The sequence below is a fragment of the Ipomoea nil genome, unplaced genomic scaffold, assembly GCF_001879475.1.
Source record: "Ipomoea nil cultivar Tokyo-kokei standard unplaced genomic scaffold, Asagao_1.1 scaffold1298, whole genome shotgun sequence".
NCBI lineage: Eukaryota > Viridiplantae > Streptophyta > Magnoliopsida > Solanales > Convolvulaceae > Ipomoea > Ipomoea nil.
This window is the reverse complement of record NW_017617726.1, coordinates 318063-390151: the sequence shown is the minus strand read 5'-3', so window position 1 is coordinate 390151 and position 72089 is coordinate 318063. Positions and strand designations below refer to the sequence as shown.

General features: G+C 37.4%; 2 protein-coding genes and 2 long non-coding RNA genes across 4 annotated transcripts; all 4 read right to left on the bottom strand.

The window, feature by feature from the left end:
* Nucleotides 1-2455: 2455 nt before the first annotated feature.
* On the bottom strand, nucleotides 2456-5773 carry LOC109184954. The gene is made up of 5 exons (XM_019334949.1): nucleotides 5569-5773; nucleotides 5035-5525; nucleotides 4747-4989; nucleotides 4109-4465; nucleotides 2456-3175 (listed from the first exon to the last, which is right to left on the bottom strand). The coding sequence occupies exons 1-5, from the start codon at nucleotides 5771-5773 to the stop codon at nucleotides 2456-2458; spliced, it is 2016 nt and encodes a 671-aa protein (XP_019190494.1).
* Nucleotides 5774-12122: 6349 nt separating this feature from the next.
* On the bottom strand, nucleotides 12123-27066 carry LOC109184950. Its single transcript, XR_002054904.1, has 3 exons — nucleotides 26889-27066; nucleotides 25036-25038; nucleotides 12123-12137 (listed from the first exon to the last, which is right to left on the bottom strand). It is a non-coding gene; the product is annotated as an uncharacterized LOC109184950 (long non-coding RNA).
* A 1854-nt stretch (nucleotides 27067-28920) lies between these two features.
* LOC109184949 lies at nucleotides 28921-47504 on the bottom strand. Its single transcript, XR_002054903.1, has 3 exons — nucleotides 47493-47504; nucleotides 47119-47121; nucleotides 28921-29010 (listed from the first exon to the last, which is right to left on the bottom strand). It is a non-coding gene; the product is annotated as an uncharacterized LOC109184949 (long non-coding RNA).
* Nucleotides 47505-63737: 16233 nt separating this feature from the next.
* LOC109184962 (glutaredoxin-C9-like) lies at nucleotides 63738-64513 on the bottom strand. The gene has a single exon (XM_019334957.1). The coding sequence runs from the start codon at nucleotides 64422-64424 to the stop codon at nucleotides 64032-64034; it is 393 nt and encodes a 130-aa protein (XP_019190502.1). The 5' UTR covers nucleotides 64425-64513; the 3' UTR covers nucleotides 63738-64031.
* Between the last annotated feature and the right edge of the window lie 7576 nt (nucleotides 64514-72089).

Sequence of the window (72089 nt, the reverse complement as noted above, 5' to 3'; positions counted from 1 at the left end):
ATCAAGCCTGCATCACGCTCACAGAATACATCCTGTACACATTCCACATCCCACCCCGTTCCTTGTATGTTGAGGAGCGAGGATAAGGGGGCTTCGAATACAGACTCATGCAAGTCGGTTTGCACGTACGGGTAGTCATGCACTGGTAACCATGGATCCAGTCCAATCCTCATATTGGCCCCATTACCAATGTACCGCCTGCACCCTTGCTAAAGCATCTCCTTTACTGCTAACATCCCCTTCCAGATAAATGACAGGTTGCACCCGTCCTTGGCATCAAAGTAGGTACCATTAGGGTAGTATCTACCTTTTATGACACGAGCTACCAGAGATGAGGGTCGTGTGATAAGGCGCCACGCCTGTTTGCCAATTAAAGCTTTGTTCATCTCATGTAACTTTCGAAACTCCATGTTCCCACTTGCCTTTGGAACGCTTAAGCCAGTCCATGAACGTCACCATAACCCCTTCCCATGCCCTACTCTTCCTATCCACCAGTACTCGTTCAGAATAGTCTCAATATCCTTGCACAGACCCATGGGCAGCATAAAGACCATCATCGCATACACTAGCATAGACTCGATCACATTTTTTAACAGCACTTCACGCCCCGCTCGCGACAGAAATTTTGCATTCCAACTTCTCTAATCTTTCCCAATATACGATCCTTCACAAACCCCATAATTTCCTTCTTCTTCCTTCCTACAACAGAGGGAAGTCCTAGATATTTGGCATTAGGTTTTCCTTCTGTCACCCCCAGCACATTAGTGATCTCCTCTCTGCGTTGCTGACCCACATTGGCACTGAAGCATACGACGAACTTCTCGTTGTTTACATGTTGACCTAAAGCAGTAGCATATGTATCAAGCACATACCTCATATTCACACTTCCGGGGGTGTTTGCCCGCAGGAACAGAAAGCAATCGTCAGCGAATAACAAATGTGTTATTGGTGGCGACTGCCTTGCAATTGAGATGTCGTGCAATTGTCCCATACTCGTCTCTCTCTCTATTAATGAACTAAGCCCCTCGATGACAAGGAAGAAGAGGTATGGCGACAACGGGTCCCCTTGGCGGATGCCCTAGGTGGGAGTTATTGGTCCCAGTTGCTGATGTTCATGCAAGACACGATATTTCACCGATGTAACTATAATTTTGCATTTCCCCAAATTAAGATGATTATTATATATAAGCAACTGATACATTGAACTGACTGATGCGAAGATGTGAATTGTCAGTCAGATCGATAGATTGGCAATTAGTTTGTCGAGGAAAAAACTAAAGCAGATAATAAGAACACACATACGATGTTTACCAGTTCGATACAGTGTGTATCTACATCTGGGGGACGATCACCGAGGCGTCCAATCCACTAACTCATAATCCAATGTACAAAGGTAGAGAAACAAGAATCTCACCCAAGTGCCCCACACAAGGTACGTACCCAGTCTACAAAGGTTTAGTGGATTGTTGAAGACGGAGAGCCACGCATGCAGAAGTCCAACGAAATCCCTTCGATTGGAGAGCTAACTCTGATGCAGTCCGCCTCAATGACGCAGTCCCACGTTGTTCCCACAACTGAGTGATCTTCGCGTCCTTTCGTTTAAGCAACGATAGTTCTTCTCAAGTTCTTCATCATAATCACCAAGAACATGTATTCTTGAGAAGAGGCATAATCAAAGATGTGATCTTCTGTATAGCAAGGAGTGCCTTTTTAGTCTTACTAAACGTAACCCTAATTCATGACCGAATGAGGGTACTTATACTTCCTTAGAAAAGCCACTCTCCAAAAATATCTTTGAATGTAGATGGTAGGACGATTTGTGAAGAATGCAATCTTAGAGATTCGGTCCATACCTTCCAAAACAGATCCGCTGATTTTCTTTCCAAAAGTCTTCAAACCGCTTTCAGAGTTTTTGGAAACTTCTTCCTTTATCTGATCTTCAGTGTCAGTGCGTCTGTTGATATCTCTGATCAATCAGTCTTCTGTAGCAGCAAACAGACACCAAACTAAACCCTATCTTAGTTTGCCATAATAATATTGCCAATCATATGTTGGGGTTTTATGGAAAAAAACAAAAAACTACCAAACTCCCCCTTTGGCTATTATTTGGCAAAACAACTCGACTAAGATAAACCAAAAACTATGGAGAAAGAAAGGAAGATAAAAATCGCATAAATAGCAAAGTCTGAAATACACCTCTTAAGAAATAGCATCACACATGTCGTGATGATCAACAAAAATAAAAAGTAGCATTCTTCGCGGATCATGAGGCCATCACAAACACAACGCCCAGACAGGGTCAGAAGGTACAGAAACACAAAAAAAAAAAAAAAAAAAAAAAAAAAAAAAAAAAAAAAAAAAAAACACAACTCCCGCTGAGTTTAATCACTCCCCGTTTTTGCCAAAGATACACAAAGAAGCATTCAGGCATTCGAGGGTTCATCACTGTTGGATTTCACGTTCTCGCAGCAGCAGACTCAGTCAGGCTCAGACGAAGCAGAACAGTTGCAAGTTCAGTACGGGCTGCAGTGAGTTGTTTCGCAATGATTCCATTAACAGTTTCCAGCTCAGACACCCGAGCCTTCAAACGAAGAGATAGCTGAATGTCCCTCGCATGTGGCGAGTCATCAGGAGTGTCAGCTTCAGAAGATGGAGGCACAGCCACAGGCGTAACATCTCGGATGTGCTTGCCAGTCAAGAGACGAGGATTAACACTGTAGAGCAGAGTTGGACAGATAATCTCGCTTGGCATCGGGACCAGGCCCTGCGTTGTCAGAACTCCAAAGATGAGATTAGGATATAGCAGTCTTACCTTCTGTTCCCTTGGATGAATCAAGGTGAGGAAATGATAGAAGATCCACTTTCCCAGATCAATGGTCATTTTTGTGCCAATTCGAAATAGAAGAGCAGCCAGTTGCTTGCCAACCGTATGGAAGTGTGCAGAAGGTAGCCAATTGTGTAAGGCAATACGGTGCAGAATAACATATTTGGAGGTGAGTTTCGAGCTAGACAGAGTATCAACATCACCTGTAGGCCATACAGGAGTCTGACCACCGGTAAGGGTCCTTGCAACTAAATCCCAATCCGTAATCTCTTCCTCATCAACAGCCCTTAGACCATAATACTCATTAATCACATCTGGACCGAAAACATACCATTTTCCTCTGATGAAAATCTGCATGCACCTGGTCCCCAAAAGATTGTCAATGTCCTCATTCAGATTACAGAAGAACTCATAGGTCAGTAGGGGTGTCAATACGGGCCGGCCCGCCTCATTAGGCCCGCCCCACCGCGGATTTTTTATTAGGCGGGTTTTGGCGGGCCGGCCCGCGGGCTTGGAACTATACAACCCAAGCCCGCCCCATGCGGGCTTGCGGGTCTCGCGGGCTGGCCCGCGGGCCATCACTTAAATTTTTATTTTTAAAAAAACATTAAATAGTATATAAACATGTTAAAATTGCTTGAAATATGGCACCGAAAACTTCCATAAAATCCATAAACCTCGCCCAAATCTCCCGAATTGATACCGCGCGTTCAGCATAATTGTAGAAGGGTGATCAAAGCTAGGGTTCAACATCACACTCGATTTCTCTCTAGGCTTCAGATTTTCCCTCTACAATTTCCGTCTGTGTATAATACATATATAAATATGTATGTTTGCTAGACCTGGAGGAGATTTAGTAATTCATAAATATGTATGAATTGATGATTTAGTTTTAGTAATTATTTGATAGAGTTGGAGGCGGATGGAGACGGGAGAACTGAAAAACTATGTATTATAGGAATTATTGAATTAAGAATTGGCGAAGGATTATTGAATTATTGGATTTCTCCCCTTCTGCGTACTCTTAGATAGTTAGATCTACACATTGCCTAAGAATTAAGATATTATATATATGGTTTTAAAAAAAAAAAAAAGATATTATATATATAATTTATTTATTTATTTTTTAAATATGGCTTGGCCCGCGGGCCGGCCCGCAACCCGCACGGGTTTGCCCGCGCGGGCTCTGGCCCTCCGCGGACCATGCCCGTTAGGCCCGCATTTTCGCGAGCCTAATTTCTTGCGGCCCTAACCCGCCCCATTGCAGGGCGAGTGCGGGCTAACCCGTGGGCTTCGGCCCACTTTGACAGCCCTATAGGTCAGCAGCTTGGAGTAAGGGCAAATAGAAGTGACAGTCTTCAGGAGGCCAACTTCACTGAGCAAGGGCAGAATGTCACAGACATAATTCAACTGATTCTCATCAACTGATCGCTGAACCATCGTAGACCATTTTCCTTGAGCTGTAGCAGAAACAAACTGAGGTTTGTAAATCGATGTGTCAGGGTTGTCCGAAGCAGCTTGGACATCAGGCGTAACACTCCTTCCTCTCGACCTTGTAGTTGGTTTCATCTTTCTGGTAGAGGTGGTGGAGACCGTAGCAGGTGCCTTGTTCTTGACAGATGATCGCAGAGTTTTGAAAACCTGTTGAACAGGTGGATCACTTTCGCTTTGACGGATTCAACAGATCGCCTTATTTTCTCAGGTTGAACCGTATCAAGATTATCATCACCGGTTTCAACTGCTACTCTCTCAGGAATCCCTTTGCGCTTCGATTTTCTTGTCTCTCTGGATGGAGAATGATCGGTTGGGCTTGGTGAAACCGAGTTACTTGTTTCTAACACAGGAGCAGACGAAGAGCCAAGAAGTTTGGAGACTTCTCAAATTTTAAAGGTAGTCGAGTCTGGATGTGCTGTTGCTTCCACTGTAAGAGGTCCAGACAACTGAGCTTGAGGACCATAAACTTCAGCCAGTATCTTCTCATCATCACTGTCAAGCTGTACAGGAGGATCATTAGGGTGAATGACTTTATAAGGTTCTGGTACAGAAACAGATGATAAACAGGCAAAGTGACGGATGTGGTCAAGGCTCTCAGCTATAGAGGTTGAAGTATAAACAAGAACTCCTTCAATTTGATCAGAGGAACTAGGGCTTGAGAGTCTGGCAACCTCAATTTAAGTCGACACCTTAGGAGGAACATCTACCGGGCAAACTTCAACCGGTGACTTAGCAGCATCAGAGATGGGTAAAACAGGAATAGCAGATCGTGCAATATCAGCAGAGTACACAACTAGACTCAAATTGTCTACCTTATCATCAGAATCACTATTAGGGACAACTTTTGCAGACTCCAAATTTTCAGAAGATATACGAGGAGGATCATCAGACACAGAGGATTTCTCAGACAAAAAAACATTCTCATTATCGGATTGTGCAACAGGCAGAGCAGATTCAATAGCATCAGAAATTAAATCATCAGGCTTATCAGGAGATATCTCAATAGGGGTTTCAGAAGTATTAGACCTGTTACGAAGAATCTCGATACGGTGTGTGGCTTCTTTCTGTGCAGCTTGAAGATAGAGAGGTTGAGCTGCTATCCGTCGACGCGAGATTTCTTCGGATTCCAGAGCCCTTTGGGCGAAATATTGGAGGAAAGCCCCAGCACGGTTACCATCTTCAGGCTTAGGAATGGTCGCCCACACGACTAACATTATCACTCGCTTTGGAGGCCAACATCAAGAGATCACTTGTGTTTTCGTTGGACCAATCCGCATAGAATTCCGGGTAATCTGAGAACACTATGACCACGATTTCGTCGCGAAGATCAAGGTCAAGCTTCAACGTCTTTTTCATAGCGAGTTGGAGAAGAGTTTTGACATGCTTCATGGCTGTCTCTGGTGAATGAACTTTCCTTCCCAGCTTTATGATAATATTTCTCACTGCATCCGCCATTGTTGTGTGATTTGGGAAAACAGAGAGAAACCCTAGGTGTAGAATCAGTAACCAAATAACAGAGAGATAAGTAGTATTTAGAACTTTTCCTCCAAAGAAAAATAGACCCGATCAAATATATAATCCCAAGGGAGATGAACACTATTTAATGCGGTTGTCAGAATGCATGCAGCGAATGTGATTGACACAACGATATAGCTCCTTTTTAGGGATTAAATGGATGATTTGAATTTTGAAAGAGGCGAATTAAATTTGGTAACCAAGGTTAAGATAATATCTTAACATAAACAGAAGAGAGATTAAAAAGGAAGTCAAATATGTAATTTTGACCCGTGAATGTGACCACCATACACTCTCCTTTTGTGTCATCATCCTGCCTTCTTGATCAATCCTGCAGATTCCCAGAGCAGATATGAGAATCTCAAACCGATTTATGTCCAGAGGCTTAGTCAGTAGGTCAGCCAATTGCTTATCTGTTTGAATATATTCCAATTCTATCTCCTTTGACTCTACCAAGTCTCTGATATAGTGATGCCTTATATCAATATGCTTCGTTCTGGAGTGTTGAACTGGGTTCTTTGAAATATTTATTGCACTAACATTGTCACAGTAGAGTGTCATAGTCCTTTGTGTGAGACCATAATCTAGAAGCATTTGCTTCATCCAGACCAACTGAGTGCAACATCCTCCAGCTGCTATATATTCTGCCTCTGCAGTGCTTAGAGAGATTGAATTCTGCTTCTTGCTTAGCCATGAGACTAAATTCTTTCCAACAAAGAAGCATCCACCTGATGTACTTTTTCTGTCATCTATGTTAACTGCCCAATCAGCATCATAATACGCACTTAGACTGAATTCACTATCCTTGGAGTACCATAACCCATACTGAATTGTGCCCTTGATGTATTTCAAGATCCGTTTAGCAGCTATGAAATGTGACTCTTTGGGATCGGATTGATATCTTGCACACATCCCAACACTGAACATAATATCTGGTTGACTCTTGCGGTCAGATATAGCAAACTTCCAATTAGGCTTCGATAGACTATGTTATCAACTGATGCGCTAGTATCATCTTTTGACACCTTTGTTGAAGTGGAGATAGGGGTTCTGGGAGTTTTACATGACTCCAGATCGAATTTTTTGACCAAATTTTTGGCATATTTTTCTTGTGAGATAAAGTAGCCTTCAGTACTCTGTTTGACTTGAAGTCCTAAGAAATAAGTTAGTTGACCTACCATGGACATTTCAAATTCTTCCTTCATAACCTTCACTAAGTCATCAGTATATTTCTGTAGAGTAGATATGAAGACAATATCATCTACATAAATCTGAGCTATAGTCACATGACTTCCAGTGGTTTTAACAAACAAGGTCTTGTCAACACTCCATCGGCTATACCCATGATGTAGCAGATACTGTGTCAGACATTCGTACCATGCCCTTGGAGCTTGTTTAAGCCCATAGAGAGATTTTCTAAGCTTGTAAACATGCGTCGGATGAACTGTGTCTTCAAAACCTTTAGGTTGTGCAACATAAATATCTTCATGCAGATACCCGTTCAGAAATGTTGTCTTAACATCAATCTGAAACAATGTGAAACCCAGAATACATGCAACTGCCAATAGAATTTTGATTGACTCCAATCTTGCAACCGGAGCAAACGTTTCATCATAGTCAATACCCTCAATTTGTGTATATCCTTGAGCAACCAACCGAGCTTTGTTTCTTGCAATATTTCCAAATTCATCAGTTTTATTTTTGAAGATCCACTTTGTTCTGATTATGTTAACACGGTCTGGCCTTGGTACGAGATCCCACACATGATTGTGGTCAAACTAATGTAGTTCCTCCTGCATAGCCTTAATCCATAGATCATCCTGCAAGGCTTCCTTCACATTCTTTGGTTCTATTTTTGAGGTGTAGCAGGCAAGTCAGGATATTTCTATCAGATTGCTTCTCATCCGACTTCTGGTGTTCATTCCATCTGATGGATTACCAATGATGTTGTCTAGTGGATGATTTTTCTGTGTTTTGGTGGGCTTATTCTTACCATCACCATCCGAGAGAAAGTTCTCATGTTCTGGGCTTTCTTTATCTTCTTCTGATGAGTCATGTGTGTCGGGCAGTTTGGTTTTTTCAGCTGTTTCTAATGACTCACTGATAGGAAGGTCTGTCTCTGGATTAATCACCGATGTTTCTTCTGATTCTCCTGGGTTATCATCGATAACAACGTTCACTGATTCCATGACTGATTGAGTTCGTTTGTTGTAAACTCTATAAGCTCGACTGTTTGGAGAGTATCCAAGAAAGACGCCCTCATCACTCTTGGGTTCAAACTTTCCCCTTTGTTCCCTATCAATTAGAACATAGCATCTTGTGCCAAACACATGGAAGTACTTCAGATTCGGCTTCTTCCCTTTCCATATCTCATATGGTGTCTTAGTTGTACCTAGTTTGAGATAAGCTCTATTCACTGTATGACATGCTGTGTGCACTGCTTCAGCCCAGAAACACTGTGGTAGATGCGATGCGTGCAACATCACTCTGGCCATTTCCTGCAAAGTCCTATTCTTTCTTTCCACTACACCATTCTGTTGTGCTGTTCTGGGAGCTGAGAACTCATGAGCTATTCCATTTTTAGAGCAGAAATCTAAGTATAAGGAATTTTCAAACTCTTTCTCATGATCACTTCTCAGCCTTTGAATTTTTATGATGGACTCGTCTTTTTCTTTTTTGTACTCTTGTGCATAGAGTCTTGAAAGCATTGAATGCCTCAGATTTTTCTCTCAGAAAGTATACCCAGCTGAAACGAGAGAAGTCATCTACACACACAAAGATGTATTTCTTTCCGCCAATGCTTTCAGACTGAGTTGGTCCCATGCGGTCTATATGGACCAGTTCTAGACATCTCTCAATAGTGATCACTTTTACTACTTTGTGAGGAGCCCTTATTTGCTTTCCAATGGCACATGCACCACAAACTCCTTCCTGTTTTATTTTGAGCTTAGGTATCCCACGAACAACATCTAATTTGATCATTTTTTCCATATCTCTGAAGTTTATGTGACCCAATCGTCGATGCCACAGTTTTGATTCGTCTGTTTTAGAATGTAGACATGCTGTTTCATTAGTCAGAACATAACAGTTGTCAGAGGATCATGTTCCTTCCATCACCACTTAGTCTGCTTTATCACGGACTCTGCAGCAGTCAAGATTGAAACACACATTCCAATTTTGATCACATAGCTGACTGATGCTAATAAGATTTGCCTTCAGACCACTGACTAGAAGAACTTCGTCCAGATGAGGCAATCCTGGTACATTTAGAGTACCTTTTCCCACTATCTTTCCTTTTTGTCTGTCTCCATATGTTACTGACCCACTACTAGGTTGAACAGCCATGAGACACTTGACATTCCCAGTCATATGTCTGGAACACCCACTGTCAAAGTACCATCTTACCTCAGTCATAGAAGCAGTCAGAACCACTGTGGGATAGCATATTACTTCTGATTTCCTGACCCACACCTATTTTGTGAAGGGGGTAATAGACTTATTCTGATATTTCTCCTTCCTCTTATCTTTGTAAAAAAAAAACAACATTCAGGTCGGGTGTGACCTTTTGTTTGACAGTAGTGACAGATGGGTACGTATTGTCTAACTTTTACAAATTTAGTCTTGAACTTTGAGTAATGAGATTGAAATTTTACTCTGTCAGTCCCAGTCTCAGCAATCCGGGTGTGCATAATTCCTTTCTGCTTTATCTGTACTGACCGTGATGTCTGATCTTGTTCATAATTGTGAAATGGTTTACAAACTGATGTACCTTCTTTGATAAACATTGGCAGTGTCTTTGAGGACTCACCTCATTCGAAACCGAGTCCCTTTTTATCATTGGGGTTTCGGCCAGAATCCAGGATTTTGTCTAAGGTGGAAGTGGTATCCATCATCTTGATGTTCTTCTTTAGATCCTCCAGTTCTTTTATCAATTTTCCCTCTCGTGATCTTATCTGAGTAATAAGATCTTCTTTTGTGACAAGTTCAGTGTTTAGTTTCTTCAGGAGATCATCTCGCTGCTTCAGATCTTCATTCAGACTCTTGTTGACTTTCACTAGTTGTTCCCAACTTCCAACTAGTTTGGCAAATTCCAGTTCCAGTTGTATATGTCTCTCTTCAAAGTCATCTGATGATATGTATGATTCTTCATAAGTATCATTCTCTTCTGATTGGTTTTCTGTTGCCGTGAAAAAGGCCACGAAGTTTCCCACATTATCATCAGACTGGACATTTTCTGCTTCATCTTCATCATCACACAGGGTCGCCACTGACATAGCTTTCTTTCTTTTGAGATAGGTTGCACATTCAAATTGTATATGTCCGAATCCTTCACACTCTCGACATTGCACTGATCGGTTTAGAGGTCGAACTGTGTCAGTTGGATTATTGCTGATTTGTCTTGTTCGACCACTCTGAGACTGATTGTTCTGCGAGAAGGATGGCGTTTTTGTTTTCTGATACGAGGAGTTTCCACTTTTGTACTGTGTCCTGTTAGGTTGTTCTTGACTCCTTCGGTTGATGCCTTTCAATATTTTCTTAAAGTTCTTTGTTAGCAGGGCCAAAGCTTCGTCATCTATTCATCTGTGTCAGATTCTCGATCAGCTTCAGCAACAAAAGCTACTGACTTGCCCTTTTTGCTGGCTACAGGTTCGTCATCAGCTAGAACTTCAAGTTCATAAGTATGTAAACTTCCCATAAATTCTCCCACGCTCTTCTTTTCCCAGCCTGAGTGTTCCTGAATTGCAGTCACCTTCATTCGGAAACGTTTGGGAAGAGATCGAATGATCTTTTTGACCACTCTTTCATCAGTAAAAGGTTAACCAAGAACTGAAGCCCTGTTCATCAAATTCTGAACTTGGCTGTGAAAGGTTGAAATTGTTTCCTCTTCACTCATCCTAAGAGATTCAAACTTTGACAGTACCAACTGAAGCTTTGACTGTTTGACATCACTGGTACCTTTGTATCTGGTTTCAAGGGTGTCCCATACTCGTTTTGCTTCTCTTATTCCGGTGACAAGAGTAAAGACAGATCCATGCAAAGATCCTACAATAGAATTCAGCGCCTTATTGTTTAGATCTGAGGACGTCATTTCTTCTTCAGTCCATGTAGCAATAGGTTTGGCCTTAGCAGTTCCATCAACATTCTGGACTGTTGGAGGACTCCATCCAGTGAGGACAGTATGATATACTCTGGTACCTTGTGCCTGAAGGTAAATTTTCATTCGAGCCTTCTAGAAGGAATGGTTGTGGCCATCCAATTCTGGTGGTTTCATACTTGCATCCATCCTGAACCAAAAGACACCCAGACAAAACACAAACGCTGAAAGCAGACAAACGCCCAACAGACTACACGAAAAAATAGCTTCTTAAAGAGAGAACAATGCAAAATAAACCTTCCCGTAAGGATCAAGTCATTGTATACACTTAAAAGCTTTGATACCACATGTAATTTTCCATTTCCCCAGATTAAGATGATTATTATATATAAGCAACTGATATATTGAACTGACTGATGCGAAGATGTGAATTGTCAGTCAGATCGATAGATTGGCAATTAGTTTGTCGAGGAAAAAACTAAAGCAGATAATAAGAACACACATACGATGTTTACCCAGTTCGATACAGTGTGTATCTACATCTGGGGGACGATCACCGAGGCGCCCAATCCACTAACTCATAATCCAATGTACAAAGGTAGAGAAACAAGAATCTCACCCAAGTGCCCACAAAAGGTACGTACCCAGTCTACAAAGGTTTAGTGGATTGTTGAAAACGGAGAGCCACGCATGCAGAAGTCCAACGAAATCCCTTCGGTTGGAGAGCTAACTCTGACGCAGTCCGCTTCAATGACGCAGTCCCACGTTGTTCCCACAACTGAGTGATCTTTGCGTCATTTCGTTTAAGCAACGTTAGTTCTTCTCAAGTTCTTCATCATAATCACCAAGAACATATATTCTTGAGAAGAGGCATAATCAAAGATGTGATCTTCTATATAGCAGGGAGTGCCTTTTTTGTCTTACTAAACGTAACCCTAATTCATGACCGAATGAGGGTACTTATACTTCCTTAGAAAAGCCACTCTCCAAAAATATCTTTGAATGTAGATGGTAGGACGATTTGTGAAGAATGCAATCGTAGAGATTCGGTCCATACCTTCCAAAACAGATTCGCTGATTTTCTTTCCAAAAGTCTTCAAACCGCGTTCAGACTTTTTGGAAACTTCTTCCTTTATCAGATCTTCAGTGTCAGTGCGTCTGTTGATATCTCTGATCAATCAGTCTCTGTAGCAGCAAACAGACACCAAACTAAACCCTATCTTAGTTTGCCATAATAATATTGCCAATCATATGTTGGGGTTTTATGGAGAAAAAACAAAACACTAAAAATAACAGTGCTCATAATTATATAAACCCAGTGTTTAGCTGTAACACCCCCGATTTTCAACAACTTTTAAAACCAAATTAAAGCTTAAGGAAGAGATAAAGTCTACTCATCAAGAATAAATTAAAGCGGAAGCTAATAAACATGTACGGGAGATGTTATGCCACACCTACACATCTATATGTGCACAGGTTAAAACTAAACAAAACGTCATAGTCATACTTATAAAAATCAATGGGTCACAGGCCAAAAGTCTAACTAAAACAGTCATAAGGAGCTACACTAACTAACGATCTGCTAGCGCGCTTTCCAAGATGCTACTCAAAACCTGTAAAGCAACATAAAGATAGGGGATGACACCCGGTCAGCGAACATTGATCGTAACCCATCAATACGCGTTATATAGCATATATAAATAGTATAAGTCAAAAACCATTTTCGAAACGAAATACAGTATATATCATTTCAAAAGCCATAGAGTGAAGTCAACTTCAAAGACTCATTCACACTCTCAAAGGAAAAGAGGAAATCAACATCCCTAAGACAACAACAAGACAAGAATACCAACTGTAACCAATACAACTCGAGATGTATTCTACTGATCACAAAGTAGAATACATCAAGACATGCTCAATAGCAAAGAATACACATACACACATTGGCAACTACATGCCACAGTGACAACTACATGTCACAAGATTCACAGTTCCAACCTTATGGCTACCCTCGGCCTTATTTCAGTTCCAACCATTACCTCCGAGTGCCACCCTGTACTTCTGACTCCAACCTTTTGCCTCCGAGGGCCGTCGCCCCCCCCCCCCCCCCCCCCTCCCCGCCGGCATCGTCAACATTTCCACCGATCTCTCAGTACACGAGGGTACCATTCAATATCATATCACAAAACCGCCAATCTCAAACATGTCCACACGAGGACTGCATCAGTACCAAGAAGACTAAGGCCCCATAAACCTTAATCAAGCATCATTCAAGGTACAACAATTACATGTGTTCACATCATAGGAACCAATCAATGGATCACAACAAAGATTTGAAACCATACTCAACAACAAAGGATCACAATCCGACACCAAACGATGGTCAACACAAGTTGCCGATCTCAATAGGAAAGAACAAACCGCACACACTAGCATTTCAGCATCAAACTAGCATGCTTATCAAACGGGTAAATCAAAAGTAATTCCATAGAACATACAAGACTCAACATCAATCCAACGAATCACAAAGTTGGACCACAAGCATGATTCAAGACACCAAATCCTACATGGATTCCTAACATACCGTTCTAGACATACGAAACATCAAGAAGACACTTAAATAGCCCAATAAAACAACATCGGGAGGTCAAAACATCAATACCGAGTCAAAAGAATCACGGGGAACAAATCCCCGACCATCATCATCCATGTTCCCCGCGGGTGGGGCCACAGGTGGACAACCGCCCGTGGTTCCGTCCGCGGGTACCAATGCCCACAACACTCATACCCCGTGGGTGGGGCGGCGGGTAGAGCTCCGCCCGCGAGTACACCTGTACTCCAAAATAATCCCTTCGGAGATTTTCATCAACAAGTCCAAAACACCCAAAATCTCACACAATACAACAATATGACTTGAACCCAAGAAATAGCCAAGCAATGGCATACAAGAACCCTAAGAACAAGCTCTAAACATGCATTACCACAAGACAATGCATCAAATCTCACAATTTCAACACAAGAATCACAAGTAGAAGCTAAGAAATCATCATATAAGTAAGAAAATAGGTTTTGTAAAGCATGGGTTACCTTTGTAGCCTAAAACTTCACTTTCTCACCCTTAGAAAGCTTCTCCTAAAGCTCTTCTTAAACACCAACCTCATAAACATACCAAAAGACAACAAAGATTCTATTTTTAGAAAAAGACAACTAAAAGGATGCTAAAAACACCAAGAGATCAAGGTTCTTACCCTCCCCTATACTCAAGATTAGGAAAGTAGGAATCTTGGAAGACAACTTGTAAGATTTGTGATGCCCAAATTTGGCTTAGAGAAGGCTACCAAATTCTTAGAGAGAAGGTAGAGATTTTGTGTTTAGGTTGTTGGTGGATGAAATGAAGAGATGATGCTAGGTTAGCTTGGAGCACAAACTTTAGGTAGAAAGACACCTTTGCCCTTACTAAAGTTGGAAGAATAAGGAAACAAGGGAACAACCCACCAAGCATAAGGTGTATAATCGCAACAACTCAGTCCATACACTACTGATTTCAAGGTCTAGTATAATAATTTGTACAAGTCATAAAAGTTGATTAAACTACAAATCTACAAGTCAATTTCAAATGCAAATACCCAACACTGTTAGATCAAATCTTTACAAAATTAGAAGGATATGCAGTACTAAAATCTGGACAAGTATACGAAAAATTAAGCAATAATGCACAATTTTAACAATTAAATCATATGTACGTGCACTGAGGTTCAAGCACAAGAACAGGTGAGTTACCATGACGAAAATAGCAATAAAGGACAAGAACACGAAGAGTATGGGAGTGAAGTCGGAGATCCGGTGCGGCGGAGGCAGGGCAGCGGAGGATGTGCGCTGGCTGTGCGGGGTGAAGAAGAAAGCGTCGAACGGCAGGGCTGTGCGGGGCGGCGTGGCGGTGGGCAGTGGCTGAGTGAGACGGCAGCGAGCGGACCGATGGCTGTGCGTTGTGAGTCGTTTGATCGTTTGAGCGGCGGTGAGGTCTGAGGTCTGAGCAAAATGAAATGGCGGAAGAAATTTTGTTTTTGTTTGGTCTTCCTTTAAGTGTTAACGAAAATAATTGAGAGGGAATTTATTTTTTGAGAGGGAAGGAGATTATTTTTCACCGAGTGTGCGAGGGATTTTTTTTTTTTTTTTTTTATTTTTTATTTTTTTTTTTTTTTGGAGAGGGAAGGAGATTTTTGCAAAGTGTGATAGTCTTGAAAGTCAACTTTTAAAGAAGAGTGAATTTCATTTTTTATCTTAGATTTATAGGTAACAGTCTATTTATAATCCTTTTTTATCAAAATATTCAATTTTGGTCCTAGTATTATTTCTGCATGATCAATTTTGGTCATCTATCAATAAAATCGTTGAAATTAAATTAAATTGAATGACATTTTGATATTTTTAATACAAAGTGCATTGACCAGTTATACTTTTTATGGTTATTTTTATGAAAAAAATCATAATTGAAGAGCGAAATGTCATGTATTTAACGAAATTTCAACAATTTTTTTTATAAAGGACCAAAATTGGTCATGTCACAATAATATTAGGACCAAAAATGAATGTTTTGATAAAAAAAAAAAAAACTAAAAGTGAATTGTCACCTATATTGGGACCGGGTCCATCATACCTATAGGTACAGAACAGGGGGTAAGAAAATAATAGCTTTATTACTTGGGGAACTAGGCCCAAAATAGTAACGGGTATACAGGTACAAAACGGGGGTTAGAAAATAGTAACTTTGGTTTTCACAGATAACACAGAAGCAACCCAGTTATATACCAGATGTTGCACTTTAGTACATAAGAGTTTGTGTTGCTTAGTTGGTTAAGCTTTAATTGTTATGTTTGAGGTTTATTTGTCTTAAACAAATAAAGAACGCGCAACAACAACGGTAAAGAACGCGCAACGACAACGGTTATATAAAACTGTTGTCGTTGTAGTGTTGTGTATTCAAGTGCTATTAAAGACAACACATAAATGACAACGGTTAAATAAAACTTTTGTCCTTTATAAAATAATAATGCGCAAAGACAACGGTTTTAAAAAACTGTTGTCTTTGTAGTGTTGTGTATTCTAGTGCGCTTAAAGACAACACACCAACGACAACGGTTAAATAAAATCGTTGTCTTTAAAAAAAAAAAAAAAGAGTGCACAAAGACAACGGTTTTAAACAACCGTTGTCTTTCTAGTGTTGTGTATTCTAGTGCGCTTAAAGACAACACACCAACGACAACGGTTAAAAAAACTGTTGTCTTTTAAATAAAAAAACACACATAGACAACGGTTTTAAAAAACCGTTGTCGTTGCGGTGTTGTCTTTTCACAAAATGCACAAAGACAACACACTTATAACAACGGTTAAGTAAAAACCGTTGTCTTTGACAAAAATGTTGCATCAAAGACAACGGTTTTGAACCAAACTGTTGTCTTTTATACAAAAGACAACACTTTTCTTAAAAACTGTTGTCTTTCTAGTGTTGTCTATGTGCATTTTTCTTGTAGTGGATGTACCTTTCGATCGTGGCCGATAATTTTCACATAAAAGAGAGGGAAAGTGTCTAAATCTTGAAAACAAAAGGCCAGCCGGGGGCATGCTTAGTAAAGCATCTAAGTGAGGAATTTATAATTTTCATTTTTAATTTTTTTTATTGGAATATCAAAAGTAAAGCATCTAAGAGGGGAAGGATTTTGTTAACATGTGGTTATTGATGTGTGCTCATGCGATAAATTTTATGTTTTAAAGAACCAAATCATTTTATATTATCACATGAGCTAATTGGTCACCTTCGACAAAATATGATGAGTCATATTTTTACCATTATATATATTCTTAGCTTGTTGGATATCATAAATAAATAAACAAACAAACATATATATATATATATATATATATATATATATATATATATATATATATATATATATATATATATATATATATATATATATATATATATATATATATATATATATATATATATATATATATATATATATATATATATATATATGATTATATTCAAATACAAACAGGCCTTAAAATACAAACGTGTGGATTCATATGCGTCGTTGGATTTTGGGATTGGATGTCCAGGATTTGTTTTATTATTTATGGTGTTTTTTTTTGTTGGGATCGGCTGATGTATTTTAGTGGGGGTATTTTTGGGTTTTTCCTTTTCTTCCCTTCTTATTCAATTCCTTATTAAATTCAACCGCTATTATTGCACGCGACTTTCCCGGTCTCTATCGCGCTCATTTTCGATCCGCGCGGCTGCCAAGGGATCATCTCTCCATCGATTCGTCTTCTTCATCAGCCGCCGCACTATGGTCGCCGGTGGGGTCTACGGTGGAGCGAAGCGATGGGGACCATCATCCCAGGGTTCAAGTAGAGGTATTTTTTTTTGCTCCCTTGCTCGTTTGCGATATTTCTGTTCATTTTTTAGCTCGGTTTTGTTGGAGTGTTTTTTCGTTTGGTGGGGGAATGTGGCTATGCATATGGGATTCCTTCATCAACCGAGTTGTGTGTGGGTTGGGGGGGGGGGGGTGGCTTACGGCGGTTGGCGGGGGATTGGGGCGGCGGACCTTTGGGTTTTGTGTTGTTTGTTATTTCGCGGCGGGGGTGGGGGATGGTGCATTTGTGTTGACATCATCTAGCATGGTGTGTGAGGGTGGTGAGGGTGGAATGCGGTGGTTCACGGGTGGATTGGGGCTGCGCAAATGCAGTTTGGATTTTTGTTTTTCCTTTTCTGTACTGGTGCGGTGGTGGATTGTGCATGTGTGGTTTCATCATCTGGCGGATTCTGTGTGGGTGGTCTGGTTGGCGTGTGGTGGTTCACGGGGGGTTGGGGCGGCGGAAATCCAAGTTGTTTTTATTTTTTATTTTTTTACCACTGACCTAAACAGCAAGAAATCTCAGCCTAGAAACATGGAACTCACTACCACTACCCAGTCTCTTTCCCATGCCAAAATCCCTAAACTCTTCTCCAATGGAGGCACTATTTTTGCCCACAACTCTGTGAATTTCTTGGGCTACAATTGCCTGCCAAGAAACCTACAATGCAATGCCAAACATCTCAGGAGTCTTGGAGCCATTCATGCTTCTGGGGGACATAATACTACCCCCACTGTTGTTTCTATTAAATGGCTTCCTGAACCTGTTGGTTAGTAATCTTTTTATGATCTAAAGTTGTTACCGATTTTTTGGGTTGGTTTGGGCAGTTGATTTGTTGTTATTGGTTCGATTAAAATGGGTTATTGTTGTGGGCATTTTAATGTTTTTTATTCAATCAAATGGCTTCTTGAAGGTGTTTGTCAGTTGCCCTTTCTGCATGTTTGATCATATTGTTGGTTTGGTTGAATTGTTTAGGCACTGTTTGGTAAATGGCAGCTGTTAAGGATCTCATATATTGTTGTGAATAAATGGGTGCAGGGTTTTATGTGTGCACTGTGTTGATAAGTGGCATTGGTAATTTGGAATCATGGATTGGTTAGTTGCAAGGTTATAATATAAATGAATTTGTTATTTGCATGCTTGGGAGTAAATGAATGCATTTGTTGGGTCTTATGTGTGCACTGTGTTTATAAATTGCATTGGTAATTTGGAATCATGGATTAGTTTGTTGCAATGTTATAATATAAAGTAATGAATTCGTTGTGTGCATGCTTGTGAATAAATGAATGCATTTTCTAGGTTTTATGTGCGCACTGTGTTTATAAATGTGTTATAGGGTCTTTTGGGTTGTGATCTATGGTGTGGCTAGTTTGTTTGTTATTTTACTCAACTATGTGCACTTCTGGGTGCGAATGTGTGATAGTCAGTAGTTTGATGTGTATTTGTTTTTGTTTTTATTTTTATTTTTTGGTTTTGCGTTTCCTTTATGTACTTGTGCATGTTGTTTCGTCTCTACAGCTAAAAAATTCCAAGGGTGCCCAGTCAGTTGCGGGCCTTTCGGGGATATCTAAGGATGATAGTGACTTTGTGTCGCCGCCTAGGCAAGTCCACCCCAGGATTCCGCAAAAGCAACATGAAGGAAATTGCAACATCAGAATTCAATTTACTTAAGTGTAGGAATATCTCTCGGGCATATCAATTCGTGTCATCGATCCCGTAGGTCAATAGCGATTTTATTGTTTTTGGTTTAATGGATATTAGTTCGCAATTTTTGCTCTGTTATGGCTTCCGCTCGTGTTAGTAAATGGTTAGTTGTGTGCGCTTCGGCACCATACTCTATGCACTTTGGCACCATACTGTGTGCATGAACAAAAACATATATTTCTCCAAACTGTCTATGTTACTATTCCCGTATACGTTTAGTAAAATGAACACATGTGTGCACGTTAGTGTTAATCTGTGTGTATGTCCAACTAAATAAATTTAAACCATGGATAAAGAGTCAATATAATTGTTCTCTAGTGACTAGTTCACCATTTGCTTGTGGGATTATTACATCAAAACGTGTGCACATACTTGCGTTTGACTGTGTGATTTAGTATCTAAAGAGTTTGCAAACGTGGCCATTAGCTAAAAAAAATTCACAACAATGGCTAGTTCACTGTTCGGTAACTGGCATGGTGAATACTCTGGCTGCGCACGATAGGGTTAAACTGTGTGCATGGGAAACTAAATAAATTGCAAGGGTGGGTAATTACTACATAAATTTCACATATGGTACTAACGGACTTAGAAAATAGCAACAACTCAGCACATTTGTGGTAAATCTGTGCATACACCACTTATAAAATTTCACAGAACTGTCTTGCGTATGCCCGGTAGAAGTCTTCTCCGTATTCGAGAGTTGCAAACTCTCGTCCGACGTATGGTGTGCTTTCGGTTTTGCAAGTTGGTAACCACTGTTTCGTTCCATCTGGTAATACGATCATGTCGCAATTCGTTACTCTTGCTCCGTTGTGCTCTTCGCCTGTATATCAACAATGTTATTGTGTTAATAATAGTTGCATTATTCGGAACTGGCAGCACTGCTAGAATTGCGTACACCAAGACAAACGGAACTATAAAGCGGCACTATTTCATCCATTTTCTCACAATTCACATCTATGGAACCATGTGTGCACATGCAGCTAATAGCGTGTGTATCCTGGCGTTAATAATGCAAAACCAACGTCCCACAAGTCATACTGACTCCATAAGTGGTTAATTTTGCAGATTTTGTATACAAAATAAATAAAAAACTTCATCCATGAGTATGGCCATATTCAAATTTTCCCTATTTTTGCCACCGGAAAAAATTTTCGACACACGCAATGCACACTGTTCATTACCGCACGAATTACATATTTACATACAATGAGAAAGGTCAAATACACGGTGTAATTACCTGGGTTTGGAATGTCCATGTAGTTTGGTATGTCGTCGTAAGTTGGCTAGTTTGCACCATGAATGGGTTCTTGTCTCACGTCTATGGATGCACGTCGGAATCTCGTTACCGTTCGTATGGAGTTTTGCGTTCGCAGGGATATGCGGTCTTCAAATCCTACCCAATTTAAACTTCCTTAATTATTGCATATCTTAGAAATCAATTCTTTTCCTTTTCAAATCTAATCCCCTTTTCAAATCTAATCTTTTCCGTTTTTACATTGTTAAAACATTACCAATATTGCCCTTTTCTCCATTAATTAGTATTTGTGTGTCACTATTAAGCTTTAATCCAATCCATTGATCCAATCACATCCTATGGCTAGATTATGTCCACACATTTGCATTTTAAGGGAGTTTGCATGTGAATGCAATCCCCTCTCTCTCTCTCTCTCTCTCTCTCTCTATATATATATATATATATATATATATATATATATATATATATATATAAACGAACGATGAAATTTAATTTTGAAAAAATTAATTCAAACTAAACCTGGTACGAAATCAAAGGAATTCTAAATTATTTATATAAAATAAATAAAACGAAAGGGCGGTTGAAATTTTCAAAATCTGATATTCAAACACAACGAAAGAAACGAGAAGGAAAAGAAATCTGACTCGTGTGTAACACACACATCCCTTAAAATCGATTCGCTACCTTCTTGGAGAGGATAAAACGTCCATTAAATTAAACTTATTCGCTACCTCCCTGGAGGAGGATAAAATGGATTACAGCAATTTTGAACACTTGGAACAAGAATTGAGAAGAAGAGAGAACACCTCTCCTTGCACGCACGAGAGAACTCTATTGTTATATATAATTCAAACTTTTTTTAAAAGGCTCTTGTATATATACTGGTGCAAATAAACCCACTTCCCAAACCAATGTAGGACAAGTGTTTTTTTAAATCCTTTTCACCCTCATTTCCAATTCAAATGGGTCTACTTTGATAATCAATTTATCATTCATCCATTATATGTTTTGAGCAATGTTACAAACATCGCGATACTCGCGCCTAGGCGCTAGGCGGCGCCCAGTCGCATCGAAGAAGGCCGACTAGGAGGCTGGCTAGGCATTCGCCTAGCCGACCGAACCGTCGCAACCCTTTTTGTTCTTTCATTTTTTTTTTGGGGTTATTCGCGATTCTTCACGACGTCAGAGTCCAGACAATCAGACGAAAGTCGAGAGTCAGCGATGATGATCAGATCTGAGGAGATAAGAGGAGGAGAAGGAAGAGGGCGGTGGAGATGGCGACGGCAATGGCGGACGGCGGAGAACCTCAGCAGTACTCATCCACGCAATATCTCCCCAAGGCTACCACCTCCGAGAACCTCTGATTTGTTCTCCACTTTTCTGATGGTTGCCCTTCACCCCCTCGATCTCTGTTCTGACTTCTGAATCTTCACTCTTCACCCACTAGGCCACTACGGCACTACTATGATATATAATATATATTATATAATTAAAAAAAATAAAAAATAAATCGGGCGCCTAGTCTCTGTTTCAACCTTAATTTTGAACATACAATATATTGATTTCTTCGTCTCACTACTAAGAGTGAGAATCCACTTTGACCCGACCTAAATCGGAAGTGGACCTCACATATATTTGTACCACAAAATAGTCACTTACAATGTTATTTTATGCTAAAAATTCAAACATGATATAATTACATAAAATTACTACTTGATCTTAAATTTTTGAACAAGTAAAACTCAAGATAGACACATCATCATGTGCATTAAAATTTAAATAAAGCATTTTCTTAACATTATCAGTGGAAATATATATTGAATTCAAGTTACAAATACTTGCCAAGTGAAATTATTTATTTATTTTTTTATGAGGCTCTTGAATGCAGTTATCAACATTATCTCAGGTAATAAATATTTATTCCGTAATAATTTAGGGATTAGTGTAGTAATTGCGTTTACCTTCGAAGCCAAACAAGTGAAGCAACAGAAAAATACTTCTCCAGAGGAATGTATTTAAATAGGTTTATTATAGTCTTAGAATATAAAATCAGAGTGGCGCAGCGGAAGTGTGGTGGGCCCATAACCCACAGGTTCCAGGATCGAAACCTGGCTCTCATAGAGTGGCTTTCGATGTTATTTTAGATAGTTCTTTCTGTATATATACGTAATATGACTACAAGGGTGTTGTTTGGTGATGTAGTTCAAATGGTCGTGTGCTTGCTTGCATAGTGGTAGGCTCTGTGTTCGATCCCCTGCGTCCCCACATATGTTAGTACTATTTATTATTATTATTATTATTATTATTTTTATTTTTATCATGAATAGTTATCCATTAAAATTTCATAGAGATTTATAATTACATTTTTTAGAGAACTATATTAATAGTCATTGAATGCTGGACATAATTAATTTCAAATATTAATAAAAATTAAGTTAATAAATATAAAAATAATATTGTAGAATGTAAAGTAAAATTATTATAAATATATAAATTATTCTCATATTGTTAAGTTAAAATATTATTCTTTAATGATAAAATCTCTAAAAGATAATTATTTATCATTATTTTTAAAGTACATTTATTTGATAGTTATAGTATCAAACAAATTCATAGATGACACAATTTTATGGTATATGTTGATGAATTACAATAAATAAATACTTATTTTGAAAAAATTTGAAAATAAATTTATTGTTGACCAATGAAGTTCAATACACAAGCTTTAAAAAATCCTTTCACAAATAATAAATGACTAACACTATACTTTCATCTTAAATTTAATTAACTTATAGTATACATCTCTTTATGTGATAATATTTGATTGGATATATATTATTTGTACAAGTATTTTAACCCGTGCATTGCACGAAATGAATTTGTTATAATTAATTTCAAATATTTATAAAAATTAAGTTAATAAATATAAAAATAATATTGTAGAATGTAAAGTAAAATTATTATAAATATATAAATTATTCTCAAATTGTTAAGCTAAAATATTATTTTTCTTATGATAAAATCTCTAAAAGATAATTATTTATCATTATTTTTAAAGTATAGTTATTTGATAGTTATAGTATCAAACAAATTCATAGATGATGCAATTTTAAGGTATATGTTGATGAATTACAATAAATAAATACTTATTTTGAAAAAAAAAATTGAAAATTTGTTGACTAATGAAGTTTAATACACAAGCTTTAAAAAATCCTTTCACAAATAAAAAATGATTAAAACTATACTTTCATCTTAAATAAAATTACCTTATAGTATTCATCTCTTTATGTGGTAATATTTGATTGGATATTATTTGTACAAGTATTTTCACTCGTGTGTTGCATGAAATGAATTTGTTATAATATTTGGATCGATATACAATTATATAAATTATAACAACGAATATTATATAGTGCAATTGATGAAATGAGTTGAATCGATTATGTTTTTTGATATTATCCTTGCTTGAATTTGAGCAAATAATTGTCCAATTACCTTTGCGATGCACGACTATTTTTTTTTATTATATATTTAGATAAGAAATGCAAAAGAATCATTCAATTAATTGAATAATACATGGCTCGTTTCTCTACAATTATCTTTAAAATGTAATATATATATATATATATATATATATATATATATATATATATATATATATATATATATATATATATATATAGAGGAAGGTTCAAGTGCGGTAGTGCGCTTAGATGCGGCGGTGCGGTTAAATGTAGGCCATTAGATTAGATAAATTCAACGAATCACATTCATCCAGGCTTTTCCGATATTTTCGCGCACGTTCTCACACTACGCGAACTGCAAGATTAAAGTCGTCATTGGGCACCTGAATAGATCAAATGATAGTGTTGTGTGTTTTATGTTCGTTATTGGTGCATTATTAACCTTACTGTGGTGTATTTGAGGATTCGTGTTGGTGCCAAGTTTAGGTGCGCCCGCGCCTTCCCATGCGGTCAGTGCGGGTGCACTAATAGTTATACAAATATACACAATCCATGTTAGAAAATGCACACCAAAAAAACATGTCACAAATTAGATATGCATCACCAGAACGCACCATTAGGTATGAATAAAAGCACCACACAGTGTTCAGAAATACACCATTGGGGTGGTGAGTTATATGGTGTATTTTTTGAGTGTGTTGTGTGTTTTTTGGTGTATTTGTGCATTTCATTGTGGTGCTTTTTCCTAACACTATTGGTGTCTTTTGTTAACACTGTTGGTGTATTCTGACAAGCGACCGATATAAATGACTACTACAATTACCATAACGCCCCCCACTTATCAGGACGCGCTTAAATCTTTAAATCTTCAGAAATTAGCCGCTGCCGTTAGATTAAGCAAAATGGACGATGCTGATATAGCCGCACCTAAAGCCACTATCGCATTTGAGCGCTAATATATATATATATATATATATATATATATATATATATATATATATATATATATATATATATATATATATATATATATATATATATATATATATATATATATATATATATATATATATATATATATATATATATATATATATATATGAGTAAATGCCAGCTAAGGTCATCCGAGTTTGGTGGTTTCGACACCTTTAGTCCTAAACTTTCAAATCGACCACCTGTGATCTTCCGAGTTTCGAATTCGACTTGCCGTAGTTCTTCCGTTAACATATGTCGTCTGCACCGTGAAAAGTAAAGACAAAACAATCTTTTTATTTCAACCCCCGCCAAAACAATTCATTTCCCACAAAAACTAAAATTAGCCCTTCTTCTCCAATAATTCCCAATTACGCAAACACCGTTCTTTGGCGAGACAAACCAGCGATTTCAATCCGAAGATTTCACAATTGTGCATTCGTTTCTGGCAAAGAAAGCTCGACAGTTCTACAGTTGTATAGGAAAATGATTTATTTTAGCTGGGGTTGAAATAAAAAGACTACTTTGCCCTTACTTTTTACAACAGTTAACGGATGGACTACAGCAGGTCGAATTCAACCGAAATGGACGAGTTAACGTAGGCGAATTCGGCCAAGTTAGGAACTAAGCGGTCGGTCGCCAAGGCGGGCGCCTAGGAGATAAATCGCCACAGCCTAGGGGTTCTTAGCGCATAGACAGGCGCCTAGACTGATTTTTGCAATAGTGACATTTATTGTGTGTGTGTGTGTGTGTGTGTGTATATATATATATATATATATATATATATATATATATATATATATATATATATATAAACCAATGTAAGAGCAATTCCAAAGATTACAAAGAACACATGCCCATTATTTTGCTCATAATTATGTAAGACACTAGTACAGAATTGCACATTAGTTACACTTGTACAGGAGTATCCACTACACTTGTACAAGTGTAGCGGATGTGGTGACACGGATAGTATAGAATCCGCTACACATTCGTATTAGAAAGTGTAGCAAATTCATTTATTTAAATAAAAAACAAAGAGAATCCGCTACACTTTCATATTAGAAAGTGTAGCGGATTCATTTATTTAAATAAAATAAAAATAAAAAGAATCCGCTACACTTTCATGTAGATTTTATCAGCTACAAAGATATTTTATGTAGACAAAGAGTCTTTTCGTTCAATACTTAGATCGTAATATGGATGATAGATTTCGAGAACTTTTGTAAAGAAGATTAAACATGGTGTCATTGAAATGCAAATTTGAGTTGTTTTGAAAATTTGTTTAAAAAATAAAATTTAAAGTCAAAATTTCAAATTACACATTAATACATCTATCATCATTATAATAAAGCAATAACTTTGGCCTAAAACATTTTTCCGTCCACACTAACCGGCATCGTTTTAATAAGATAACTCAACAGTCGAATTAATTGTGGCTAATAGTCTATTACCTATATAAATAAAGACTTCTAATAGTCAAAGAGTTCTAATTACACTGAGAAGCTAACCTATAATCTATATTTATTTACATATATAAAGATACAGATATACACATACAGTTATTACACATCTATATACGAGAAAATTCTTCGAAAAAATAATCTATTGAATGTAATCTTGGGTCTTGAAACGTTTCAAGCAGCATTCATAGTTCCAAGACAATATTCAAAATTGAAAAACAAATTTCAGCCTCTATATAAAGCTCCATTGTCATCTCAATATTGATTAAACACAGTTGCTTGAAGATTACGGTGAGAACACCTGCCACCTGACATCTCAGTATTGATAAAACAGAGTTGCTTGAAGATTACGGTGAGAACACCTGCACATCTGTTTTTTTTTTTTTTTTTTTTTTTTTTTTTTTTTTTGACAATTGTATTGAGATTTTTTCTGGATTATGCATGTTGACAGACAAAATTAGTAGCATAGTTTTCTGGAAACATTTCTATTCTCACCTATATTATCTACTAATTATTCAGTTTTTTATTTTTTTGTTCAATTACTACTATATATTCATGTTTGGTTTCTTTTCTATTTCTTTATCTAATTTCCAATATTAGACTATTGGTTTCTGTAGAGGATGATACTGAGGAGATGAAGGAGCAGATGCACAAGGAGATGGGAAAGGTATACACTTACAAAAGTCATGGTGCTTAATGATGAGGATATTTCGTCCCTTACTAATAGGTCTGTTGTGTGATGTGTTCCAGGTAATATCCTTGCTGTGTGATTTAATGATATTAGGGTTGCCTTCAAATCTCCATGATTGTAAAAAAAAAAACTATGAACAAGGCAGCCAACAAATATGTAATTCTCACAATCAGCCTTTCAATCCAAAACCCATCCATGAATTTAAAGTGTAAAAAAATACAAATTAAAATATTTGAATAGTTTATGATCTAAAGTGAAAAATTAAATATACAGTGACAAGGATGGCATATATTGAGCATTGATGCAACTATTTCTTCTGTTCATTTCATTTTTATAATTTACAAAAAGTTGTATTGGATAATTGTAGGTCATGAAGAAGCAATAGATGAATTATTTTTCGAAGGATTTGTGAGTTTAGAATGTCCAAAAAATGGAGTATATGTATACAATGTAATTAAATGGACATAAAGTGTATAAATTGAAAAGGAATTTGAAAAAATTTTGGATTTTCCGTGTGCTTGGATCTGATTTTGGTTTTAATGTTACATAAGCAAAAAAAAAAAAAATGTATACTATGCATGTATAAATTAAACTTACAATTTTTTAACACTGATTCTGTATTTTAGTCTTATAGTGTTGTTGACCTCAGTGTTCCTCCACCTGCAATAGTTCATTCAAAAATAAATTATAATAGTATATAAATAGTAAATAAAGTATAAAGTGTTTTTAGTATATTCAAGGACACACACAAGTTCAAATTGTTGTTTTTCAATTTTCTGATTTGAATCTAACAAAACTGAAAAAGTATTCTGGGGATAGCAAACTTTTAAAACTTAATCAATAGCCAAAACATTAAAGAGATGATAGTTAAATTCAAAAACTAACAGAATGTAAGAGATGTAAAACAATTTGCATTCTGTAAATAGCATATATATAGCATTGATGATATTCTATAGCATTGAGGACAACCATTAGGTTGCATTCTGTAGATAGCATTAGAATACAATTTCATCTCTAGAGATAGACGTTTGTACAATAATAAAACACATATTCGAAGATGAAATTAAATACAATGCAATTAATAAAAAAGAACAGAAAGTCTCATTGTACAGTGACAATGGTGAATAAAATTGACACAGTTTGTATAAAACTGCATCTGAGAAGAATGAAGCTTAATAAGTGACACAGATTGTATAACAACTGCATTTGAAAAGAATGAAGCAACTTACAAGTTCAGTTGTGATAGGGAGGAAAAGGAAACACTTCTCAAAATAAAGGTACCAACTAAAAGTCTTTTTCTCAATAGTTTGAAAAAAGTATGTACACTTTATGATTTTAAGATGATTTTATAGTTAAATACATATATTAGGTGTGCAAAATATGGTGTTAAGTACCGTAGTCCGTAAAACAGAGACTCATAGCCAGAAGAACACAATAGTTATCTACAATAGTGTATGCCCATTTTAGATTGGTAAAATGATAGTAGAGAGTAATCGTACTAGATAATGAAACTCCTAGATCACTTAGAAATGGACAACAGAACCGATTTAAACTGTTTTAGATAGCGAAATTGACAGAATTGTTTGAGTTCTGGAGTATTAGACTGAACATTAGAAACTCTAGATCTAGCAAATTAACATATAAATGAAATTCTGGATGAGTAGCGTTGTTGAGCAAAACAATTGATAGAAAATTTATACCCTAAATAAAATAGATATGAAGCCCTAGATGAAGTAATCCGAAAAATAAATTAGTTCATAAATGTACTCTAGGAAAACCCTAGGTAAGTACAACTTTATGGACAAAACAGATTTTAAACTCAACAATCATAGCAATACCGTAGTTTTTATATCACCCGCCTGCGAAGAATACGTTACTTGAACCCAAAAAATCAAAGACATGCTAGATCAGTAAATGAAAGTTTTATATTCTTTTCAGTTAATAGTAGCTATGCTAGGTGGTAATAATAGGTTGACTTTTTTATACATTGTTTGTAGAATTTGTGTATTTTTTTATTTTTTTTGCAGGAGTCAAGAGATTCAAGTCTAAAATGGTGTCCTAATCAAGATCAAGATTGAAGGTTGAAGATTGAATCAAACTGGCAGTCAAGCTATTAATGGAAGAAGTTGAACCTAATCTTTATCCACAAAGATCTTTGCAATGTAAGACATGTGGGCATGATTTAAAAACTCTGCAGAAAATGTATTCTCCAGATTGCTAAGTCTACAGACTTAGGATACCATAAGGAAATATCGAATTTCAAGTATAAGTATAAATGCTACTTACATGGCAGTTTGATTAATACTAACTTATTGATTAAGTAGTAACATCAATATAGAACACACACAGAAAAGTACACACAATTCTTTGTAAGTATGTGATATAATATTTGATCATGCACATCAGGTTAACCATAATGTAGTATTACTGAAATCAACCAAATAAATTCATAAGGTTCAGAAATGCTTACATTTATCCAATGTCATCAACATTTTGTGTCTTTAGTTCTGTCCCCTTTTGTCATTTCTTCTTTGTTAACACTGAAGAAACATTATTTGTAGCTAAGTAATCATAAAACGAAATAAAAATCAAAATGAAGTAAATAAGACACCAAAGTAAAGAACACTCAGAAAATACGAAATCATTTCTTCTGTCATTTCTTCTTTGTCAACACTCAAGAAACATTATTTGTAGATAAGTAATTATAAAAATAAAAAAAAATCAGAATGAATTAAATAAGATACCAAAGTAAAGAACACTCAGAATTGAAGTAAATGAGAGACCAAAGTAAAGAACACTCAGAAATTTCTACTTACATTTAACCCAAGAGATCAGACACAGTTTGCAAGTGGACACATAAAGGCATATCAAAATCCAAAGAAATAAGGCAAATAGGGAAGAAAGCTAACATGAAAATCACTTGCCTACTTAAAACTCAAAATCAAGAAACAAACAAAATTTAACAAAACTTTATATGTAAAAAAAAAAAAAAAAAAAAAAAAAAAAAAAAAAAAAAAACAATTTGCTCAGAAAGAAAAAACATCTCTATCAATGAAATAAGGCAATATACTTTGAAAACATAAAGACTATACTTAAAACTCAAAATTAAGAAACAAAGATAAATATCACTAAATTAACAAAATTAAATATGTAAAAAAAAAAAAAAAAAAGTGGCTCAGAAAAAACAACTGCTCTATCAATCAATGATATTTAGAAGCTTAATTGTTATCATCAATGCCACAAATTAACAAATAAAGTGGATACTTCCTTTATATTGACACACACACACACACACACACAAATTCCAGCCTCACATTAAAAAGATCTTAAATGTTTTATGAATTTAGTGAAGTATGAGTATCAGAAAATATTTTCATCACATGTCATTTTCTGGAAAAAAAATGTTAGTATATAAATAATGGAATAGTATAAAGATTTATAATTTCAAAGCAGCTATATAACAAGTCTGTTTCTTCAACCATATAAATCCAACAAAAGTTAAATAACCGTTTCGACATACGATTCAATATTCTGTTCTAATTAATAATAGAATATACAATCAAGATCTGAAAAATATGATTAGTTTGAAATATTTTTAGGAAAATAAGGGACTGTAAAAACAAGAGTTCTACTAAATTAAACCAGAATACTTATCTTTATTGTGACGAATGTGTTTAATTGTTGAATTCCTATGCAATCTGTAAAAAAACAGATTTAGAAAAATTTTTAGGAAAAGACTAGAATAAAGAAACAACCATAGATCTACAACAATCAATAACACATTGATAATCACAAAGTAAGTAGATAAAAGTCAAATAATGAAGGTTACCAAAACATGCATCTGAATCAGGAGAATATAAAACCCTAGATCTATGATTAAGCTATTTTGGGGGTAAGTTCGTTAAACATAATCAGTGTGTAGTGTGTTGGTGGTTTTAGAGTAAAGAAATTCATAGAGATAAATTAATAAATTACACGAATTACAAAGATACACAATATGATTGTCAGATTATACATAGAAGAAAATACATACCTGCCTTCGAATTCACTTCCAAATTAGCTGTAGTTCAGTAATCGGAGCAGATTAGTGATGTTTTCACGTAAGCAATTTCAAAGAAATGGTAGCTATAGAGAGCAAGATCGAGAGAAGACGAGCAAGCTAGAGGAGATAGAGAGAAGAAGCACTCAAGCTCTGTCCGGACTGTCCATTCCATGTTCTTTTTTATTTATTTTTTATTTTAATAAATATATTAGCCTTCATATGCTGATTACACTTAGAAGTAGATTAAACCATTTACAATTGACACGTATTAGACTAATATATATTATATATACAAAGTGTATTATATATATATTGATGGATTTAATTAACCCGGGGGTGTGCCCGAATCAATAAATCCGGATAAGAACGTAATATAATAAGAATAATAAGCGAATAATATAGAACGATGTCGTAAAGGTCGCTGGGGACCGTATATTATATTAATTGCCGTAGTATTTGGCTATTACAAATATCTGATAGGACAAAGTGTGTAATAAGTGTAGAATATAGATTGAATCGCCCTTTGTTAGGACAAGGAGGGGAGTTTTTATACAAGCTAACCCCCCCCCCCCCCCCCCCAACCGCCTCCCCCTAAATCGGGGGTGGTTAGATCTCACTTTGACCGGGCCCGGGCGGACCGGGTCGGGTCGGGTCCCGAGCTCGGGTAGGACCGAGCTCCCCAACCCGAGCTCCGCGTAGGTCGGCTCGGGTCCGGGCACTTCCATGGTGCTCCGGGTCTGTGTTGGTCTCGGGCACCTGCATGGTGCCCTGGGTCCGTGTTGCTCTTGGGCACCTCCGTGGTGCCCCGGGTCCGCGTTGCTCTCGGGCACCTCCTTTGTGCCCCGGGTCCGTGTTGCTCTTGGGCACCTCCATGGTGCCCCGGGTCCGTGTTGCTCTTGGGCTCCACCATGGTGCCCCGGGTCCATGTTGCTACCCCGGGTCGGGTCGTGGGTATAATATATCCATCATGAGTCCCCCACTCTCTTCGTTGCGAGTAGGAGTCAACGAATGAGAGTAAATATCCGGACCCGACCTCCATATGCGAATGTAGCCGAACACACCATGGCCGAGGTGCCTTGTGCCGAGGCGTCTTGAGTCGAGGTGTCTTGGGCCGCTCCACCTCCTTGCTCCGCTCCCCCCGGGTCGGTTTGCTCCGCGCCCCGACCTTCCTCACGCACGTGGCCCGAGCTCAAAGTAGCCGACCTTGTTCTCCGTTAGTGATGTACTAGACTTGGATGTTTTTTGAATATTTTGAATGAACAATTGGCTCCTTTGCTTTGGTGACGTGATGGTTGCCACATTTTACCTGTTACTGCCTTTCTTTGGGATACTTGTGTTTTTTTGTTTTTTTTTTGCCACCCCGGCACCAGCCGAGGCGGGCCTCGGCAGCTCGCCGAGGTAGACTTCGGCAACGTGCCGAGCTGGGAGTTAGGCCTAATTTTTTTTTTTTTTGTCCATGTGTTAGCCTCTTCAACATAGTCCTACAAGACCGTGTCATTGGGCTCTCCCGTTGGGGTTGGTACGCGAGGTCGGACCTCGTACCCCCTTAGGGTACGTTTAGGGGTGTGCAAAACCCGAAAATTCCGACCCACCTGACCGACCCGAAACCCGACGGGCGCATCCGTGCCGCGAACCGTATCCGAATACCCAACCCGAACCGAGGCTACGCTATTAGACAGATGCAAGGGGTTCGGGTGGGAGGCATTAAACGCCACCCGAACCCGTCCGATTACCCGACTAAACCCTAGGGGTTTTTTCCGCTATATAATATGATGTCGTTTGGTGTATGTATATATATCACTCATTTCATTGAGCGCAGACGAGCTCTCAGTTCACTCTTGACTCTTCTAGACTTCTCTCAATCTCTCATCTCTCGACTCTCGTTCTCTCTTTCGCTCTAGTCTTTGAGACTTTGAGTCTTAGACTCTTAGTGTCTTACTCTCTAAGACTCTGAGAGTCTTAGTCTCTGTTTGTTAGTCTGGTGGAAGCCCTATTCGGAGACTCGGAGTAGCGACTGGCGGAGTGGTGGAACGGTGGAAGCCCTAGACCCTAGTCCGATCACCGGAGTCTGGTGGAACTGTGGAACGGTGGAATAGTGGATTCGAAGCCCTTTGTTCTCGAGGGATTAAATTTGAGAAACGAAGTAATTACTAAACCCTATTTACATTTCCATTATAGATTATTGTGTATTTGTCTTCTTGATTAGGGTTTCTAATTTTTATGATTATGTGGAATGTGATACTTGTAAATCCGTTGAGAAGTTCCGGATTGCATGCCACTAGTCCTTTGAGTTTGAATTTGTGAATTGTGTGATTAGGGTTTCTAATTTGTAACGTAAATATGTGGACTCACTGGACTATGATACTTGTAAATCCGTTGAGAAGTTCCGGATTGCATGTCAGTAGTTCTTTGAGTGTGAATTTGTGAGTTTGATTAGGGTTTCTAATTTGTAACCTAATCTGTGGACTCACTGGACTATGATACTTGTAAATCCGTTGAGAAGTTCCGGATTGCATGTCAGTAGTTCTTTGAGTATGAATTTGTGAATTGTTTGATTAGGGTTTCTAATTTGTAACCTAATCTGTGGTGGAAGCCATACTACCCTAGCCCCTTGCCAGTTGCCACTGTGTGTTAAATACTGAAATCCATATAAATGTTAAGCATGATGGTATTTGTGTGGAAGCCATATATAAATGTGGGAGTGTGTCTTGTACTCATGTGTGACTGAAATCCATATAAATGTGGGAGTGTGTGACTGAAATCCATATAAATGATGAGCATATAAAGTAGCATACACCTACTTAGCTTGAATGCTTGATTATGGATTTCATTGTAAATTGTAATTTGTAAGTTGTTAGTTACTTAGTTGTAAGTTGTAACTGTGAAAATGTGAAATTATAAGTTTATGGATATGTGACCCTTAAATCATTTATGTGCAATTCTGCATACATGATGAAATGTTCAATTCACTGAATTTTGCCTGTTTAACACTTTAATTGATACATGTGTGTATGTGACAAAGGCCATTCTCTGTTGATGATTTTGAATGAGTGATTTCCCATTCTGTGTCACTGATACTTTCCCCTTTTTAGATGGAAAGTGTTAGTGGTGTAGAGACTGTTACTGGTGTATCTGGAACACAACCTGAGTTGGAAGCACCTGCTGTAGAGACTGTTACTCCTCAGTCTCAGCAGCCTTTGCCTCCACCTGTTCCAAAGAAAAGGAAAGAGGATGAATCCAGGGTTGGGATCACTTTGAAAAGATCAAAGACAGTGAGGGCATTGTCATCAAAGGAAAATGTATATATTGTGCAAAAGTGTATTGCTGTGAGAGCAAGAAACATGGGACTTCTTCTCTCAGACTTCATGTGGTAAACTGCCTTAAAAATCCTCACTCTAAGGAGACAAGGCAGTCCCTACTCACATTCCAACCTGCACCTTCTTCTGCTGGAACTCAAAGTAGTGAAGGAACTGAAGGGGTGTTGGGTACTTGGGTGTTTGATCAAGACTTGATAAGGAGAGCCTTAGCTGAGATGATTATTTTAGATGAACTTCCTTTTAGGATTGTTGAGGGACAGGGTTTTAGAAAGTTTGTTTTAGTTTGCTGTCCTAGGTTTAAAATCCCTTCAAGATGGACTATCAGTAGGGACATTTTCAAGATATTTTCTGATGAGAGGGTCAACTTGAAGAAGTTTTTTAGGACTAGCAGTCAGAGGGTAAGTATCACAACTGATACTTGGACCTCAGTCCAGAGAATAAACTACATGTACATAACTGCACATTTCATTGATAGTGAGTGGAAGCTGCAAAAGAAGATTATTTCATTTGTTCCTATATATTCCCACAAGGGGGAAAGTATTGCAAAGGCTTTAGAGAGTTGCCTTTTGGACTGGGGTCTAAAATCAGTGTTTAGTGTGACAGTAGATAATGCTTCCAGCAATGATACTGCCCTAGGATTCTTGAAGAAGAAGTTGGGCTCTTGGGGTTGTACTGCTGTTAGGTGTAAGTATTTGCACATGAGTTGCATTGCTCACATTCTTAACTTGGTGGTACAGGATGGGTTGAAAGAATGTGACAGTTCTGTTAAGAAAGTCAGGGATGCTGTTAGGTATGTGAGGAGCTCACCTGCTAGGTTGCAGAAGTTTAAATCACTAGCTGATCTAATTGGGGTGGAAGCTAAGAATTCTCTGTGTCTAGATGTCCCTACAAGGTGGAATTCCACATATATGATGCTTAATACTGCATTACTGTTTCAGAAGGTATTTGAAGCCTATGATGATCATGACAGTTCATTTAAATCTGATTTGGGTGGAAGTGTACCTGATTTCTTAGATTGGGAATCCATTCAATCTTTGGTTATGATTCTAAAATCTTTTTATGAAATGACTGTTAGGATTTTTGGATCATTGTATGTGACTTCTAATACCTTCTTCTCTGAGATTTCTGATTTGTCTTGCTTGTTGAAAAATATGGAGGAAGCTACAGAAGATAGTGTTAAACTGATGGGTAAAAATATGAGGGCAAAATTTGATAAGTATTGGGGTGACCCTGAAAAAATGAATTTTTTGATATTCTATGCAAATATCTTAGACCCCAGGGACAAAATTGAGTATATGCCCATTCAGTTTAACCAGTTATATGGTGAGGACAAGGGTAAAACAATGTTTGATAAGGTGATTGTTGGCCTTAAGGAGTTGTTTGAAGATTATGTTGCATGCTTCCCTGTCCAGTGTGTTGAACAATCTGAAAAATTTTCTCCCTCAATAACAATATCTGATTCAGTTTCTGTTGGGAGACCTCAATCATTACTGAAATCTCAGATTAAGAAGCAAAAATTGGTGAGTGGGGATTTGTCTAGGAAAAAAACTGAGTTGGAAGTGTATCTCTCTGAGGTTATTGTGGATGAGGATGATTCATTTGACTTTCTAAGATGGTGGAAGCAACAATCTGAAAGGTTCCCTGTCTTATCTAAAATGACAAGGGATATTCTAGCTGTTCCAATATCAACTGTTGCTTCAGAATCAACATTCAGTACAAGTGGAAGGGTACTTGATGCCTTTAGGAGTTCCCTAACTCCTAGAATTGTTGAGGCATTGGTGTGTGCGCAGGATTGGCTAAGGTTAAGCAACCAACCAATCTCAATTGAAGAAAATATTGAAGATGTTGAAAGGATTGAGAAAGGTATATACTTCTAACTTCCAGCAATGATCTGTTTAATTGTTTAAGTTTTAATTTCCATTTTGTTTTTGTACTGCAGAGTTGTGCTGCACATCCAGCACTGGAATTGGAATGCCTACAATTGTTGTATGTTTACTTATTTACTTATTTGATTTGTGATTACTTATTTACTTATTTGATTTCATGATAAATTTATGCCTCTGTATCAGTGTATCATGTATGTGTATCAATGATTCAAATCAATGTCCCTCGTGAGGCTGGGAAGTTGGAACTGGAAACTGGAAAGTGCTCATGGCTAGGTAACATTTTAAATGTTGCTGCCATTGAGCTCAGGTATCAGTATAAGTACTGACTAAATGTCTAAATGTGACTTCTGACTTCTAACTCACTATACTTATAAGTTATACCTGTATAAATGTTCATTATTGTGCTATGATGATGCTACCACCATGTTCGTCCAGGCTCGACCTCTTGAAATCTTGAATTCGGGCTATTTTTGAGATATGTTCCGGGGCCCCTTGGGCGAGCTTGGATAACATGTCAGCATCTGTGATCTGGTCTCGGGGTACCCGTAGGGCCTCGTAATTGATCAGCTGCCCCAGTAGCTGGAGCACCACGTCCCGGTACCTCCTCATTCTTTCATCACTTGCTTCAAATTCACCTGTGACCTGTCTCACCACGAGTCTAGAGTCACATCGGATTTTGAGCTTCTCCGCCCTCATATTTAGTGCGAGGCGGAGCCCCCCCAGGAGTGCCTCATACTCGGCCTCGTTGTTGGATAATTTGAACGCGAAGCGGAGGGCGTAGTAGACCACTGGATATAGAACACGCTTGAGCTGGTACAGCAGCTCTCAATAAGAGCACCAATGATGGATTTAATTAACCCGGGGGTGTGCCCGAATCAATAAATCCGGATAAGAACGTAATATAATAAGAATAATAAGCGAATAATATAGAACGATGTCGTAAAGGTCGCTGGGGACCGTATATTATATTAATTGCTGTAGTATTTGGCTATTACAAAGATCTAATAGGACCAAGTGTGTAATAAGTGTAGAATATAGATTGAATCGCCCTTTGTTAGGACAAGGAGGTGAGTTTTTATACAAGCTAACCCCCCCCCCCCCCCCAACCGCCTCCCCCTAAATCGGGGGTGGTTAGATCTCACTTTGAGCGGGCCCGGGCGGACCGGGTCGGGTCGGGTTCCGAGCTCGGGTGGTGCCGAGCTCGGGTAGGACCGAGCTCCCCGACCCGAGCTCCGCGTAAGTCGGCTCGGGTCGGGGCACCTCCATGGTGCTCTGGGTCCGTGTTGGTCTCGGGCACCTCCATGGTGCCCCGGGTCCGTGTTGCTCTTGGGCACCTCCATGGTGCCCCGGGTCCGCGTTGCTCTCGGGCACCTCCCTTATGCCCCGGGTCCGTGTTGCTCTTGGGCACCTCAGTGGTGCCCCGGGTCCATGTTGCTCTTGGCCTCCACCATGGTGCCCCGGGTCGGGTCGTGGGTATAATATATCCATTATATATATATATATATATATATATATATATATATATATATATATATATATATATATATATATATATATATATATATACCTCTATTTGTGGTTTGAAACCATTTGATTAATAATTATGCAATTATTTAATGTTTAACCTCTAATTTTTTTTTCCTGTGTACATGTTATGGGATTATCTTCTCATAAAATGAAAAAAATCAAACAACATCAACTCATTTATATATGATTTTATTGATTTTAGGTTATGGGATGCATTATTCGGTTAGTTTTGGGCTGATTATTTGTTTTTAAAAAAAATGAAAAAAATAAAACTATGACCAATAATTTATTATATTAAGTAATATATTTATTTATTATATATTATGAAATAACATTTATATTGATTTATTTTTATATACTGTTAATTTAATATATATATATATATATATATATATATATATATATATATATATATGTGTGTGTGTGGTGTGTGTGTGTGTGTGTGTGTGTGTGTGTGTGTGTGTGTGTGTGTGTGTGTGTGTGTATATATATATATATATATATATATATATATATATATATAATTTCTTTTTATTGGTTAAGTTTTTTCTAAATTGAAAAATAAAATGAATTAAATTCATATATTTTTATACTATATTTAGCATTATTGTATAAACTTTTTTGAATTAAATTCATATACTTTTTTTACTATATACAATAATTTTTCTGTATCGCATGTGAATTTGTTTTAGAAAAAGTTTGTCTTTAATAATGGTCAAATGTACGCAGCACTTTTTAGAATAAGTAATTTAAGGAGATTAGAAATTTTGATTTGTGGAGATAATGAAATTTATAAGTACGACTAAAAATTCCGTATAGAAATTTTCAATAATGTGTAATACAATTTCATTATTAATTATTATTTAATAATTTTTCACTATACATATTTTCTTCATTTATTATTATTATTATTATTATTATTACTATTATTATTATTATTATTATTATTTATAGCCGCATCGCACGGGTGCAAATACTAGTTTTATTTATATGACTATGCAATCATGTATGAACAACTACTTCAATTCAACCTCATCTAGTAAGTGATCTACTTGAATGTAACGTTGGAGTGGGGCCTCTTTGCCGTTGGAATTCAGGGAAGCCAGAAGCTAACATCATGGTCAACAACTAACTATTAGGTGCCACGACACCTATGCTATTATATATATATATATATATATATATATATATATATATATATAATCATTGGGAGTTTTTTTTTTTTTTTTTTTTTTTTTTTTTTTTTAAGACATCATTAGGAGTTATATAGCCAGTTTTGGACTGATATAGTATGAATTTAAAGGTGCTTCTTATAATTAAGACTTATATATTCAGGACATCTCAATTCTAGATTAATAATAAAAAAAAAAGTTGCATAAACTAAAAATTTCCATTAATATTTGACATAGTAATTTCTTTTACTTATTAGTGATTATCATGAATTGGTCGATTCTACCCATATACTGATAACAAATTTTAGTGATCGTTCCCTAATTGATCCGGCAAAAGAAAGAAAATGAAAAGAAAAATTCTTTAACAATTAATGCTGAATTACTGCCTTAAAAAACTGACAAGTAATTTAAGCTTTTGTACTAGCTACCAACGTAAGTACGTAACTAACAACTCTAGTACATGCATACATTGGATTCTTGAGTTGATGTTGCAATACGGATGAAGGTCCATTGTAGTAGATTCATAGCAATTTTATTTTTTATTTTTTAAACTAAACATGTAAAAGAATAAAAAATTTTAAATTAATCCAATAATACTAGTTCATCTTTATCTTTATATATATAATAAAACAGAATCTAACCACAAAATTTTTCCTCCAAAATGTGAATGCATTTTGATAGAAACAAGATTAACAAGTATGAATGCATTAATCGTGTGGGTAGATTTATTTATACATACTTAGTAATTGTTCCCTGTGATGCACGAACTATTATTAATTTAACAAATTTACCATTAAATTTTTTACTTTCTCTGAATTAGCAAAGAAAGTAATGGTTGTGGAAACAGAAAAACGTACTTGAAATCTTGAGCTCAGAATTAGTTTGATTAAAAATGAAGTATAACTATAGAATGTAATATTTAATCTTTAAAAGTTTAATTATACTATTATTATGTTGATTTTAAAACCAGGACTATGTGGTCCAATGGTATCCGGGTTGGACTTCCATTTGGAAGATTATAAGTTTGAGCCTCAGTGGAGGCGTTATTGGTTCTTTGTGTTTTCAGTAGGTTGAGAAAGTATATGAACAGATACTACAATGTAATAGAGCCAGTAACATTCAAAAAAAAATGTTGATTTTAAAGTTTATTGTTACTTGTATTATTATTTGAATTTGAATTTTTTTTTGAAAGAAATTTAAATTTGAAATAACTACTTTTTTTTTAGGAAGAGGATACCGAATTAAATAAAATGCCTCCACTGAGGCTCGAACCTATCAATAATATAACTAACGTATTTAAATAAAACTTGTAAATAAAATAACAGGCGATATTTGTCGAAAATCTCTACCAAAAACTTATTCATTTTGAAAAAGATTTTTTTTTTTTTGAAAATTATATGGTACTTTATTAAAAATAGGCCGAAATAATGTTTGGTGGGAGCAAGTCCCAATACATAGCAGCAGATTGCTGATAAGCAGTAGTAGCTAAAGCATGAGCTAAATAATTGTCTAATCTAGGAATTAAATGAAACGAGCAAGACTGAAATAAAGATGCAGTCAGCATGCAGCTGTCAATGGCATAGCCTAGGTACGTACGCAACGCAACGGTTGGTGTGGTAAGATAGCGGTGTAGCGTTAGACAATCCGTGTACATCTCGACATTCTGTTCTCCCCGATCCCTCAACCATGATAGAGCCTCCTTGCATGCCAATGCCTCGGCCATAAGCGGCGAGGTACAGTTCCGGAGTGGTCCGGCATAAGCCGAAATAAAACCTCCGATCCATTCGTGTCTACTAGAACAGCTCCACCCCCAGCTTGGCCTGTCTCTGGCAAGAATCCCGCGTCGACATAACAAATTCTCTTGGGCGGTCCATATTGCGGCTCGGCAGTGTGCATCTCGGCGTGGTGCAGTTCGGCGTCCTCCTGCACCAAATGTGGTTCGGTCGGTAGCGAAGCAGCACGGGCTACGGGCGGTGGATGTGCCCGAGTCCATGATTCCTTGGCTGCAGCGGCAATCCTGAGTATGGTGGTCGGCCTCGGTAACTTTGCTTCCCAAACCGCCCCATTCCTTGCTCTCCATATATTGTAAAGGATTGCTGCTGCATATAATATTCCATCAGAATCTAAAACATTTAAAAGTTCACCAAACCAAACATGAAAAATATTTGTGTCAATGTTGGGGATCGTAAGGTTGGATTGTTCCCAAATGTTCTTTGCAAATTCACACAACACTAGGGCATGCATTGTGTGTTCTTGAAATACTCCACACATGGCACAATGTGGATCCACATCCACTCTCTTTATAAGCAAATTGGTTGTGGTAGGCAAAATATCACTAATGGCTCTCCATAGGAACATTTTCCATTTTGGGGGGATTTTGAGCTTCCATAAGTCCAACCATTTTGCAAATGTCCCATTATTCTCCTGATAATTTCCAACAATTAGCCTGTACCCACTTTTAACAGAATATATTCCCTTTGGGTCTCCATGCCAGTACCAATTGTCATCGTAATCTGGGGAAACAGGTATTTTCATAATATTCACCACATCATTGTGTTGGAATAAGTCTGTTAAAATTGAGGGATCCCATGTGCCAGTTTGTTGATCAATCAAACCTGCCACTCTGGCCTCCTGCAGCTGTGTTGGCATTTCCGTTTGTATCATAGGGTCATGATCATCTTGTAACCAGGGGTGAGCCCATATGAGTGTAGACTCCCCGTTACCAATTCTGCGCCTTACCCCACTGCAAACTATACTCTTCGCTGCCATAATACTCCTCCACCAGAAACTAGGATTATGTCCTATCTGTGCATCAAAAAAAGATCCCTTAGGGAAATATCGGGCCTTATACACACGAGCCACTAAAGATTCAGGTTTAGTCAACATCCGACATGCCTGTTTTCCCAACATTGCTAGATTAAACGCACGTAAGTCCTTAAAACCCAATCCTCCATATTTTTTCGGGATACACAACTTATCCCAAGCCTTCAAATGTATTCGCCTGTTAGTTCCAGAATCCCACCAATATCGATTCATAGTTCTCTCCACTGCCGTACACACAGATATAGGCAGCAAAAAAACACTCATTAAAAACGTAGGCATAGACTGTGCTACTGTTTTCAACAGAATTTCCTTACCTGCCTGTGTTAGCAGCTTTTTATTCCACGATCCAATCCTTTGGCGGATTTTGTCTTCAATATATTCAAAAACTGCTTTCTTGTGTCTTCCAACAAAAGAGGGGAGTCCTAAATACTTGCCAAAATTCGGGGCCTGTGTCACTCCCAGAATCTGAGCCACATTTTCCCTATCAGTCATACTTGTGTTTTTACTATAACATATGCTTGACTTATGATAGTTTACTGTCTGCCCTGACAGATCCTCGTACACAGATAGGCATCTTTTGATTTCACTTGCTTCCTCCACATTAGCTTTAAAGAATAAGAAGTTGTCATCTGCAAAGAATAAGTGAGAGATTGGGGGAGCACCTCTGGCTACCCTGCACCCATGTAATGACCCCACAGTATGTGCCTGCTGTAGCAATAGAGACAGACCTTCTGCACAAATAATGAATAGATATGGGGACAAAGGATCCCCTTGCCTTAAACCACGTGTTGGCATAATAGGATCACATCTTGAGCCATTCACCAGAATATTGTAAGAAACTGAGGTTACACACTTCATAATCAATTCCACCCATCCACCATGAAACCCCAAAGCCAGCATCATCTTTCTAAGGAAAGACCATTCCACACGATCATATGCCTTCGCCATATCCAGCTTAAGAGCACTCCATCCCCCCACTCCACATTGTTTCCTATTCAAAAAATGTCCCACCTCCGCAGCTAATAGGATATTATCTGTTATTAGTCGATCTGGGATGAAGGCACTTTGTGACTCCGAGATTATTTCCTCCATCAATGGCTTCATTCTGTTAGATAACATTTTCGCCATGATTCTATAAATCACATTACTGAGAGCTATAGGGTGCAGGTCAGTCACTAATTCAGGGGTGTTTTTCTTAGGGATCAGAACAATATCAGTATCAGTCAAACCAGGTGGGAAATCACAGGATTCAACACAATTCACAACGAAGCTTGCCACATCCCCCCTACCACATCCCAAAATTGCTGATAAAAACCCGAATTCATTCCATCCGGGCCTGGTGCCTTATCTGGGAACATTGCAAATAGTGCATTCTTAACCTCCTCCACCTCAAAGGGTCGTAACAACGACTCATTCTGTGCCTGAGTGACTCGCGGATTAACCCCCTCAAAGAAATCCTCCCCAGTTCCCGGTGTTCCAGAGGAGAAAATACTATTAAAATATTGCATAATAACACTTTTCATAGGCTCCCCCTCTACCCACTCCCCATCATCATTCATTAATCTAGAAATATTATTCTTCTTTTTTCGGTGAGAGGCGTACCTGTGAAAAAATTTCGTATTAGCATCCGCTCCCTTGAGCCAGTGTTGCTTGGCTCTCTGCCTCCAGTAGGCATCCTCCTGGGCTTCAGTGCAGCTCAGTTGCTGTTCCAGGCGTTGGAACTCTGCCAGCGAGGCCAGGTCAATACGCCCCCTCAGTCGCTGCTGTTCCCTTGTCAGCTCTTTAATTCGTTTCCCGTACTTGTGATACCGGTCTCCACCCCATCGTGTTAACCGGTCCCCACAGTACTGAATACAGCTTTGCAAGCCCTGCCCCCTTCCCTCCTGCCAAGACTGCTCAACCACATTCCTGCACCCCTCATCATGCAACCATGCCATCTCAAACCGGAAACCCCTCCTACCAGGTCCACTCCTCCCTAAGGACTCATGGATTCCCAGAAAGAGGGCCGAATGATCTGATTTCCGAGTCCTCAAATTCATCATCCTGGCCCCAGTTACCATGCTACGCCACTCATTTGTTACCAGAACTTTATCAAGCCTCTCCTCCATCCAATTCTCCGTCCCCTTCCCCTTTTCCCACGTATACAGATATCCATGCATAGGCATCTGGGCGAGGCCACAGTCGTCAAGAGCTTCCCCAAAACCGCGTAGGAGGCTATTCGGATGTGGATTCCCCCCTCTCTTCTCATACTCATATAACAAATCATTAAAATCTCCAATAACCACCCACGGGAGGTCAGATCTGGCCGATAATGTTCTCAAGAGATCCCATGACTTAGCGCGTCTTGTTCGTTCGAAAAAACCATAATACCCCGTCATTCGCCATTCTGGATATCCAGTGATAGTTACCTCAACATCCACATAGTTCGTTGAGTAACTTAACAGTCGTGCCGTACTATTCTTCTTCCACAATAGCGTTATACCACCACTCAAACCATCACTATCAACATAAAACAGGCCTTCGTAACCGATTTTGACACGAATCCGCTCTGCGTCATCGCGCCCCACCTTAGTCTCCATCAGAAATACAAAGTCGGGTTGCTTACGGGACACCATGTCCACAATCTCATGAACTGTCCGTGGATTACCCAAGCCACGGCAGTTCCAGCTGAGGGTACTCATTGATCCAGGCGGGTCTGGAGACCAGATCCCGCCTGCTGCAAGTTTTTTGAAAATTCGGTCATAACAACATCCCCTTCTACACCCACCCGTCCTTCATCACTGATCTCTTCTCGGCGCCGCTTGGCAACCGCCACCACCTCCGCCTCTACGGCCTCAGTGGCCCGATTCCCACTACCCGGAAGCCGCCCTTCGGACACAAGTGGAGCTTGCGGCTTCCGCATGTTTGCATGTCGTCCGGTCGGCAACAGCCAACTTCCGCCTACCGGCCTGGGGCCACAACTCCCCCCCCGCCCGCAATTCCGGGCCATACAAGTACTCGTCGACCGGCACCTTCGAATCCCTCGCCCCACGGCAAAACTGATACGAATATCCGAGCAACCCACAGAAGTAACAATATGTATGTAAACGTTCATACTTGAACGTGACCCAGCAACTTGTTTTGTCCCGTTTAATGAAATTCATTCGTCTCTTTAAGGGCTAATCAACAGGCAACGAAACCCTAATACGGTGGAACACCTTCCATGGCACATTGTCATAACGATCATCACTCTTAAAAAAGCTGCCCAAGAAATTTCCAATCTGCTCCAGAATCCGGCTGGACGAGTAACCCTTCGGTAGTCCATGTAATTGAACCCATAGATCGACCGTATCCAGAACTATATCCACCGGCATGACTCCGTCCGGGACTTGCTTACACACCAGCGTGCTATTATCGAAAGACCAGGGTCCCTCGTTCAGTACTCGTTCCATGTCAGTTATATGATGGAAAACAAACAGGAAACGACCAGGTTCTATCTCCGTGGCCTCGACTCCGCTCACCGGTTGCCATACCGAAGCCAAGACCTGGCTCATGAATTCCAACCTGACAAGCTTCCGTGTCAAGAACCTCCCCACAACACACCAACATTCCTCCACAACGCCGGTAGGCTCGACGTCATCCGTCTCTGCATCCGGCATGAACGCCGACGCTTCCTCCTCCAACACGATATCCGCCCACCTGGCCGTAAGTCCCGCGACTTCTGGCACGACTGAAGACGACGCCATCACGCTACACCGGCTGCTACGCTGCACAAATTGGAAATCTTCGCAAGAAACCGTCGATGGATCGACAAGAAACACCTAGAGAAACCCTAGGTAGAAAGAAACCCTAGAGAGAGATATTATGTGTTTATTTTGAAAAAGATTATTTATGTATGAACTATATTTATTTTATATCTAATTTCTCCTCTTTATATATGTTAGGATATAAATATTGTATGGCTCAAATTCATACATTAAGACCACTCGCCATGCAGTTTTTCTCCATTTCCCACGTCCCTCACAATTGCCGCAATAATCTCCCGCATAGCATGTGCTAATGGCGTTTTTTTTTTCTTCTCATTTAGAATGTATAAATAGCATGTTTGTTTTGCTTTGTAAATCACCTCTTATAAATATCATTTGAATTCATTCTACTTCCTTTCTTTCTTCACGTAGCTTATATATATATATATATATATATATATATATATATATATATATATATTTGTAATTCTCTTTTGAGATTAATATATATATTTATTATATCTTATCCCAATTTAGCAACTTCTTATTTTGTCATTTATATAATTTTCTTCATTTATATAATTTTCCTATTATTTAACTTCTATAATTCTCAATTTTCGATTCTTCGCTTCTGCATTATTCCGTTATATTCCTAACAATATATGTGGAGTCAAATTAATTATAATTGAGGTTTAAATGAATATATACAAAAAATATATTAAATATAAAATTTTACCAATAAATTTGAACACAATAAACTTTTTTCCATACCTTATTATGCTTTAATATATATATATAGATAGAGATAAAGCTATAATAATAAAATATAATTTATAAAATATAAATACACATAATAACTTCAAAAAATATGTATAAATACATCTACCCACACAATTAACGCATTCACACTTTGGAGGGAAAATTTTGTGGCTAGATTCTGTTTTATTAAACTTTGGAGAGGTTTTTCATACTTCATTATGCTTTAATATATATATATATATATATATATATATATATATATATATATATATATATATATATATATATATATATATATATATATATATATATATATATATATATATATTAAGGATCAAATGAGTACTCATCCTTAGGTGAGGACGTGAGAATTAATCTTAGCCATGAATTTTGTTCAGATGTGTGGATGTGATTTTATTTTTTTTCTTTCCTTTTTGCATGGTAGGGATTTTTTAGTAAATGAGTTTATTTATCTTTCCTAGTTTTAATTAGATTAGTTTTATTATGCATATTTTTTGGATGAATAATTAAGGTAATGTAGGATTCCTCTAATCATTTCCGTTTCACAGTCTTTCTCGTCTGGCGTCATTTTTCTTCTGAAGTTTCCCAAGCTTTCTTTCATTCTTCGGTATTTTGTGGAGATTGGTTGTTGCTATGGAGTCAACATGTATGTCATTGTGTCCATCGTTATTCATTGTTTATATAATCAGTGTCGTGGTGTACTGTATTTGTGATTTCCGGGCTCGTATGCAATTTTCATTTGTTTTCATCTTTTTTTTTTTAGCGTGTTAGCAAGTTTAGGTACTGTATAGTTTGTTTTTTTTTTTTTTTTTTGTTTTACTGGGTTGTTGTGTTGCTGTGTGTGTCGTTGTTGACTGTATTTGTGCATTTATGAAGTGTAGCTGAGTTTATTCGGCTCGTTTGTAGTTATGATTTATTTTTTCCTCTTTTTTATTTATCATGTTACCAACTTTTGTAGTTGGTCATGGGGTTGTGTGCGATCGGTGGTAGAAATACGTAAGATGGGTGTGTAGTTCACCTAAATTTAACGTGTTTTGAGGAACAAGTTATGCTCGTCTATGTAATGTAGTGACAGTTGTTGGAAAAATAGCTTAAAATGACATAAAATGGCATGTTAAGTGGCTATTTTTGTGGTACAATTATCAGTGGGGTCCACTTCCGATTTGGGTCGGATCAAAGTGGATTCGGATACTTCGTAGTGAGACGAAGAGATTGATATATTGTACGCTCAAAACGGATAATGGGTGAATGAGATATTGATTCTCAAAGTAGACCCATTTGAGTTGGAAAATGAAGGGAAAAAGTGAGCTTTTGTCCCACATTGCTTTGGAATGAAGATTTTCCCCCCTTATATACAAGAGCTCTTTTGAAGCTTGTAGAATTGTATAGCATAGAGGCTCTCTCGCACGGGGGCAGGGGTGGGGGGGTGCAAATCAAATTCCAACTAGCAGAGATTGAAAAAGGCTTGACACAAGCCCGAGCTCGTGTGCGCCGGCACCTGCGGGCACGAATGTCGTCCGGAAATTGGCTGGCCTTGCGGGCTAAGTTATGCCAAACTCCGGAATAATTTTCCAACACAATGCCACTAGGTTGGCCAAAACTGGAGCAGTTTCGGCCAAACTGCCATCCAAGTCTCGGCCCCGGAGTAATTTTCCAACACAATGCCACTAGGTTGGCCGAAACTGGAGCAGTTTCAGCCAAACTGCCATCCAAGTCTCGGCCATGGGCCGAAACTGTGGTCTCGGCCAAAGGAGGCCGAGACGAGACAAGGCACCAAGGCCGAAACTTCCAGTTTCGGCCTGATGGTCGAAACTGGAAGTTTCGGCCTACACGAACCTGTACTGCTTTCTGTGACCGTTGGGTTCAATTCTTACTGTTACGGAATTAATTCCAATCTTTATTTTTGAATTGAAACCCATGGTAAATGTTGCTGTTACAAGGTGTAGTGGGGGGTGCCTTAAAGTGCCTCATTAAAAGCTATTGGCTCCTTCACCCCTATATAAGAGAGGTAGTGAGAAGCAGATTTTTACAACACTACAGCACTATCACTGTACATGAAATATTGTTTTCCAGCCTCAAAATTCTGCTTCTACTCCCTTTCTTTGCCAACTGTGTTCATAACCGCGTCTTGCTCGCCGGATTCTTTGTTTGAATGCTCAAACACTGAATCATAGCAAGTTTTATCCTGGGAAGCCTAGGCCACAACGCTCCTAGCATCTTTGGGAGGTGGCAAATAAGGTTTTAAGGAAAAAGTGCTCACTCGACTCTTGCAAAAACCCAACACCAAACACTAGCCATTTTTCTTCATCTTTTCTTCCCTTCTTTCCAGAAAATAATAGTCAATTTTATTTGATTATTATTTGTTTTCCTACCAACGGTTCCAACAGTCTTAAAACCTTATATATTTGTTTTCCCGTTGGTGGTCTTCTCCGAATTTCCTTGAAGAAAATGGAGCATCCCGTACTGCCAATTTCTGGGGAGGATAATGTTGTTGCGGACAACAATGGAAGAAATGGCAACAATAATGTGGTTGCGGATAACAGTGGAGGGAATGGCAACAATGTTGCTAATTCCCAAGCTACACCAGTGAACGTTGGTTCACAAGATGGTGGGAGCACTGAGGGATATATTCCCATGTCTCGGGTACCTTCGGTACCGAGTTGTTCGGCTGAAAAGCCGGAGAAATTCACCGGTGTTGGTTCGAACTTCAAGAGGTGGCAACAGAAGATGTTGTTCTACCTAGCAACTCTCGGCCTGGCAAGGTTCTTGTCCGAGAGTGTTCCCGAGTTGAAGGAACAAGATGCACAATCCGTGATGGCGGTTGACTATTGGAAGGATTCGGACTTCCTTTGCCGAAACTACATCCTGAATGGATTGTGTGACACGCTATATGATGTATATCGAAAGATAAGCACATCAAAAGCGTTGTGGGAAGCTTTGGATCATAAATACCGAAGTGAGGATGCCGGCTCAAAGAAATTTGTAGTTGGCCGATTCCTCGACTTCAAAATGGTTGATTCGAAGACCGTGCTAAGTCAGGCAGAAGATTTGCAATTAATCTTTGATGAGATCCGTGACGAGGGCATGGTGCTAAGTGAAGCCTTCCAGGTGGGATCTGTGATCCATTTGTTGCCTCCAGGGTGGAAGGACTTCAAGAACTACCTTAAGCATAAGCGAAAGGAGATGAATCTGGAGGACCTGATCCAACGACTCAGGATTGAGGAAGGGAACAGGATGAATGATAGGAAGGCTCCTGTCGTTGTTGGCGCTAAGGCCAATGTTGTGGAGCACGGTAAGAGCTCCAAGAGGAACAAGAAGGATAAGCGAAAGCTAGGTCCGAAAGGTGGCGTTACCAAGAACAAGTTTCCTGGTGAATGCTACAATTGTGGCAAGCATGGCCACAGAGCATCTGAATGCAAGGCTCCAAGGAAGAAGAACAAGAGTTCTGAAGCCAATGTTGTTGGAGATAGCAATCAGAAGGAGGTCGAGATTAGCCTTTCGGCTATGGTGACCTAGGTGAACCTCGTGGGCTCAAACCCTCGTGAATGGTTCATTGATACCGGTGCAACCAGGCACTTGTGTTGCAACCGAGAGATGTTCAACACCTTTGAGACCGTTGAGGGTGAAAAGGTGTGGATGGGAAACTCTGCTCAGTCTGCTGTGGAAGGCATGGGCAAGGTGGTTCTGAAGATGACTTCCGGGAAGGAACTAACGTGGAACAACGTGCTGTATGTTCCTGAGCTGAGGAAGAATCTTGTGTCTGGCTCTCTGTTGAACAAGCATGGCTTTCGCATGGTGTTCGAGTCAGACAAAGTAGTTTTGTCCAAGTTAGGAATGTTTGTTGGTAAAGGATATGTAACTGATGGGCTCTTTAAGCTCAGTGTAATTCTTGTTATCAATAAAAGCAAAGTTAATTCTGTTTACTTGCTTGAGTCTTCCAATTTATGGCATGGTAGACTAGGTCATGTTAACTTTAATTTTATGCATAGATTAATTAGCATGGACCATATTCCTAACTTTAATATTGACACAAATAACAAGTGTGAAATTTTTGTTGAGGCAAAACTAACTAAAGTACCTTTCAAATCGGTTGAAAGGGAAACTGAACCACTAGAATTAATCCATAGTGATTTGTGCGATTTTAGATCGATACAAACGAGAGGTGGTAATAAGTATTTTATCACATTTATCGACGATAGCACACGATACTGCTATGTGTATTTGCTTAAGAGCAAAGATGAAGCCGTTGATAAATTCGTTCTTTATAAGAATGAAGTGGAAAACCAACTTAATCGAAGAATTAAGAAGGTTAGAAGCGATAGAGGTGGTGAGTACGAAGCACCTATTGGTGACTTCTGTGCAAGTGTAGGTATAATACACGAGCGTACTGCACCTTACTCGCCTCAATCGAACGGTGTTGCCGAACGAAAGAATCGTACATTGAAAGATATGATGAATGCGATGCTTATAAGTTCGGGCCTACCTCAAGATGCTTGGGGTGAGGCGTTTTTGACAAGTAACTACCTTTTGAATAAGGTACCCCGAAAGAAGCTCGATAAGACTCCTTATGAGCTGTGGAACGGTAGGAAACCTTCCTACCAGTACCTGAAAGTGCGGGGGTGTCTTGCCAAAGTGTTGGTGCCAACACCTAAGAAAGTAAAGATAGGTCCTAAGACGGTGGACTGTATCTTTATTGGCTATGCACATAATAGTAGTGCGTATCGGTTCTTAGTACACGAGTCCCATAATCCGGACGTACACGAGAACACGATAATAGAATCAAGGAATGCATATTTTTTCGAGAATATATTTCCTTGTAGGTCCAACGAGGGACCAAGTACGTCAAAACGAACGTTTGACGAAACTATGGATAATGATAGTGGGGAATCCGAGAGAGAACCCGAGCTCGAGCCGAGACGCAGTAAGCGGGCGAGAGTTGGAAAATCATTCGGTCCTGATTTTCTAACTTACTTGTTAGAGTACGATTCGGGTACTCTAACTTGTTTATTAGAAAATGAACCCGATTTTCTATCTTGTTTGATAGAGAACGAGCCTCGAACATATGTAGAAACCGTGACTTCTACGGAAGGACCAATGTGGAAAGAGGCTATAAAAAGTGAAGTGGATTCTATTCTACAAAATCACACTTGGGAACTAGTTGATCTTCCTCCGGGTAGTAAACCCTTAGGATCCAAGTGGGTCTTTAAAAGGAAGATGAAACCGGACGGTTCCATCGAGAAGTATAAGGCTAGGCTTGTAATCAAGGGTTACAGGCAACGCGAGGGCCTCGATTACTTCGACACGTATTCTCCCGTGACGAGAATAAACTCCATTAGGATGATACTTGCCATAGCCGCGTTGCGGAACTTGGAAGTTCATCAAATGGATGTTAAAACCGCTTTCTTAAACGGCGAATTAGATGAGGAAATCTATATGGAACAACCCGAAGGGTTCGTGGTTCCGGGCCAAGAAAGGAAAGTGTGCAAGTTGGTTAAATCGCTATATGGTTTGAAACAAGCGCCCAAGCAGTGGCACGAGAAGTTTGACCACGCGATGTTAACTAACGGGTTTAAAATAAACGAAAGTGACAAATGCGTCTACGTTAAGGAAACGATAGACGGCTATGTCATCCTTTGTTTATATGTCGATGATATTCTCATCGTTGGTAGTAATGATCGGATGATCAAGTCTACCAAAAACATGTTAAATGCAAGATTTGACATGAAGGATATGGGTTTGGCCGATTTAATCCTCGGGATTAGAATCATTAGAAGACCTGATGGTCTCGTGTTGAGCCAATCACATTATATTGACAAAATCCTTGAGAAATTTAACAAGGATGATAGTCAAGTGGCTAGGACACCATTTGATACAAACATTCATCTAACCAAGAACCACGGAGAAGGTTTTTCACAAGTGGAATATGCTCGGGTTATTGGTAGTTTGATGTATCTTATGAGCTGTACTAGGCCGGATATTGCCTATGCGGTTAGTAAACTCAGTAGATATACGAGTAACCCCGGTGCTATGCACTGGAAGGCAATAGTAAAGGTTATGAGATACTTGAGGTATACTCGTGATCTTGGACTGCACTACGGGAGATATCCCGCCGTACTTGAAGGGTATAGCGACGCGAACTGGATATCTGATATTAAGGACTCTAAGTCCACGAGTGGCTACGTGTTTACACTAGCCGGTGCAGCCGTTGCATGGAAATCCTCTAAGCAAACTGTGATAGCTAGATCCACGATGGAATCTGAGCTGATAGCCTTGGACAAAGGTTGTGAAGAGGCTGAATGGCTACGCCATTTTATAGAGGATATTCCTAATTGGGAAAGACCGGTACCTCCAATATGTGTGCATTGCGATAGTCAAGCCACAATTGGGAGAGTACAGAGTCATATGTATAATGGTAAGTCTAGACATGTGCGTCGTAGACATAATACCATTAGACAACTGCTCACAACTGGTGTTGTCTCGATTGACTACGTAAAGTCAAAAGACAATATAGCGGATCCGCTGACCAAAGGGTTAGGAAGAGAAGTTGTGGAGAAGTTGACACGAGGAATGGGTCTAATGCCCTTGGACTAAAAAAAGTTCTATAGTGGATACCCAACCTAGCTGGCACCTAGGTTCAATGGGACAACTAAATTATGGAACGGAGCGCGTCACTATGGGGGTCTTGGACTCCCTACCACTCCTCGTTAAAACAGTGACTCCCGCAAGAGGCTAGCATGTTAATGCTTTAATGATTCTTGAGCATGCGGGATACTCGAGAAAGAATCACCTATGTTAGAGAGAAGTGAGGGTCGCTTCAAAGGAGAATTGTTGGGCACAATTCTTTAGAAACTCTCGCAGAACCAGGAACGGTGACCCACGACCAAAACGGGCACACTCATGAGAGCAAGAGCATGGTTGGGAGATTTCTGTGTGAGATATGTCATCGTCTACACAAACGGCAGTTGGTTCAAAGACATCGCATTCTACCGTATAGCCAGTAGAGTAAACATGTCTTCACGAGGGAAGGTTCAAAGGGTATAGTGACTCTCTACCTATCCTATGCAGGGATCGACCGTTTGAACACAGTTGTTTCCGATTTCAAAATACCCCGAAAATCAATTTTTCATTCATGTGGGGGATTGTTGGAAAAAATAGCTTAAAATGGCATAAAATGGCATGTTAAGTGGCTATTTTTGTGGTACAATTATCAGTGGGGTCCACTTCCGATTTGGGTCGGGTCAAAGTGGATTCGGATACTTTGTAGTGAGACGAAGAGATTGATATATTGTACGCTCAAAACGGATAATGGGTGAATGAGATATTGATTCTCAAAGTAGACCCATTTGAGTTGGAAAATGAAGGGAAAAAGTGAGCTTTTGTCCCACATTGCTTTGGAATGAAGATTTCCCCCCTTATATAGAAGAGCTCTTTTGAAGCTTGTAGAATTGTATAGCATAGAGGCTCTCTCGCGCGGGGGGTGCAAATCAAATTCCAACTAGCAGAGATTGAAAAAGGCTTGACACAAGCCCGAGCTCGTGTGCGCCGGCACCTGCGGGCACGAATGTCGTCCGGAAATTGGCTGGCCTTGCGGGCTAAGTTATGCAAACTCCGGAATAATTTTCCAACACAATGCCACTAGGTTGGCCGAAACTGGAGCAGTTTCGGCCAAACTGCCATCCAAGTCTCGGCCATGGGCCGAAACTTGTAGTTTCGGCATGGGCCGAAACTGTGGTCTCGGCCAAAGGAGGCCGAGACGAGACAAGGCACCAAGGCCGAAACTTCCAGTTTCGGCCTGATGGTCGAAACTGGAAGTTTCGGCCTACACGAACCTGTACTGCTTTCTGTGACCGTTGGGTTCAATTCTTACTGTTACGGAATTAATTCCAATCTTTATTTTTGAATTGAAACCCATGGTAAATGTTGTTGTTACAAGGTGTAGTGGGGGGTGCCTTAAAGTGCCTCATTAAAAGCTATTGGCTCCTTCACCTCTATATAAGAGAGGTAGTGAGAAGCAGATTTTTACAACACTACAGCACTATCACTGTACATGAAATATTGTTTTCCAGCCTCAAAATTCTGCTTCTACTCCCTTTCTTTGCCTACTGTGTTCATAACCGCGTCTTGCTCGCCGGATTCTTTGTTTGAATGCTCAAACACTGAATCATAGAAAGTTTTATCCTGGGAAGCCTAGGCCACAACGCTCCTAGCATCTTTGGGAGGTGGCAAATAAGGTTTTAAGGAAAGAGTGCTCACTCGACTCTTGCAAAAACCCAACACCAAACACTAGCCATTTTTCTTCATCTTTTCTTCCCTTCTTTCTAGAAAATAATAGTCAATTTTATTTGATTATTATTTGTTTTCCTACCAACGGTTCCAACAACAGTTTCGTGTGCATTTTAACTGGATAGGAATATCAAGTGACGTGAATTAATATGGAGTGATAACCCTACCCAAATTCCACTCTAACACACTATATTCTAGCACTCAATTTCACAAACATGCAATACAATTTTGCACACATTCTATCATAATAAATTCATAATCACAAAGAAATTAAACGTTGATGCTTACGAAGTCTACTTGTTGCCTCAATTGATGCACGCCGGTGACTTCTTCTTGGAGTTCCGTTCGCCATAGCTTCGTGCTTGCTAACCGGTGACTTCTTCTCTGATCGTCGCACTGTTCTCTTCTCTTTCTCTGTCGTGGATGTTGTTCCCGCTATGTTTATTGTGCACTGTTCTTCTCCGGTGTTTTTATTTTTATTTTTTAATATTTTTCGTCGCTTAATATCGCACTGACGCAATGATAATTCACAACGTTGCACAAACCACTCCTGGAAACTTGTCCATACTTGCACATTATACTACTTCACCGATGCACAAGTACTGAACCGTGAAAAACCCTGAAGCAAAACTTTAATATTAGTTAACGAGTGTTCGATGTTGTTAAAAATTAATGCATTCCCTTAAATTCGTACTTCCAATATGCAATCCTCTCTAATGCACAATCCATCACACGTGTAATATGAAAAATAATAATCTTAATACATTCATTGCTTTTGCATTTTTGCACTTTGGTTAAACTCGCGGATGCACAACCTCTGTTTTGCATGTGGGAACGTACTTCCTATATTTTCACAGTTACTACACTTACAAATAAATAAACTCATTTAATATTCAAACAAAGATTACAACTTTAAGTTAATTTATCGTTTCAAACGTTGCGAATTCGTATTCGGAAGCATCGTTTGTTTGTGTGTTTTCTGCTCGTGTAGCTCGTACTAGCGGACTTATAAAATCATCATCTAGGCTCGAATTAATGGCATTCGATGTTGAATGTTGTGTTCTTTTTGCATTCTTGCCTGCAAAATGGAGTTAACTTCAATTACCCAAACCACTGCATGTTGGTTAAAACCACATATGCACATAAATGAAATGTACCATAGAAACTAGATGTATTCATTAATCTCCCTATTAAACATCATCCTAAACCAACCAACTTCATTCCTCACCTCATTTTTCTCATTCCTTCATCACACATATTCAATTATGTAATCACTATTGATTATATGCATCGTATCTACTCTCTAACATATTCCCATTAAATCATCACCCAAACAAAAAGATTCTGCACACAAACTGATCAAGGGAATGCACATAGGTATCTAAATACATGCACTTGCACAAATACTACCTCTAGTCAACAAACCTTATTACTGCATACCATTCACCCTTCTAAACTCATCAAATGCACATTAATTATTCCACATATTCCTTAAATTACTGCGCAGTGTAATAAAATGCACCAAGTACAAGTACTGTCATACACTCTAACCGTACCACACATGCATAATTCAATTGCACAAATACTACCTCCAGTCATGAAACCTTATTACTAAATACATGCACCCCTCTTAAATCAACAAATGCACATTACATATTCCCAACCAGTTTAAAATTGTCTTTTGCTTTTAGTATTCCACTCTCTTTTTTTGTTCAATTGATTACGATGTCAACTTTGACGTACACTGCACATTCAAACAAAAATACTAGGTTTCTATGCTTCAATGGACAATGTCTAGCGGTGTTTACACTCTAACTAACCTACGTTTAAAATATGCACCTATGTCTCTATACTATCGCACACAAATGCACTTCTCTGCCCTTCCTGTCTCACTGCACCCCCACGCCCTCACATACACACCCCTGAACCAACCCCCCACTAGCGGCGTGTTTGAGTCAAATTCCCAAAAAAAAATAAAAATCGACTACGTTTTGAAACCCCACCGCCATCTCCATAATGTCGCACCCGTCGTCACAGTTCCGGCATCCCAGACCCACCACCACTCCCACGGCTGAATCCACCCCCATTACCAGCGTTTTTAGTAAAAAAACACAACAAAAATAAAATAACAAGAACAGAAACCACACAATCTGTCTATGACAGTGGTTTGTACTAAAAAAAAAAACAATAACACACCCAAGCACAAAAAACCATACAATTCAAAGCTTCTTCATTCGCATAACACAGACAGCAGAACCATAAATTGTTTTTATACACAAATAATAATAATAACCCAAAATTGCACAGAAACAAACCATTCGAACATGAAATTTCACAAAAATTCTTTCCAATTTTACATGCAAGTTAGCGACAAAAAAAAATCCAAAAACATATACAAGGTTTCGCTTACGGAATTTGCTCGTTGCCTCAACAGATGCACGCCGTTGACTTCTTCTCGAGGTTCCGTTCGCCATAGCTCCTGATTGTGTACTATCTCCCACCGCTTCAACAAGTCGTCGCTTGAGCTCTCGGTTTCGTCTGTGGTGAATGTGCAATCCCGACAGCTTCCCAGAACTTCTGCCGTTTTAACCCTACGCGTTCCTCCCCAACGTTTCGCTCTTTCCTTTATTTAATTGCACAATCAATTTTGATTTTACCCTTTTACCCCTTCTATTAATTACTAGTAAACTTAGTTACCAAAATTCCACTACGCGTCAATTGACTCCTTGTGCAATCGGGGCCGTTAATTGGCCTGATCTGATGGCTGCAATTTGACCACAATCCTCACCTAATACCCTGGCCTCACCCTATATATATATATATATATAGAGAGAGAGAGAGAGATAGAGATAGAGATAAAGCTATAATAATAAAATATAATTTATAAAATATAAATACACATAATAACTTCAAAAAAATATGTATAAATACATTTACCCGCACAACTAATGCATTTATATTTTGGAGGGAAAATTTTGTGGCTAAATTATTCTTTATTATATATAAAGAAGATAAAGATAAAGATTTATATTTTATAAATTATATTTTATTATTATATCTCTATCTCTATCTCTATATATATTAAAGCATAATGAAATATGGGAAAAAGTTTGTTGTGTTCAAATTTATTGGTAAAGTTTAATATTTAATATAATTTGTGTATATCAACCTCAATTATAATTAATTTGACTCCACATATATAAAGAGGAAAAATTAGATATAAAATAAATATAGTTCTTACATAAATAATCTTTTTCAAATGAATAAGTTTTTGGTGGAGATTTTCGACAAATATCGCCTGTTATTTTATTTACAAGTTTTATTTAAATACATTAGCTATATAATTAAAGTAGTTATTTCAAATTCAAATTCCTTTCAAAAAAAATTCAAATTCAAATAATAATACCAGTAACAATAAATTTTAAAATCAACATAATAATAGCATAATTAAACTTTTAAAAACATTAAATATTACACTATATAGTTATATTTACATTTTTAATCAAACTAATTCTGAGGTCAAGAACTCAACTACGTTTTTCTATTTCCACAACCATTACTTTCTTTGCTAATTCGGAAGATGTAAAAAATTTAATTGTTAAATTAATAATAGTTCGTGCATCGCACGTGACAATTACTAGTTAGAATAATATGGTCAACGTATTTTGTCAATCGTTATGCTGTGAGCACATGCTCACCTTGCATGGTACGCAGCAAACTATATTCATAATTTATATCCTGTAGATCCATAATTACTATACTGTATATCCGTAATTTCTATATTGTATATCCATAATTTCTAGACTCTCGCTGAGCTAACATTTATACTTTAGATTCATAATTTCTAACCACGAATCTATATCCATAATTTCTCTACTGTAGATCCATAATTTCTATACTGTATATCCATAATTTCGAGACTCTCGGTGAGCTAAAATTTATACTTTTGATTCATAATTTTAGCTCACCAAGAGTCTAGAAATTTATAGATGTACAATATAGAAATTATGGATATACATTATAAAAATTATGGATATAGATTCGTGTGCACCATGTGCATGGTGAGCACGTGCTCACAGCATAATTTGCCGTATTTTGTCAGGTTCATGTACTATAGTGTTTTGTTTAATTTAGTTTTTTGTATCTAAATTTGTTAGGTTTAATTTCATTATACTAAAAATAAACTTTGTTAAGTATTGTCCTTAATTGTTTTAAATCTTAAGTATTGAAAGTATAGTACTTTAATCGAGTAATATACTATATATATCTATAAGAATGGTAGACAAATGTTCTGACATAATTGACTTTTTATTTATTTAAAATTTATTATGAACAGATACTACATTATAATAGAGTTAGTAGTACTAAAAAAAAATAAGAGAAAAGAAATAGGAATATAATAACAACATGCACCTCGATCCATTATATAACTTTTATATATATATATATATATATATATATATATATATATATATATTTGATATTCATGTGTCATTTAAATTTAAATTTATTTTAATAATTATTTAAATAAAATAATTTTTTTAAAAAAAATGGAAAACCCAACCCTCCCCCGACTGATTCTTTGTCTCCAACACCCAACGGGAGACAAAGAATGCATTGAGATGAAGAGGCGGTTGGTTTTTTATATTATATTATTTTACTTAAAATTATTAAAACAGATTAAAAATTATTTTTAAAAAGTTAACTATCACATATTCACATTTGTCTAAAATCAGAAGTACATGTCACTTACGAAGTAATCACACAATTTAAAATTGTTTTGAGACCTAATTAAAAATTTTTGAGTCAAATAATCCAACTACGGACTATAATTTTTACGTGTAGTTCATTTCTGGTTTCCATATAAAACAAACATAATACATAAACATGCAGTTGTTGTGCTCTCATTTATGGATTCTTGTCTGGTACCTTGTATAATTGTACCCTCATCACTTAGACATCGTCTGAATCATATTGAAAACGACAACCCAACAAAAAAAAAAACCAGAAATAATCATATATATATATATGTATATATGTATATATATAGGATCATATGAGACCACTTGCTTAGGTGAGAACGTGAGAACAAATCGTGTGCATCCATCTAATTGTCTAGATTAGATTTAGTGTGTGCAATATATATATATATATATATATATATATATATATATATATAATTTTAACTAATTACGGAGTAATTATTATTTATGATTATTTCACAAATAATCATGATTAGAATTAAGTTATTGAGAGTGGTTCTCTTATGAGACTGTCACATGAATCCTAGAGTCGGTCCTATCATTTTATAAGAACGAGGCAAAATAAAAACAATGGCATTTAATATATGAAGTTAAAAAATTGTATGGGTTAATTAAAAATAATTAAATGATAATTTGAATTTTTATGAAGTGTAATTATATATTAATTCAATGTTCGCTAATATATATATATATATATATATATATATATATATATATATATATATATATAAACTTTGATAAGTAAATTTAAAATTAATAAATAATTTTAAAATCATGGATTTAAATCTTTACAGATGCAAACATTCTTTTTAACTTCATTTCAAAAAAAAAAAAAAAAAAAAAAAAAAAAAACCAACTAGTGGGCCTCTCCCAACGTTAAGGCTCGGGGCAAGTGCCCATCTCGCCGGCAAATTATGCCGTGCATCCGTATGCACCATGCATGGTGCATACTGCATACGGATGCAAAAACGACGTCGTTTTATTAAAAACGCGCGTCTCCCTTAAAAAAAATTCAGGTTCGATTCCCAGCAACAACATATGAACTAAAATTTCATAATCGATGAACTATAATTCCAGAATCTATGAACTAAAATTCCAGAATCTAATCTATGAACTAAAAATTCCAGAATGAATGAACTAAAATTCCAAAATCTATGAACTGAAATTTCAGAATCGATGAACTACAATTCCAGAATCGATGAACTATAATTCCAGAATCAATGAACTAAAATTCCATAATCTATGAACTAAAATTCCAGAATGAATGAACAACATAATGTTGTTGCTGGGAATCGAACCTGAATTTTTTTTTAAGGAGAGATGCGTGTTTTTAATAAAACGACATCGTTTTTGCATCCGTATATGCACCATGCATCATGGTGCATACGGATGCACAGCATAACTACTCCATCTCGCCCGTCCTCAGGGCCGGCCTTGATGAATCTTTATTTGTGAGATGAGTTGGGCCAATACAGAAATGTAACAAACACTTTATTCCTAATTATTATTATATTTTTTAATATAAGTATTATATTTTTATCAAAGTGGATTCGTCTGGCACAAGATTTTGCCTATTATCTTAGGACATATATACCCATAGTAGTCACACATGGAGCGAGGGAGAGATATGTTCTACCTTATTATGTATATATAATAATTGATTAAAAAAAAAAAAGATAACTGATATTCTTTGAAACAGAACAGCTATATGCAATTCGAACAAAAGCAGAAAAAGAGAAGGCAGACCTAGACAAAAGCTGGACAAAACATAGATACTCAAATTCCAATATTTGAATTAATTAATTTATAGGTTGTTAAATTAATAAGAACGTTATATTGATTTTTGTTTTTTATGTTTTGGAAATATAAGAAGATTGTTTGAAACTTGGAAGACAAAACACTGAAACAGGTCGGAAAAGCAGTTGTGTTTTGAGTTGACAATAGAAAATGAAAAAAGAAAAAGAAAAAGAATTGAATAACCGAGATTAATCTTAAAAGTCGGGCGGAAGTTAATAAATAGATGAGATGCGAGTCAAATAGATATGGTTTGGGATTAGTCCAAAAAGGTGAAAGGTGAGTATAAGCATGGTCTGTTAGCATGGCATCAGCATTCAGAAATCAGAATTGGTTTTTTTTTTTTTTGCATTGCTGCTTCATGCTCGTCCTGCTTCTGCGTCACCTCTTGACCGACCCTCATTCTCTCCCCTTAATAAAACAAAAAACACAACTAATTTCTTCTTCTTCTTTTACTTCATTTTTTTTTTTTTTTAAATAACCCGGGCTTTCGAATTCACTAGAGAATATCATATCCTAGGTAGGGCGGTTAGCGAATCCAACATGAATAAATGAAGGTTGTTCGTATTTGTTTGTTAAGATTTTTGAAGTGTTCATTAACATTATTAAACGAACACAAACAAGCTTGTTTACGAGCCTACAACTGTTCAAACTCTGTTCGTATATGAACCGAGCTTTAAAATTTGTTCATTATTTAAGTCATTTTAACTTAATAAGTGAACGTAAACGAACGCTTACCAAACACAAACACGATAGTTTACTGAAAGCTCTGTTCGCTAACCCCTCTAAATTCCTAAGTCTTATGAAGCTGTTCCAAAATTCACGAAGGAGGTAAATCTCGACCAAAACTTGTTAAGAACAGTACATTACTCCAAAACGCTAATTGCTAGGCCTGATAGATTGGACCTATTGCCTGAGTTATTAGGTCAATTAGACTGTGCTATATCCTCATCAATGACATTTCTTATTGAATTTTTGTTTGACCATATTTAATCTCAAGGACTTTGTTAACATTTTTTTTGTTCTTCTATTATAATTTTTTATTTAATTGATTTTAATGTATGAGACAATATTATAATTTGACAATTTTAGCCTTAACTTCTATTCTCTTAATACTTTTTATTTCATCTATAAGATTTGAACTCGTTTTAGTATATATATATATATATATATATATATATATATATATATATATATATATATATACTCCGTATTATACATATGCTCAGATCAAGATGGGAGAAGTATTATTAAAAGGAATACATGTTCATAAATTAAGCGTGCCTTCAATAAATACACCTTTTTTACATGCAAGGGGCATGACATTATTCATTATTTTCAAAATCTAATCCATAAAAAATATCTAGAATTAAATAATTAAATATTTTTAAAAATACATATTATTTTATTATATACACCACAGAGAGAGGGAGAGAGGGACAGACACATTAAACATAGTAAAAGTTAGTTCAGAGGTCCACAAATCTCCAAAGTTTGACTTCAACTCCAAGCAATCGTCTGCTTGTTTTGCTTTCTTGTCTGTTTATCAGTTGGGGAAAAGAATGCTCTTGTTATGTAGCAACGTACCCCATCAAATGAAAACCATATTACCTACACCTCACACTTGAGAATGAACAAATTCCATTTTCTTATTTTTATTTTTGGGAAAAAAAAAACCCAGCTAAAATCTTATGTACAACACAATCATTTGTACATGATTCCACCAAAATAGAAATCATCATTTTCATGTCAAAGTACTTATGAGGTCCCTATGATATAGTGTTTTGTTCAATTTAGTCCGTATACCATTTTTTTTTTCAATTGAGTCTTTATACTTTAAAAAGTGGTACAATTAAGGACAATAGTTAACGGTGTTAATATTACCGTTAACTTCGGTTATGTGGCGGGGGTGGCGCTGACGATATTTATATTCCTATTCATATATTACTTTATAAATATTTAAAATTAATTATTTTTACCACCAATATATTAAATTAGTATGTCCAAAATAAATAATTACAACCATGTTCCTAGAAATATTTGGACAATTGTCCTTAATTTCACAAATTTTTAAAATAGAGGGACTAAATTGAACAAAATAAAGGTACAATGACTAAATTGAACAAAATATTATAGTATAGGGACTTCATAGGTACTTTACCCTCATTTTCCATGCATAAAGTAGCTAGTTCATCTATTAAATTATCCTAAAGAAAGTACAATTTTTGATATAATTACTCTTCTCTCAAAATGTTGAATCCTCGGCTTTAAACGGTCTAAGCTCCCGTTCGATAAAGTATGTGAAAAGAGCTAAATGGTTGAGCAGACAAGACCAAATGCTGGTGGGCATAAGTAATCTGCCCACTTTGAGCATAATCTCCCCACATAGTATAAGTACTCTCATTAAAGATGTGTTTAGAAATTAGGAAAATAACTTTTGAAAAATGAGTCATTTCCGTGAAAATAGTTTCATTTTCCGTGTTTGGCGGGTCATTTTCCTCCAAAACAACCATATTTTTCCAAGTTAATGAAAAATGATTTGCTTTAACTTATTTTTCAGACACATCCAAACACTGAAAATCCAAATTTGTAGGTTTCCAAACGCACCCTAAGTGATTTGTATTGATTTAGAAAAAAACATATATTCATTATGAATAGGAGAATGCATTGTAAAATTGCAGTATGAAATAAAATTGAAGAAAAAAAAAAGAAAAGGAAGTTTTGATTAACATGAGAGGGAGAATTACATCTGAATATAATTAAAAGCCCTATATTATATTATATTTTAGTGCTAGAAATGAAAAGTAATTCTCCTACATAGGTACTATACTGACAGTAAAAGAGTGTCTGAACATGGAAGACATCTTCTGAGCTTTGATCATTTTGATGTTTGTGTTTGTCCCCTCAAACCGCCATGATATGATTCTCCCTCCCGGCCGGCCACCCCAGAAGCATGCATAATAATAATAATATATTCTATGTTAATGGGAATGGGTATGTATGGGTTGGGATCAGAGCCTCACAGCCAGAGAGCTCCGGCGTCTTTAAGGAGTGGGACGAGAGTGCCGTTGATATGACAAGCCATGACGGTCTCGATCCCGCCCAAGAATTTGCCGCCGACGAAGACGGCGGGGACGGGCTGGCTGCCGGGGACGGATCCGGCGAGCTTGAGGAGGAGGGCGTAGATTTGGCGGCCGTCGGCGTCACGGTCGAGCTCCACGATGGTGGGGCCGACGCCGAGGCCGAAGAGGAGCTGCTTCACGACGTGGCACATGCAGCAGCCGCTGAGGGTGAAGATCACCACCGCGTTGCCGGAAGCCAGGAACCGGACCCTCTCGTAGATTGCCGCTAGCCCTTCTCCGACGGCCTCCATTCTAATCCTGGACGATGGTGACTCTTTAACGACCTGCATTTTGTGTTGGATGATCGAGTTTCGACTTTGAAGAATATATTTTTGTTTAGTTTGCAAGATCGAGATGGAGAAGAGCTCTGGTGTAAAGGTAAAACCAATCCGGGGTACTGAAAGAAAGAGAGAAAGAAGAGTGATTTAAAGAGGGAGATTGGGGGTTGGGGGTTGGGGTGGTGCAGTGGTCGGGAGAGAAGGAGAGAGTAGATGAGATAGTAGCTGTACCCTGCAGATTCTGACGGCTGAGATCTCCCTCTTTTACACACACCTCGCAGGTGTAGTACGACTTCTTTTTCAAGTCATGCAACTTTATTTTTGCATGCCTTTTCTCTCTCTCTCTCTGTCTTCACTTTTTCGTTTTTTTTTTTTTTTTCTTTTTTAAATTTTCTTTCATTTACCCAAAAATTCAAATCCCTATTTTAAAAATGTGCTTGGCTAAACTTGAGTAGCGGTTGACGGGGAGACACTCATTCATCATTAACTAAATATTAAAGGTTCGATAATTACTTCTGAATATAGTTGTTTCACTCATTAGAGGTGCTTACAATTTAGCAAGGGATAAATAAAAAAAAAAAAAGATAGAAATCCTTGTTACACACAAAAAAGGTGCTCGCGGGGTAGATAACTTAGCTTAAATTGTCATAGCTAATTGGCTCAAATATAATGTAATGCACAGAAGGTCGAACTTGTAATCTAGTGGTTACCAAACTAACAATATATGTGTAGATATACATATATTAAAAAGAGAGAGAGAGAGAGAGAGACTATATTTAGTAGACGAAAAGAGACTACATATTTAGTAGATGAACATTAGGAAAAGCATTTCTTTATAAGGATAATATTTTTTTAATAAAAGTATAAATATTCGTAAAACTATAAAATGTATACATTTGATGGAAGTATATAAATAATTCAAAACCATAATATCTACCGTGATATAGTGTTTGGGGACTTTTGTACTCTACTATGTTATTTGATACTAATTATTATGTTTATTTATTTTTTTATTTTTGTTATTTTACTATTAGATTCAAATCCTTTGATAATTATAAAACTTATTATGCTTTTTCTTAGCTTCCTTACTTTTGAACAATAGAATAAAAAATTAAAAATAAAAAAGGTTATTGTCCATACATTAAATGTAAAATTTTAATGTCGCGCGATCACCTTGTGCTCAGATGACATGTAGTGATCTCTCTCATGTGGGAGGTCATGAGATCGAACTTCAGCGGATTCGTGCTTCATTAGATGAAAGTAATCTGTTTGAACGGATACTATAATGTAATAAAGTTCAAACGATTAAATTTTTTGAACTCAAAATATTTAGAAAACTATAAAACATATATATACTACCTTATAAATAATCATGAGTATTAAAAAAAAAAAAAAAAAACTCACTACTTAAATTCATTACTATTATTAGATATTTGATTCTGTTCCCATGTTTTAACTTTTAACCCAACACAACCTAGAAATTCTCAATAGGAAGTATCCCATGCAAGAAACATAAACTAAAGACACCAAGTGGATAAGGTTTGGTCTAAAAGAGAGCATATGTCGATGTTGCATGCATGTAAGGTGGGATTGAATTTTGTCATTACTAGTGAAGTGTCATGTTGCTTTCTATAAAATTGTTTTTATGTATATTCTAATTAAAGAGTAACTACAACAACAACAACAATAATAATTTATATAAAATTTGATATATATGTCACTAAATTATATAAGATATTACATACTCTAATTAAGTTTATCAAGGATTATACTCATTAAATTTTATTTTATTTCATTTTATTTGAATTGAAACCGGAGTTGGTGTATTGAAATGTTTCAGTATTATTGTTGTTGTTACACTATTACTATTTTCAACCCCGGGTGTGGTTGAGTGGAAGACACTTATCAAACAAGTTAAATTTATAAAAAAAAGCTAACATTTTGTACATATTGGACGGCAACGCATCAACATGATGACTACCTTAGCTTCAAATTGATGTTTATATTTTATACACCCCGTAATAATTACGGCTAGAAATTATGGAATTTTCGACCACCTGAAAGTGATCTTAAATCAAGTCGAAAGTCTTGTTCCGACCACTTTTGATATCCGGAAAAACCTTTATTGCTATTTTCGATCACTTTTTGCTTTTAACTTGATTTAAGATAACTTTCAAGTAGTCGGAAATTCTATAATTTCTAGTAGTGAATTTTAATTTGTACTTGGATATATAGCTAGCATTGGGTGGGCATTATCAAACCCTATTAAGTAACGGATTAAAAATTCCGCCACCCAACACAACACTCCCCCAGGGAAGGGGACAGTGGTGTTAGTTCAGAGACAGAGAGGGTGGTAAGTAGTAACAGTAATTAAGTAGAAGTAAGTGTAACCAAAGAAGAGGGGGTAAGTACTGGTAGTCGTTTGCATAGGAGAGTGACTTTAATTTTATTACCATTAATATAATTGCAGTGTTTAGGTGAAAGTCATACATACGAGTATGTGACCCAACTTTGACTAATCATTAGTGTTATAAACAATATAATTTGAATTGATTTAGCAAAATGTTTTATCCTTAAAGATGAGTTTAATATAATCTTGAAGGAAGATATTGTAAAGGATGAGCTGTTTTACCTTCCTATTATCATAAACATATATATGTTCATATATTGAAAAAAAGACTTAGATACCTTTGGAACTCCGATTGTGGTATTTTCTCCACTCAATCTTTTAGACATAGGCATTTAGAATTGCATACTCCCTCACCAAAATCTTTTATTGTTTAATTAAATTTCTCATTGTTACCAATTATCTTACTCTCCTGCGTAATATTTGCTTAGCTTTAATTCAATTGTCTCTACCCTTGTGCCTAGCCAAGACTTTATCAAATCCATTCTCACTGGACGACAAATTTACACCCCCTATTCTTACAAAATGCATAATTCCTCTCCCAGAGATCCGTTGTCAAGTCATTTAACTCTCATTCTTGTTTCCGGTTTGGTTATGTTGCTTGAGCCTAGTCAAATTAAACTCCTATCCTCCTCCATCTTTTCTATCATTTGTTATTCGTTCTTATACATATATAGGGGCGCGTTCAGGTTCAAACTACCTGCCCAGGAAAGAAATGAGAACTCATGTCATCCATCCACGTGTCCAGATATGACGGATGAGAAACACTGATTTTTAAAAAAACGTGTTGACATTTTCGTAAATAATTGAACATCGAAGTGCAAGTAAAATGTATTACAAGTGTAAGCAGTAGTTTCATATAGTATACCTCAGTGCAAGTAAAATATATTACAAGTGCATGTAAAGTGTATTACAGGTGCAAGTGAAATTTACACCGAGCATCAATACTAAGTTCACCTAACCTTATAACTAGGTGAACCTATCATTATAATTAGTGAATTCTATTTTTGGTCCTACTGTTATAGGGGCGTGTCTAATTTTAGTCCACCTTAATTAATTTTGTCACATTGCAACCACTGTTATTTAATGTGTTCCAATTTTAGTCCATCGTTAGTATTTCCGTGAGTTGGCTGTGTGATTCAGGGGTATTTTTGTCTTTCTAGTTTGTCTCTTTCTCATTTATGCTTTTCGCTGGTGTTCCTTTCCCTTTCCCAGCCACATTGCGCGGACGAATTCTTCTTCTACCCATCTACAATCTACAAGTCGAAAGCTCTAATTCTCAAGTTAGAAGGTTAGTTTGAATGGAAAGATACAAAGGAGAAAACTCTAATTCTTCAAGTTCTCCGAATACAATGTGCTACGTGTATGGGGAATGGATTTCAATTCAACAAAGTCAATGTCGGCAAGAAATGGTTTTGAAGATATCATAGACAAATGAGAATCCAGGTAGGAGGTATTGGGAATGTTCAAGATGTAAGGTTCATATTTTATTTTTTTAATTTTGAAATTTTTGCAACTGGTCAATTTTTATTTATTATTATTATTATTTTTAATTCTGTAGTTTGCAATTACACAAATTTCAGTATAATTTTTGCAATTTTCAGTGAAAAAGAGTGAATCTTGAATGCAAGCTATTTATGATAAAGGACACTACCAAAGCTACTAATCTGGATCAACACCAAGTTCTAGGTCAGGATTCAATCCATAATTAAAATAAACAAGAACAAGGAATTAAGAAGGAACCAGACACCAGGATATGTTCACGTAGTTCGGAGCCTCACCCCTACGTCTGCGGAGCCACTCACATCAGCCCAAATCCACTAGATGAAACCAACAATAGTACAAGGGAGAGTTTAATACACACAAAAGTATTTAATACACTACCCCTAATCACTCTACTTCATCCCTATGGACCGATCGTGCAAGCCATTATCATTCAGTTGAGAGGTGTCTTCAAAACACACTAAATGTAGGTAGACAACAGTGGAGGAGTTTGACAAGGTTGGGTTCGAATTGCCTTCCAATTTGTGCAATTTGAGAATACTACAAAGTATCATTTTATAGAGGTAAAAATAAGAACCACCTTGCAGAAATTATGCAGCTGTAAAGTCCTCAAATGCAGTTGCACTTCTAGATTTAGATCAGCACATTTATAGGGTCTTGACTGAACCCATGTTGAAGGAGAAAACTTCTGCCTGGAGCACGATCTGACCTTGATCCAGAATAAGTAAACTATTCTATTTGACAACTAATTTAGCCAACAAAATAGGGTCTAATGTATAACATATTTTTACACTTACAATATCCCCTTTGGCAATAAGTCGACAAAAATACAAACTTACAAATATACTTGCAAGGCTGAAAAACAAAAACAATTTTAAATAAGAGCCTGAGTATATTTGCTTACATGACAGACCTAGCAGCCTCTGGATCAGGGTAAAAAAACATCTCCAAAGAATTTTCATCCCAAACCACCTCCAACCTGACTGTCAGAAGAATTGATAATGCACATGCAAGATAGGACACGCAGAACAGCAATTTGACACATAACATATAGCACACTTACATAACCATCAAATTAAACAAGTAATCAAATAGGCACAAGTAGACAAGTGAATCAGATTATCACCAAGCATCAACACTAAACAAAAAGCATCAGATTATTACACTTATTATCAGTTCAAATGAGCAGTCAAACCACCAACCAAAATAAAAAAGAAACTCCCCATGTAACACCCCGTGTCACGGCCTTTAACACGGACTAATTGTTTAATTGTTTACCATAAATAATAATTAGAGAAGGGATCCGATTGGGCAAGGATCCCCTTAATTAATTAAGATGGCCCACCATGAATCATGGACCCTTATCCTTAAACCAAATCCTTAGTCCTATAAGGAATAGAATAAGTGAATTCTTAACATTCAGACCATAGTTAGGACTCCTATATATATATATATATATATATATATATATATATATATATATATATATATATAGGAGGCACCTAGAAATCCCACCACAATAGATTCCACCACACAAGAATTCCCAGGAATTCCCCTGTCACCAAACATAGGAGAAATCACGAGAAGGAGATCTTAAAGAAAGAACCTTAGTAGCCAAGAATTCTAATTAAGGCTAAGAGGTAACCCATGTCTAAAAAAAACCTATTTTCCTTGCTATATCTTCTTCATTGGCTCCTTTGATATATGATTCTGTGCTCGAGTCTTGATAAAGCTTTGCCTGAAATTGATATTGCGTTTATGAGATTATCTTGATGTTTATGTGTTAATCTTGATGCTTATGTGACAATCTTGATGTTCTTGTTACCATGATAAGTTATATGAATGATCTTGTATTTTGATTATGACTAGAGCCCTAGGGTAATAGACGAGGATTTCGTATTATGTGGTTTTAGGTATGTTTGAGTGGGATTTTGCATGTTCGGGTGTTGAGTCTTGGCATGTTTAGGAGTCGTGTTAGGATGTATTTGGTGTGGTTCTTCGTTTAAATCCGTTACTTGAATACGTGGTGTCGTCAGTTGTGTTTGAATGAGTTTGGACATGGTTTCGGGTTTCACGAAGGATTCCGGGATCAAAATATTACATAGGAGTCAGTGGGGGATAGCTGGGGGCAGGGGTGCCTGCCACCTACCCGCTGCCCCATGCCCTCTTCCCAGCGGGCAGGCGATGCTGGGCACCCGCTGGTTTGTGCTCCGCGCCGGGTGGTCTGTAACACCCCGTGTTACGACCCCTAAACCAAACTAATTAATGGATTACTTATCCTAAAAATGGAATTAAAATCCATTAATTAGCTAAAAAGGGGTCCACCATAGTCCATGGACCCTTATCCCTAAATCCAACCCCCAAGTCCTATAAGGAATAGAATTGGCAAGCCCATACCATTTAGACACTAATAAGGACTCTTATTATTTTTATAAATATGGAGAATAAAAAGGTTTTGTTGACTTGTATAGTGTTCAATTATGAATTCTGGATTGACCCAGTTTGTTGAGGAGTGAACAATTGAAATATACTAATTCACTAGGGAGTCTAAAAACTCCTTGTTATTTTGAGGACTGAGCAGTAAAAACATATCCTGTCTCACTAGGACTTTTCGTCCTGTTGTTTTGAGGAGTGGTTAGCGGAGTCTACCACTAGGGTATTTACCCTATTGAGTAGTAGTCAGTAGAAACGTATCCTGGCTACTAGGACTAGTTACTACCCATTGGGTTTGGAAACCCATTGGGGGTGTGCACACTTAAGGTATTAGTTCTGTTCCACTTGGATGAGATTTTTGTGTAGTGTTCAGTAGAGTGAGTACTGTTCACTAGGGCTTATTAAATAAGACCCTTCCCATTATTTGGTTGGTTTAAATGGGATTTTGCGTAGTGTTCAGTGGAGTGATCACCGTTCACTAGGGCTTAAGTAATTAAGACCCTGCCCATTATTTGGTTTGATATTCATATATACTTCCTAAAAATGATTTCTTTTTAGAAACGTGTAATTTGGAAAAGAATTGATTTGAAATCTTAAGTTGAGAAAACTAAATCTCTATGTGGAGTGCGATGTGAAGTAAGTGTTATGTGGAAGTTGAGAATTGTTAAGCCTTGTGGCTAATTGTTTTGGATTGTGAATATATACTATATTAAACCCGTTTTACAGGGTGGAGTAAACCTTACTTAGCAATGTTTTACTAATTTTATTGTTTCGTGTTTCTCTTATTTGTGATTTGTGCAGGTGAATGAATAAGTTGTTGGCTGAGAGCGCGCGTTAGAACTTAGTAGCTGTTTTGTTTAAGATGTGTTGGAGTTATTGATTCGTATTGTATTTCTTTAGTTTTTGGATTAAGTTGTGATTGAATGTTATAGTTTAGAGGCTTACATCTAGTCAGTGTTGGATTAGATGTGGCGGTTTCACCCTCATTTATTATTAAGGACTTAAAGTTATTTTGTAAGTTGAATTATTACTTAGTTTCTAAACGGTGGTTTGCGTACTTCAGGAATTCTATTCATGGCAGTTTCTGTTTTTATTAGTCTATTTATAGTATGTGTTGAGAATTAAATTTGGGGGTGTTACAAATTGGTATCAGAGCGGTACGAACCTTTGGGAGCATAAGTTTACGAGACCTTGGGAATAAAATTGGATAGGAATCTAAAATTTTGAAAATGGTGGTGAGGATGTGAGACTTGCATATTGTGCATAAGTATTTGATTATTGTGCATTATTTTGATATTCGTGATTCGTGATTTGATAAAATATTGTTGAAGTTG

What these genes read in the sequence shown, in the direction of transcription:
- LOC109184954 (XM_019334949.1), bottom strand. Translation starts at nt 5,773, where the DNA reads ATGGCGGATGCAGTGAGAAATATTATCATAAAGCTGGGAAGGAAAGTT. An exon ending in TTGGTCCAACGAAAACACAA is followed by an intron (nt 5,526 to 5,568) that starts GTGATCTCTTGA and finishes TGATAATGTTAG; the next exon opens with TCGTGTGGGCGACCATTCCT. An exon ending in AGTTGTCTGGACCTCTTACA is followed by an intron (nt 4,466 to 4,746) that starts GTGGAAGCAACA and finishes CCTGTTCAACAG; the next exon opens with GTTTTCAAAACTCTGCGATC.
- LOC109184962 (XM_019334957.1), bottom strand. Translation starts at nt 64,424, where the DNA reads ATGCAGGTCGTTAAAGAGTCACCATCGTCCAGGATTAGAATGGAGGCC.